Source organism: Engystomops pustulosus, chromosome 9 (assembly GCF_040894005.1).
Source record: "Engystomops pustulosus chromosome 9, aEngPut4.maternal, whole genome shotgun sequence".
Taxonomy (NCBI): Eukaryota; Metazoa; Chordata; class Amphibia; order Anura; family Leptodactylidae; genus Engystomops; species Engystomops pustulosus.
The window spans coordinates 52,013,275-52,083,362 of record NC_092419.1 but is presented as its reverse complement, the minus strand read 5'-3'; the positions used below and the strand labels follow the sequence as shown (position 1 = coordinate 52,083,362).

At 41.8% G+C, this 70,088-nt stretch overlaps 1 protein-coding gene across 3 annotated transcripts; it reads left to right on the top strand.

Annotated features, from left to right (window-relative positions):
• Window positions 1-13,089: 13,089 nt before the first annotated feature.
• CUL4B (cullin 4B) lies at window positions 13,090-60,037 on the top strand. Of its 3 annotated transcripts, none has more exons than XM_072124716.1 (21): window positions 13,090-13,106; window positions 14,695-15,075; window positions 26,483-26,598; window positions 27,280-27,384; window positions 28,057-28,125; window positions 29,202-29,275; window positions 30,019-30,181; window positions 30,561-30,650; window positions 32,343-32,425; window positions 32,873-32,940; window positions 37,181-37,299; window positions 37,382-37,574; window positions 39,062-39,166; window positions 45,735-45,845; window positions 47,599-47,684; window positions 47,842-47,949; window positions 49,053-49,166; window positions 52,667-52,772; window positions 52,877-53,049; window positions 55,959-56,111; window positions 56,303-60,037. In XM_072124716.1, the coding sequence occupies exons 2-21, from the start codon at window positions 14,892-14,894 to the stop codon at window positions 56,396-56,398; spliced, it is 2,316 nt and encodes a 771-aa protein (XP_071980817.1). In that variant the 5' UTR covers window positions 13,090-13,106; window positions 14,695-14,891; the 3' UTR covers window positions 56,399-60,037. The 3 variants fall into 3 exon arrangements, with proteins under 3 accessions (XP_071980817.1, XP_071980815.1, XP_071980816.1); XM_072124714.1 differs by lacking the exon at window positions 13,090-13,106 and adding an exon at window positions 14,242-14,466; XM_072124715.1 differs by lacking the exon at window positions 13,090-13,106 and adding an exon at window positions 14,243-14,470.
• The last annotated feature ends 10,051 nt before the right edge of the window (window positions 60,038-70,088 follow it).

Genomic DNA, 70,088 nt, shown 5'->3' with positions numbered 1-70,088 from the left:
CAGGGTGGGCTAGTGTTACTATAGTGTACTGCAGGGTGGGCTAGTATGACTATAGTGTACTGTAGGTTGGGCTAGTATTACTATAGTGTACAGCAGGGAGGGCTAGTATTACTATAGTGTACAGCAGGGTGGGCTAGTGTTAATATAGTGTACAGCAGGGTGTGCTAGTATTACTATAGTGTACTGCAGGTGGAGGGCTAGTATTACTATAGTGTACAGCAGGGTGGGCTAGTATTACTATAGTGTACAGCAGGGAGGGCTAGTATTACTATAGTGTACAGCAGGGTGGGCTAGTGTTACTATAGTGTACAGCAGGGTGTGCTAGTATTACTATAGTGTACTGCAGGTGGAGGGCTAGTATTACTATAGTGTACAGCAGGGTGGGCTAGTATTACTATAGTGTACAGCAGGGTGGCCTAGTATTACTATAGTGTACAGCAGGGTGTGCTAGTATTACTCTAGTGTAAAGCAGGGTGAGTTAGTATTACTATAGTGTACAGCAGGGTGTGCTAGTATTACTCTAGTGTAAAGCAGGGTGGGCTAGTATTACTATAGTGTACAGCAGGGTGTGCTAGTATTACTATACTGTACTGCAGGGTGAGCTAGTATTACTATAGTGTACAGCAGGGTGTGAAAGTATTACTATAGTGTACAGCAGGGTGTGCTAGTATTACTATAGTGTAAAGCAGGGTGGGCTAGTATTACTATAGTGTACAGCAGGGTGAGCGAGTATTACTATAGTGTACAGCAGGGTGGGCTAGTGTTACTATAGTGTACAGCAGGTGGAGGGCTAGTATTACTATATAGTACAGCAGGGTGAGCTAGTATTACTATAGTGTACAGCAGGGTGGGCTAGTATTACTATAGTGTACAGCAGGGTGTGCTAGTATGACTATACTGTACTACAGGGTGAGCTATTATTACTATAGTGTACAGCAGAGTGAGCTAGTATTACTTTAGGGCACTGCAGGGTGAGCTAGTATTACTATAGTGTACAGCAGGGTGAGCTAGTGTTAATATACTGTACAGCAGGGTGAGCTAGTATTACTATAGTGTACAGCAGGGTGAGCTAGCATTACTATAGTGTACTGCAGGGTGAGCTAGTATTACTATAGTGTACAGCAGGGTGTGCTAGTATTACTGTAGTGTACAGCAGGGTGAGCTAGTGTTAATATACTGTACAGCAGGGTGAGCTAGTGTTACTATACTGTACAGCAGGGTGAGCTAGTATTACTGTAGTGTACAGCAGGGTGAGCTAGTGTTAATATACTGTACAGCAGGGTGAGCTAGTATTACTATAGTGTACAGCAGGGTGAGCTAGTATTACTATAGTGTACTGCAGGGTGAGCTAGTGTTACTATAGTGTACAGCAGGTGAGATAGTAATATACCGTACTTCAGGTGGGCTAATGATATCATGTCCTGCAGGTGGAAGGTTTGTAATATTGGGGCACATTTACTTACCCCGTCCCTGGAGTTGACCGAAAGTGCATTGTCCGACTAAGATCGTGCGCCCGATATTCAGCATGTGTTGCTTACCGCTCAGGTCCGACGGAGTTCACCAACTGTCTGAGAATAACCTTGTTATAATCTAGAAGTGAGCAATAGACAAACATTTCTTGATGCTGGGAGCTGCTTAACTTACAAAGGTTTAGAAACAATGTTCTAAGATAAATAAAAATAAAATGCGCTACACAGAGCAGACAGCGGGAGCTCAGGGAGTTGAATGCATGGCTCAGATCCTGGTGTAGAGCAGAGGGATTTGGGTTCCTAGAGCACTGGGCTGACTTTTCTTTAGGATACAAGATAACTTGCAACTTAATGGAGAAGATTCTAGCTGGGGTGGCAGAGTATTTAAACTAGGATCGGGGGAGAAGAAAAAGGAAGACACAAAAGGGGTAGACAGGTCAGAGAGGGGACAGGTTATGTTGGTGGGTGGTGAATGGGTAAGGCAGTGGATAAGGAAATCCACAAGTTTCAAAACAATTGTGAGGATATGCCGTATATACTCGTGTATAAGCTGACCCAAGTATAAGCAGAGACCCCTTTTACCACCAAAAATTGAGAAAACCTATTGACTCGAGTATAAGCTGAGGGTGGGAAATGCATTGGTCACAGCCTCCAGTATATAGCCAATCAGCCCCCTGTAGTATATAGCCACCCCCCATGTAGTATACAGCCAGCCCCAGGTAGTATACAGCCAGCCGCCCGTAGCATACAGCCTGCCAGCCCCCAGTGGTATACAGCAAGCCCCCAGTAGTATACAGCCAGCTAGCCCCCAGTAGTATACAGCCAGCCTGCTCCCATGTAGTATACAACCAGCCTGCCCCTTGTAGTATACAGCCAGCCAGCCCCCATGTAGTATACAGCCAGCCAGCCCCCAGTAGTATACAGCCATACACCCAGTAGTAAACTTACATACTCACCCTCTGGCGCCCCGTTGCTCGGCGCAGCGCCTCTTCTTTCTTCTGTATTCTGTAACAGTCGCGGACTGGCAGATCTTTTTTTGTGCTGTACAGCTTGGCTTATACACGAGTATATACGGAATGTGCCAGTAAAATTACTATAAATCAAATAAATAACTGTGGAAAATTAAAATGTATGTTCACAAATGCTAGAAGTATCGCAGGCAAAATGGGTGAGCTTGAGGTGCTGGTATTAGAGGAACAATTAGATGTTGTTGGTGAAGCAGAGACATGGCTCGAGGCATCACATGACTGGGTGTTAATATTCAAGGTTTTACACTTTCGGAAAGACAGGGCAAATGGGAGGGGAGGTGGTGTATATGTACATGTAATAGGAGGGGGGTGTATATGTACATGTAATAGGAGGGGAAGTGATGTATGTATATATGTAATAGGATTGGAGGTGGTGTATATGTACATGTAATATGAGGGGAGGTGGTGTATATGTACATGTAATAGGAGGGGAGGTGGTGTATATGTACATGTAATAGGAGAAGGTTGTGTATATGTACATGTAATAGGAGGGGAGGTGGTGTATATGTACATGTAATAGGAGAGGAGGTGGTGTATATGTACATGTAATAGGAGGGGAGGTGGTGTATGTGTACATGTAATAGGAGGGGAGGGGGTGTATGTGTACATGTAATAGGAGGGGAGGTGGTGTATGTGTACATGTAATAGGAGGGGAGGTGGTGTATGTGTACATGTAATAGGAGGGGAGGTGGTGTATATGTACATGTAATAGGAGAGGAGGTGGTGTATATGTACATGTAATAGGAGGGGAGGTTGTGTATATGTACATGTAATAGGAGGGGAGGTGGTGTATATGTACATGTAATAGGAGAGGAGGTGGTGTATATGTACATGTAATAGGAGGGGAGGTGGTGTATGTATATATGTAATAGGAGGGGAGGTGGTGTATATGTACATGTAATAGGAGAGGAGGTTGTGTATATGTACATGTAATAGGAGGGGAGGTGGTGTATATGTACATGTAATAGGAGGGGAGGTGGTGTATATGTACATGTAATAGGAGCGGAGGTTGTGTATATGTACATGTAATAGGAGGGGAGGTGGTGTATATGTACATGTAATAGGAGAGGAGGTGGTGTATATGTACATGTAATAGGAGGGGAGGTTGTGTATATGTACATGTAATAGGAGGGGAGGTGGTGTATATGTACATGTAATAGGAGAGGAGGTGGTGTATATGTACATGTAATAGGAGGGGAGGTGGTGTATGTATATATGTAATAGGAGGGGAGGCGGTGTATATGTACATGTAATAGGAGAGGAGGTGGTGTATATGTACATGTAATAGGAGCGGAGGTTGTGTATATGTACATGTAATAGGAGGGGAGGTGGTGTATATGTACATGTAATAGGAGCGGAGGTTGTGTATATGTACATGTAATAGGAGGGGTGGTGGTGTATATGTACATGTAATAGGAGAGGAGGTGGTGTATATGTACATGTAATAGGAGGGGAGGTTGTGTATATGTACATGTAATAGGAGGGGAGGTTGTGTATATGTACATGTAATAGGAGGGGAGGTGGTGTATATGTACATGTAATAGGATGGTAGGTGGTGTATGTGGAAATAGAGGGTCACCTATATAAACAGATGGGGCGGGCTGCACAGGAGGGGGCCGTAGTGATAATGTGAGACTTTAACTATCCAAATATAAATTGGGGTCAGGGCTCTTCTTCATCTGTGAGGGGGAGACATTGGGGCAGATTTACTTACCCGGTCCGTTCGCGATCCAGCGGCGCGTTCTCTGCACTGGATTTGCGTCCGGCTGGGATTCATCAAGGCAGTTCCTCCGACATCCACCAGGTGGCGCTGCTGCGCTGAAGTTCCCTGAAATGCACTGAAGTTCACGATCCTATCCTGGATGAAGGTGAGTGCAAGCTCCGCGACACAATTTCCTTTTTTAAATGCGGCGGGTTTTCCGAATCCGTCGGGTTTTCGTTCGGCCACGCCCCCGATTTCCGTCGCGTGCATGCCGGTGCCGATGCGCCACAATCCGATCGCGTGGTCCAAAATCCCGGGGCAATTCAGGTACAATCGGCGCAAATTGGAAATTTTCCGGTAACACGTCGGAAAAATGCAAATCGGGCCCTTAGTAAATGACCCCCATTTTATCAACTTTCTGCAGGATAATTTTATGCTGCAGCTTGTAGAAGATCCCACAAGAGGTGACGCATTGTTGGACCTTGTGATTTCTAACAATGCGGAGATTGTCCTGGAAACCCTTAGGAACAACGATCATTACATAATTAATTTCCTTCTAAACTGTAAAAAGCAAAAACGTGGGAAAATTGAAATGAAAACATAGAACTTTCAGAAAGCAAATTTTGCGCAATTCAGGGCTGCGCTACAGGATAAAGACTGGGATCAGATACTGTCACATGGTGATACTAATGTTAAATGGAAGAAATTCAAATCTATCCTGGGTTTTTATACTTTATACTAAATTTATTCCAATGGGTAACAAGTCTAGACAGGCGAGATTACACCCCGTGTGGCTTACAGCGACAGTTAAAAGGGCAATAAATGATTAACCCCATTAAGGACGAAGCCATTTTATAGCATTTTTTGGATTCTGACTTGCGTTGCTTTGTATGGTTATAACTTTTGAACTTATCAAAACGATTCTGAGTTTTTTCCCCACATGTTGTACTTCATTTTAGTGGTAAATTTTGACTAATAAGTTTTGCGTTTATTTACAAAAAAAAGAAAAAATGTAGAATTTTGCCATTTTCGAAATTCAAAATCATCGCGTTTTCATGCCAATAGATTTACCACCTAAATAAGTTCCCCCACTTTGCCCTTAAATTCGCCAACTATTTGTTCCTGGTAGAATTTCGGCTAACCGCTTCGTTCGGAGAGCCAGGTATTAGTGAGTACACTTGTGTGCATAGTATGTCGGCATCCTTGCACCGGCAGGACGCTGACATCGCGAAAGAGGAGGAGGTCGCCGTACATTGGGGGAACGGGAGAAGGTGGGTACAGATTTATTTTTTTATACTGGGGGCTTGTTATTCATTACAGTGGGGCTGTATATTTTACATTGTGGGCTAGTTACTAGTGGTTGTATATTGTACACTGGAGGCTGTATACGGTATATAACTCCCAGTGTACAATACGCAGCCCCCTAGTAACTTGTATACATTATATTAGTTGCTGGTATATTGTACATTGGGGACTGCATATTTATTAATGACTGGGTGGCTGTGTATATGACCGGGGGCTGTGTATATGACCGGGGCAAGGGGGTTGTGGATAGGACCGGGGGGTTGTATATATTAATTAATGGGGGGAGCTGTGTATATGACTGGGGGGGCTGTGTATATGACTGGGGACTGCATTTTTATTAATGACTGAGGGGCTGCATATTAATTACTGGGGGCTATATACTCATTACTGTGGCGTTGTAAATATCTATGGGGTGCACAATTTATGGACAGATCACGGTCCCCCTTACATCCCTTTCATGGATGTCAATGAGTACCCTGTGAGGGCTTCATTCTGTGGGGGACTCCACCAGATTTTGCGCCCGGTGGCCGACCCCGAGTCTACCCATAATTGATAATGGTTAAGCAACGGTTTCTGGGTGGTTATTTATATTTGGACTATGCGGTATTAAAGGGGCCAATCCGGCTCTGGGTTAGTAAGTGTTTATTATTTGACCAGTCTGCCCTTTAGGTGCATAATTTTGTGGCACGACAGACACAGTGCAGCCATGACACTGTACTGGTGCAAGCTCTTTATAAATACATGCGCCAGCAGTTTGCACATTCTTTTGTGCGCAAAGTCAGTCAGAAAACTGGCACAAATGATTTAATAAATGCGGGCCAATGTCTTAATGTGTTGGCAGCACACACCTATTCATACCAGTTTGGTAAGTAGGTGACCCCACCTTGTGTCCATTTATAAAACGCAAATGTTTTGTGTGTCGGTGCCGTGCAGGCATACCGCCGTGTGCTGGAGGTGAGGAGGAGGTGACCCCTCCTCCCTCCATAGGAAATAGCGGCACATGGCCGCACATCCGCCGAAAGATAGAGCTTGCTCTATCTTTTTGCGGCGTGCGGCCCGGATCGGATCCCCGCTGTGCCGCTATTGCCATCTATGGGGACGTACAATTTGTGGCCGCATGTACGGCCCCGCAGACGGCAGTGTGAATGAGCCCTTAGGGTGAGAATATTGTCACTGATATGCTGAAAGGCACTTCATGTCTTCTCAATAACATTAAAACCTGGAAATAAAAGGTAACTCTAATGTAAGCCTGTAGATAGGGGATAATTATTTTATAAAGAGAAAATTCCTGTTTGACTGCTGTATCCTCCTAATTAAGTTAGTTAGCTGCTTCCTATTTGTATTTGCACTATTTGGCTTCTCAGCTTGTCTATGCCCACTGGTGGATCGATGTAGATAGAAGCAATGCTGCCACAGTCTCCGTCTTCTGTTCCGCTACCTTTGCGAAATCTGATTGGTCTTCTGAGACTTTTTGTTTTGTGTATTAGTTGTTTTGTAAAGTGTATCCTTTCTCCATCTTTTCTGTATACTGTTCATTGTTCTTGACACATAGGGCCTCTTTTACTAAGGGTCACATGCACACTTTCGTTGGACTGCGCTGGCTTCCATTGGGGGGCGAGCCGCCGGACGATCCGACCCATTCAGACTGTACGCTGGATTTAACTTTTAAATTTGTGTCGCAAGCCCTTGCACTTACATGCACCACAAAAAAGATGGTGAACTCTGAGCAGGGAGGCGACACATTCATGATTTCTGGCGCACGGTCTTAGTGAATCGTCGCACACAGCATAGACGAACAGTGCACTTTCAGCGAACTCCAGTATTTCTTTATCAATTGTGTGAAAGAAGTACAGGTGGTCCCCTACTTAAGGACACCCGACTTACAGACAACCCATAGTTACAGACAGACCCCTCTGACCTCTGGTGAAGCTTTCTGAATGCTTTGCTATAGTACCAGATTGCAATGATCAGCTGTAAGGTGTCTGTAATGAAGCTTTATTGATAATCCTTGGTCCCATTACAGCAAAAAATGTTTAAACTCCAATTGTCACTGGGGCCAATTTTTTTTTTGTCTGGATCTACAATGCGATTTGGGCCCTTAGTATTTGACCCCCAATGCTGGAAGAGCAGATTCTTTTTGCTCTCACAAATTCGCCAATGGGGAGATTCTGTGCCACATGTGGAGGATGGTGGAATGTAGAATGAAATAAGGTGTTGCCTGCTGTGGGCTTTCTGTAGAGGTTTGTTGGCATATATGGCTTTGTGTGAATTACCTATTAGCAGTATATCTAGGAAAGGAATTACTGTGGTTGAAAAGCTGTAAGTGAAATTTAGACTGAAAATGTTATTATTTAGGTACAAATTTAGGATGTAGATAGGTATCTGAATTACCTAAAGGATTTGGCTGAGTGCTGGAAAACACAAACAACATATACACTTATACAGCACATACATAAACACCATATACACTCACACACAACATACGTATGCATATATCTGTGAGGCTGGGTGGGCGGATGGCCGTCGCTCCGGGCCAGCAGGACAGATATCTGTGGTGGTGGGCAGGCAGCTGGCTGTGGAGACGGATGGACAGGGAGGACAGGTGTCTGTGGCAATGGGTAGGCGGTTTGCCTTGGAGTTGGGCAGGCAGGCCAGGTGTCTGCAGCGGTGAGCGGGCAGCTGCCCATGGCATGGGGGACACTTGTCTGATTTGGGTGGCCAATTGTCCATGGTATCGGGGACAGATGTCTGTGGCAGCAGGCAACTGGCAGGACAGGGGGGACATGCAGTGGGTGACTGCTCATGGCTTCGGACAGGCAGTCGGGAAGGACAGGCGGCTTGCCTTGGAGTTGGGCAGGCAGACAGGTTACTTAGTCAGTGGAATTCTCTTTCATATTCTTCTTCTATCTGGAGAATAGGTCACATTATTCCCGCCAGAACTCGGCTCCAAAGACTCCGAAACAGAAAAAAGTTAATCTATGCACCAAGGTTGCCTCCCACGAGAGCCCCACGACCCGACGTACCAGAAAAATTCAATCAGTATGAAGAGGGAATCCCCAGGATTTGAATTGTAAAAAGCATAGCACAGAGGATAGCGCCTTGGGTGATATCGTCTGGCAGAACATTATAGTTGTAGGCTATTGGTACTCACCTGTTAAATTCTTGTACAACGGATATAGCTCCCTTAACGAGTAATCTGCGGTAGGATCCAGTAGTGGTGATTGGCATAGCAGCTCCCAGGCTCCAAAATGGAAACCAGTCACCTGTATATGGGCTGGTGTACAGAATAGTATAGAGAAGAAAAGGCTGGAAAAAAAGGGGGGGAGGGGTGCTATACCAAATAACCACTAGTAGGAGTGTCAGTATTAATTATAATGACTTGTTCTATACATAAATAAATAAAAAGAGGGAAGATTGCGGTGGACCTGAGGGAGTCGGGGTTGCCTCTGCAGTCAAAGCTCGGTGTCTTTGTCAGTGGACTGGAACGCGATAACCGGAGGGTCTAATGATGAGCCTAACCAGAATGCCCAGGGAGCCACAGAATTCCCATAGATCTTCGAATGTTTTGCGAGTGCCAGTGACACCGTCTTTGTGTGCATTAAGGCTAAAAAGAATGGGCCCTACGTAAAGACCACAAATTGCCAAAAACGAACAGCATTAAATTGTAAAAAGAACAGAAGCAAGTGAAAAAGGGTAAAAAAAAATCAAATACTTTATTGGCAAAATTTCATCACAACAAAAGACACCCAATAAAAACATAAAAAAATGTGAACCCAAGTCACCAATACACAAGTCCTCAGGGCAGTGCAAAGCACATGATCATACCCACTGTCCTAATACTCCAGCTCCCCCTACTGGCCAAACTCCAATATTGCAGGATAAGCAGTAATATAGACGGCAGGCTAAGAGATATAATAATAATATTAATAATCTTTATATAGTGCCATCAAATTCTGTAGCACTTTACAAATCATAGGGGAAAAATACAAATATAATATTACATTTCAAAGAACAAACAGTCATATGGAACAATAGGAGTGAGGGCTCTGCTCACAAGAGCTTAGAGACTATGAGGATGAGGGTGTTGACACAAGAGGTTTTAGAGTGGCCCAGCAATTCTTTATAAGGGAAAAATATAAAATAATTTAATAAATAAAAATTCTGCTGCTTGAACCAGACATCAGCCACCATCTTATGTACAGGGTCCAAGATAGTGGGGTGAGAGGATTAAGCAATTATTTCCTGGTGAATATAATCAATTTTATCCTTAAAGGGAACCTACCACCACGAATCTACCTATAAAGGTAGATCGGGTGGTAGGTGGATGTAAGGGACGTGAGGATAGCTGTTTTTAGAGCTAATCCTCACGTCCCCGCTAACTTTTGGGAAACTTTATTAACCTAATATGTAAATTTAGTTATGCGGCTACTGGGGCGTGGAGTAGCTGGCACGAGGCTACACAGCGCGGCCACTCCATGCCCCAGTAGCCACATTACTCCTCCTACCCTGTTGTGTGCGGCGCGCAGCTCCTCGTAGCTGCGCGCCCTCGTCTGACAAGACGGCTACTGCGCATGCGCAGTAGCTCCAGCCTCGGATCTGGGACTGCTCAGCCGGCGTTCTGCGCAAGCGCAGAACGCCATCATATCGGACGAGGGCGCGCAGCTACGAGGAGCTGCGCGCCGGACACAACAGGGTAGGAGGAGTAATGTGGCTACTGGGGCGTGGAGTAGCCGCGCTGTGTAGCCTCGTGCCGGCTACTCCACGCCCCAGTAGCCGCATAACTAAATTTACATATTAGGTTAATAAAGTTTCCCAAAAGTTAGCGGGGACGTGAGGATTAGCTCTAAAAAGAGCTATCCTCACGTCCCTTACATCCACCTACCACCCGATCTACCTTTATAGGTAGATTCGTGGTGGTAGGTTCTCTTTAAAGTAGGTGGCCAGGTCTTCAGCCCCAAGGTCTGTGAAAGGTGGCTCCACCTTTGGTGTTAGTAAGGAGTGAAGAGTATCAAAGAGCCTTTTGGAGTTGTCAGAGAGAGAGAGGATATGAGATTAGTAAAATAGACCTGTTTAGCAAGGTGAAGGGCAGAGTTATAGGTTTTTAGCATAAATTTGAAGAGTAAAAAGTCTGCAGATGTGCGCGATTTTCTCCACAGACATTCGGCAATCCTGGAGCACTGACTAAGCGAGTTTATTCGGTGTGCCAAGGTTGCCTGCAAGTGTGTTAAACATTTCGGATAATGAGAGGTGCCATCTCATCTAGCGCGCTTCTGACAGTGTGATTATAGTGGTTAGTGGCCAGGTCTGGACTGGTGAAAGTGGAGATGGGGCACAGTGCAGACTGGCACGTTTTTGTGAGTTGGTGAGTATCTATTGCACGTGGGTTCTGGTATGAATGATGGGTGGAAGGATTGTGAGAAGGTGAAGGGTTATTAAAAGTAAAAGAAAGGAGGTTATGGTCTGAAAGTGGAAAGGAAGAATTGATAAAATTAGATATTGAAAATGGTCGGGAGAAGACCAAATCGAGGATGTTTCTTTCAGAAGAGGCAGGAGGGGAAATGGGAGTGTTAATAGGGATGTTGAAGTCTCCCATAATAATGGTTGGAATGCCACAGGATAGAAAGTGAGAGAGCCAAGAGGCAAAGTGGTCGAGGAACTGATAGGGTGAGCCAGGAGGACGGTATACTACAGCCACATGAAGAGAGAATGGGTGGAAAAGTCTGAGGGTGTGAACCTCAACAGATGGGAAAGTAAAAGATGGTACAGGAGGAATGACCTGGAAAGTGCATTGTGGAGAGAGGAGTATGCCTACCCTCCCTGCCTATTCTCCGGTCCGGAACAGTGAGAAAAGTGTAAACCGCCATAAGACAATGCCACAACTATTTTGCCGCTATATGGATTCTAGTTGCCAATGCTATAAACTGAGTCAATTGATGCACTTTATTTTTGACCCTTGCTGGTTTATCCCCTAAGATAGTACAGGAATACAGCAGGAGTTACCAGGGTTGCATTACCCAATACAGAGCGTATAAGGGTCTTAACATTGTCCCAGATAGAGGCCACCAGGGGGCAGTGCCACCAGATGTGGACCATATCATCCAGAGCATTCCAGCCTCTAAGGCAGGTATTGGGTAGCTGGGGATACATAGTGGCCAGACGGGCGGGAACGTAATTAACTCTATGTAGTAACCTAAGGGAGGTCTCCGTCAATGATACCTGAAGGCTGCCCTTTGCCAGAGTGGAGCAACAATGTCCCCATCTCGTCAAGGACAGTTCACAGCCTAAATCTGATTCCCACTGATCCATAAATCACGACTTGAAGTCTGGGGGAGGGGCATTAAAGATTGAGTATAAGAGGGGAATTGTCCCTCGGCCAAATGGGTTATTCAGGCAAATGCTCTCGAATACTGTTCGGGAGTCTGTGGACGTGCCTCGGGGTATGGATTGTACAAAGTGTAGTAATTGATTGAGCCGAAAATGTTAGGAAGGGGGGACTTCAAATCCAACCCGCTTTGCGGTGGGCTCTGGTGATAATGGGGTGCCACTTAGACTCCGCTCCCAGGTGTCGGCTTACATGATCGTCCGTGGTGGTACAATGGCTCCACTACCCCTGAATCCTGACAGTTATACATTGTTGATTCAGTGGAAGGCAAAAAAACCCCCAGAAAGGCTGATGCCAATTGGCCCAAAGTAGGGGAAATAGGGGGCACAAATATTGTCTGTGTCCTCGATTTTAAAGAAATTCAAGAAATGTAGCCATATAGAAAACAGGATATTTCGTTTCACAAAAAAAGTTAAAAGGATTGTCTCAAGTTTAATTATTATCCCTTATCCACAGGATAGTGGATAAAAATCTGATAACTAGGTATTCGATTGCTGAGCCCGCCAACAATCAAGAGAATGGCCACCGCCAATCACTAGTCCATTAGTCTCAACCTTCCACTCAATTAAATATTGCTGAGCACATCTCTGCCAATCTCTTAGATAGTGAATTGGAGTGCCTGTGATAGTCAGGACATTCCCCTACCTACAGCTGTTGGAGCAGTGCAGTGATATAACTTGTGACAGGGCATCCCCACAGCAGACACACTTGGCTCCCACCTGTCCTGGATTTGACAGGACATGTTGATTTGGAGATTGTTCCGAATTGCCCCACTTTTTCCCGCTTCCTCCTGGTCCTGTACACTCAGTGCCAGCACCAGCTCTGGGCAAAACAGTGGGTGAGGGGGGCTATATATATATATATATATATATATATAAAACAACCATAAGGTTGCTGTACATAAAATGACCATGAGGGGGCTGTTTGGTATGATAAACTAGGGAATATTTTAGGGAACTGTTTTAATTTCTGAATTTTTAATGCTGCCACATGAGTTCACTGCAAAGGGGCCTAATGAGTCTAGGACCCTACTGAAACCTGGAACCGACCCTACGTACACTACTTCTACAGAGTAGCCGAGGGATCGGGACCAGGAGGAGGTATGAGCTTCCTGCAGCCTCCATGTCTGCTTTTCTTTTGCAGATGTGTGGAGGTAGCTCCAAGTCATCTCAGAGCCAGAAGAAGAGGAAGCAGGACTGCTGCAGGGGAACGAGGGAAAGGTAAGTAACAAAGTTTTTAGTTGTTTAATTAGAGGGCAGCATGGTGGCTTAGTGGTAAGCATTACATCCTTGCAGCACTGGGGACCTGGGTTCAACTCCAAGGGTCAGGGGCCACAATGTAAAAGGGATGGAGAACAGGGGCCACAATATGAGAGAGATAGAGAAAAGGAGGCCACAATATAAAAGGGATGGAGGACAAGGGGCCAAAACACGAGGAGGATGGAGGACACAAGGCCACAATATGAGGGAAATGGAGGCCAGGAGGTCACAATATGAAGGGGATGGAGGAAAGGAGGCCACAATATCAGGGGATGGAAGACAAGAGGCAACAATATGAGGGGGATGGAGGACAAGAGGCCACAATATGAGGGGGGTGGAGCACCAGAGGCCACAATATGAGTGGGATGGAGCACCAGAGGCCACAATATGAGGGGGATGGAGCACCAGAGGCCACAATATGAGGGGGATGGAGCACCAGAGGCCACAATATGAGGGGGATGGAGCACCAGAGGCCACAATATGAGGGGGGTGGAGGATAGGAGGCCACAATATGAGGGGAATGGAGGATAGGAGGCCACAATATGAAGGGAGGGAGGTAAGAGTACAGAAAGCAATGTCAGTGTGTGGGGCAATTGGTGTAGTTTATGACCCAAATGTTTTTTTTTTGTGCCATGCTGTGCGAGCCGCTTCATTTCTCCCTTTTTCTCTCCTTCAAAAGTTGGTTGGTGCAGGTCACTTCCCACAGATCATTTTGCCTTTATTTATTGTGTGTCCTAGATCTGTAACCTGGAATCTTCTGTATGACTTTGACATCTAAAAACACAATCATCACGGATAATTAGTAATACACTTTAATAAACGTCACACAGACATAATTGTAACAGTACACAACATTTATGGGGTGATATGATTTACATTTAGCACGCCTTTTATATACGTCATGACCCGCTTAGAGTGTTTATATAGTAAACACTGTAGATGTCGTCATGTAAGACTATATCTCCAACTTATGTGTAAGACCGCTGGAAATTGGATCTCGTTGTAGATTTTTATAGCGCATAATGATGACATATAAACACGGGACGAGCGGGGAGAGCCGGATGACGGCATAATCTCATACAGCACGCTGCTGCCATCACGTCACACACCTCCACCAATCGGCGGTGCAGCTGACGCCGTGACGTCACCGGTCTAGAGCTAACCCCGCCCCTCTTCCCCTGATCCAGTGTCCCCGCTCTCTCCCTCCCAGTTCTGTAACTCCCCGCCGGGACCAATCAGATCGGCAGCTCGGCGAGGGAAAGGCGACGGATGAGGCCCGCACGGTCGGGCATTATGAAAGACCTCGTCGCCAGCCCTTCCGGTAGGTGAGAAGCGCGGGTAACGGCGGGGGAGGCTCCGGGCAGCGCGGCCGCCGGTAGTGTGTATAGGCCGCTCTACCCGAGATGCCTTGAGAGAGGAAGTGAGGCCATCTTTGGTGCCTTGTCTTCTGACAATAAACAAGCAGAAAGTAGAGTCTCCGGAGCCGGTGCAGGAGCGGGGCCTGACGTCTTCTGCTCTTCTATGTCTTCTGTGTTCATGTTCCCCTCAGGTTTATCGTCCCCCAACCCTCCCAGCCAGGAGGTCAAGGCAGAGGGAACCAGCAAGAAGAGGAAGATCACCAACCACAGCAGTAGCGCAGCAGACAAGGACGACTTCGACCCCATCTCCCCCTCCAAGAACTCCAACCACATCCAGAAGAAGCTCAGGTTTGAGGACACTCTGGACTTTCTGGGACTCGATGTGAAGATGGCAGAGGAGTCCCCCTCCTCGTCCTCCTCTACCCCCCAGTCCCTGCGGAATAAAAGTGCCCTCATATCACCAGTGGCCGCGGGGCACCATGCCAACGGGCTCACCAAAGCCTCTCCGGTTTCCAGCTTTGCCAACAGCAAGCCCGGCTCAGCCAAGAAGTTAGTCATCAAGAACTTTAAAGGTAAAGCTCTGGACGCCTGCTTGCTGATGGTTTCTGGGTGACACGTGTTGCTTCCCTCACCTGATTGATGGTTTCGTGGTGAGAACTTTTACACCAGGGAAGGGGATCAGTGTCTGAATACTGGGCCCCGTACAACTATCCCCCAGTAACCATGAGACCGGGGGGTCCTGTGTGTCTTCCATAAAAGAGCAGCGGGCAGGAAGTTTCACCATTTAACTCTATGGAACTGACAAAAATAACCAGGTGCCAACCACAGCTTCTCTGTCAGTTCAGGGATAGATAAGTGGAGCAGCAGATCACATAATAGACAAGGGGATCTCTGTTCACCTAGGCAGGGGTGATCCTGTGGTTTAATTTTCACCCCCCACCCCCACCCCACCCCACCCCACATCAGATTCTTGTCACCTATCCATGATAATATACAATCTGAGTAGTACTGTGATGAGTTTTATCCAGAGCTGCATTCCTGTCCACAGGACTTTTTTTTCACTGAGATCGTTTCGTACAACTCCTTTCAGTCCCTTATTGAACTCATTTTCTTAAATCCATGAGGGCCCAGGGATAATGCTTTTGTTAACCATCTTTATAATTGTTGTTGAAGACCCCATTATTGCATTAGGTGCGCCTGTTCCGCCCCATGTTTATCTAGTGGTAAAGTGTTGTCTCATGTGTTTCACCAGACACGAGTCAGAAAAGCTAATTTGCATATCAGAAAAGCTGCTGTAGTTAAGGTTGAGAGCCTCACCGGCAGCTAATTTTAGGGGATATGGGGAGGATTTGTAACCCTTTATCAGCGGGCATTATTAGTGCAGGGGGCTGAAATCTGGTGATGGGTCTTCTTTAACCCCTTCCCGACATTTGACGTAATAGTACTGCATCGCGGGAGGTGCGTTCCCGCAAAATGCAGTACTATTACGTCAAGCTTCTGGCGCCGGCTACTGAACGGAGCCGTTGCCAGAAGCTGCGGGTGTCGGCTATATATTATAGCTGACACCCGCCTCTAACACCCGTGATGGGAGATTTCTCCAATCGCGGGTGTTAACCCCTAACACGCCGCGGTCGCGCTGACCGCGGCGTGTTAGAGGCATTTAAAGTAAATTAAAGCTGAATCGGACCCCCCGCGGCGCTTACCGATCCGGGACTGCCGGTGCCAGGGGCTGTGAGATCTTCCTCCGGAAGCCGGGTCCCTGCCTTCTGACAGGACCCGGCTGTAAGACACTGGGCATGCACAGCATGCTCAGTGTCTTACATTACACAGTGCAATACATCTGTATTGCACTGTGTAACCTGTAAAAAAGCTTGAACAAGTGATCAGAAGATCACTTGTTCAAGCTAAGATGTCAGTAAATGTAAAAATAAAGGGTTTTTACAATAAAAATAAATAATAAAAGAAAGTGAAAGTCCCCCCCAAACACCACATTTCCCTGTACACAAGTAATAAAAAAACACTAAATAAAAAACACTAAATCACAAAAAAACCTCACTTATTTGGTATCGCCGCGTCCGTAACAATCTGTACAATATATCCCAATCATAATTGGACCCTCTAGGTCAGTGGTTCTCAACCTTTGTAATGCTGTGACCCCGCAATACAGTTACTCATGTTGCGGTGACCCCAAACCATGCGATTTGCAGTAAAAACACAATTAAAATAGTGGCTCCAAAGGCTTTAGCCGACCCCTGTGTTTTGGTCGTTCGACCCCCGCTGGGGTCACGACCCACAGGTTGAGAACCACTGCTCTAGGTGAACGTGGTTTAAAAAAAAAAAAAAAAAAAACTTGCCAAAAATTAAAACTTTTTATCAAATTGCTTTACAAAAAATGTTCTAAAAAGTGATCCAAAAAAGTTACAAGCACCAAAATGATACCAATAAAATGAGCAACTTGTCACGCAAAAAATAAGCTCACAACCAGCTCCATAAACCAAAAAATACTATAATTATGCCGCTATAAAAATGGCAATACTAAAACAAATGCAATTTTTTCTATTCTAGTTTTCCTTCAATAAAATTGGACAAATAAAAATAAAACTATATAAATGAGGTATAACCGTAATCATAGTGATCCGTAGAATAAAGATAATATATTATTGTTATGCTACAGTGAACACCCCCCCCCCCCCCAAAAATGCTAAAAATCCAAAACAAGAATTGATGATTTTCATTTCCTCCACACGTAAAAAGTTAAAATTGCTTCAATAAGCTAAAAACCCACTAAAATTAAGTTTTTTTTACAATGCATCTCGTCTCGCAAAAAATAAGCCCTTATTTGTCTAAATTGCTTAAAAAATAAATAAAGATTGTATTCCCAACGAGCGTTGTTATAGAACGGTGCGGCTGGTAGTGACTTTCCAACACCGGTCAGGGTAAGACGGCGGCTGTTCACTGATCGTGGTAAGACGGTGGTTGTTCCTGACAGCCATCCATCCTGCCCCATGGACCAGAAGGGTTACGTCCCCCCCACACACCCCCAGTTTATGATCGCTGCTATTGGCTCATCAATTCAGACGAGCCAATAGCAGCGAATTTACTTATGACGTCAGTAATACCGATCACCATGTCTGTAGACATGGTGATTGGGGCAGGGTGGCGGCTGTTCCTGACAGCCACCAATTTTGCCTTGCGGTCCAGAGGGGTTTTGTTGCCCCCCTCTGTCCATGTTTGCCGCTATTGGCTGGTCGATTTGGTCCAGCCAAAGGCAGCAATATTCGTCACAATGGGCATCGCTAGGGTGAATAAGAGCAACACTTGGCGATAATTTCCCTACTAAAACGAAGATATGGTACAAAAGCGCTGGTCGTGCACATTGTACAGATTACGCTGTACAACTCTTACGTGCTGTTCCAATGTGCAGGTCCTGCCGTATCATTTCTCTGTTTTCAAGAGGAAGATATTAGGAAACTAATATTGGGACAAGAAGGACGGGGCCCCAGTACCTCTGGTTTAGATGTTCCTGTGTTTTGCCAGGACAGCATTTTCCCGGTGAATTCTGCTGCTTCTAATGGTAGGACTCAATAAAGAGTCTGTTCCAAAAGAGAAGTTAGGATGGACACTACATACTACTAAGAGACCTGCGACACCTCCAGAGTGACAAAAGTTTAGTTGGTCCCTTGATATATACTACCTCCTTATACACTAGACATTCACAATTCACGCCCAACCTGTTGTGAATTAATTTCGGTAAAATGAATAATAACAACTGTTATGTCCCGTTGCTCCCTATACCCCTCCATTATTTCATAAGGGGCGTCACATAACGGGCACTGAACTTTCCAGAAATAATTGCAATTTCCATCTTGGACTCCATCGCACATCATATTTAGAAACCACCTATATGTTCAAAATGCTCATTTCACCACGTGTATTACACTACACCACATATTACACCTTGCTATATTCCCCAAGGGGTGTACATTCAACAATTAGGGTCACTTTTCGGGTTTTCAGCTCTCCAAATGTATCCTGACACATGTGAAGGATTTCTTACAAATTTGGCCTCTAAGAGACAAACATCCCTCTTTTCCTCTACTGTGCGCCCATAAAGCATTTTATATGCACATGTGGGGTACTTCTACACTCGGGAGAAATAGTTTTACACCTTTTTTGGGGTTATTTAATATATTATCCCTTGTGGCTTACATAAATTAGGGGTAAAGTGACATTTATAGGAAGATTTTCACCTTTTTAATGTTTAGGGCCTAATTGGATCATTCACCTGTAGGGGCAAATACATATATTACACATTGCAAAATTCTCTAAGGGGTGTGCATTCAAAGATTAGGGACACTTTTCAGATTCTTCTCTGTTTTATACCACTAGGGTTCTCCAAATGCATGTCAAACATTTCTGTCAAATTTGGCTTCTAAAAGGCAAACATCCCCCTTTCCTTTTACTGTGCGCCCATACAACATTTTATATACACATGTGGGGTACTTCTACACTCGAGAGAAATAGGTTTACACATTTTGAGGGGTTATTACATTTTTTTTTTTTATCCCTTGTGGATATATAAAATTAGGAGTAAAATGACCTTTATAAGAAAATGTTCACCTTTGTCCTATTTAAGTCCTAATTAAATCAAACACCTTTACGGACAAATGCACATATTACACCTTGCTAAATTCTCTAAGGCAGTGATGGCGAACCTTTTAGAGGCCGAGTGCCCAAACTGTAACCCAACACCCTGCTTATTTATCGCGAGGTGCCAACCAAAAATTAAAGCAGTAACTCATTGCTCCCTTTTCAACAACTTTCAATCATATTGGCCTTTTGAGGGCAGCAACAAAAGGGCTTTGAGTGCCGCCTCTGGCACCCGTGCCATAGGTTCGCCACCACTGCTCTAAGGGGTGTGCTTTCCAAAATGGTGATACTTGTTGGGGTTCCTCTCTGTTTTGGTACCACTACGGCTCTCTAAATGCATCCTGACATATGTAAAGGATGATTGTCAAATCTGGCTTCTAAAAGGCCAAAGCCCCTCATTCCCTTCTGAGCCCTACTGTGCACCCATACAACACTTTATATGCAAAAGTGGTGCAGTTCTGTGCTTAGGAGAAATAGTTTTACACATTTATGGGGTTGTTTCATATTTTATCCCTTGTGGCTTACAAAAATTTGGGGGAAAAGTGACTTTTTTCCCTTTTGGGGCCTAATTGAATCAAACACCTGTAGGGGAAAATACACAAATTACATGTTGCTAAACTCTCCAAGGGGTGTACTTTCCAGAATGGTGTCTCTTGTTGGGGCTTTCCTCTGTTTTGGTACCATTATGGCTTTCCAAATGCATCCTGACACATGAAAACTTTTTCAGCCATATTTGCCCTGCAAAAACGAAACAACGCTCTTTCCATTCCAAGTGCCCCCCTGTGCCCGGACAGCAGGGTACAGGGACAAAATGGGTATTGGCATACTCAGGAGGAATTGCCCTCAACATTGTAAAATGCATTTTCCTTTTTAACCCATTGTGAAGGTGAAAATTTTAGTGTTTAATGAATCTATAGTAAGATAAAATTACATTTCTCTAATTTCACTTTCATTTATCTTTCACCCTCATGAAACACTCATAGGGTTAACAAAATTCCCAAAGGGTGTTTTGAATATTTTGAGGGGTGTAGTTTCTAAAATGGTGTCATTTGTGGGGGTTTTCTGTCATGTGGGCCTTATAAAGTCACTTCTAACTAAACTGACCCTCCAAAAGTAGGTTTTGATGATTTTCGTGAAATATTTTAAGCCTCCTAACATCCTAAAGAAAGGAAAAGATGTTTGAAAAATGATGCCAAGTTAAAGCAGACATATGGAAAATGTTAGTTATTTTAGTGATATGACCAACTTTCCAAAAAGTAGAAAATTTTGAATTTGGAAAACATTTATTTCATAAATAAATACTAAATAGATTGATTAAATTTCTCAACCAACATGAAGTACAATGTGTCACGAAAAAACAATCTCAAAATCAACTGGATATGTTAAAGCGTTCCAAAGTCATAACCACTTAAATAGACATATGTCAGATTTTTAAAAATGGGCCGTGTCAGGAAGGTGAAAAGTGGCTTCAGCGTTAAGGGGTTAAAGTCAGGAACAGGTGAGGAGATAAGGGGGTTAAACAGGAATATTTTCCATTTTGTCATCTACTAAATAAAAAGCTGCAAAATCTGCATAAAATTCCACAAAAACTCCATGTTTGTTTCCAGGAACAGAGGTGTTTACTTTGCAGGTAGTGTGTTATAGAAAGTAGCTGAGCAGATTTTGGAAATACTCTTAGAGAACCCGTCATGCAAAATAACCCCCCTAAACTAAATATATTTTCATAAACTGCCATTAGAGAGCATTGCCTCTATCCCTTCATTGTCCCTCTACATGCCTGTAAACCTAAGCAATGAGGTCCTAAAGCTGTATGCAAATGACCTGTGAAATGTCCAATGAAGCATTAGCATATTCAAGCTGTCCACTCTATTCATGAGTGAAAGGCACAGCCACACCCCCAGTGCATGACTGACAGCCTGTATAATGATGTGAGGCTGTATAATGATGTGCTTCCTGGTGCTGGTGGCCACGCCCCCTGCAGCCTGTGTGTGCATGTGTGTGTGTGTTTAGGAGAGATACAGCAGCTCCAGGCAGCCATGTTACAGCAGAACATGTCAGATTCATGTGTAGCTGATGTCTGTGTCTCTCACCTGTATATTAGGAGGATGCAGCATGTCAGCAGATGCAGCACACACTAGCCATGCTTTACTATACATTACACACAGACATGAGCAGGGGGAGGAGAGGGGAGGGGTAACAGGGGTGACATCACTGCCTCTGACCATGTGACCAGCCTCATTTACATGATAAAAAATAGATGATTTTACAATGAATAATGTATGAAATAACTAGATAAAGGCTGGGATGGGATCCTTGTGATCTGCTCCAACAGGTAGTAGTGACAGGACAAGTGACACAGACCTGATGACAGGTGTCCTTTAATAGCCTGTCATAACTTTGACAATCGCTTCAAGTGACTGCATTCCCTGTATGTACAGCAATACAGGATGTCTTCACAGATGACAGAGAGTAATAAAAAATTGCAAGGTGGTCGGCGGTGGGGCCACAGTTAAAAATTAATGAGTACCAATCTCGTCCATTGCTCCTGGTGTCCTGCACCGCAGTCCCTCTGCAGGGACACGGAAGCTCCAGTCCGAGAATTTCCGGTTGGCTGGGTACGCCCACCCGTCACCATGTCAGTGCCTGATAAAGAGCTGGGACAGGGGACAGGTGGGCATGTCTAGAAGCTGTCCGAGCAAAGTATCCATGCCCCTGTAAACAAACGGGCATGGATCAGACCTGCGGTGCGAGACACCGGGAGTGCAGGGGCAAAGTGAGTACACGTTTATTTCTGTAGCCCTTTACACTCGGCCACCTTGCAATTTTGTTGTATTCTCTGACAACCCCTTTTAAAGGACCGGCACCTTGACTTCTCCACATGGAAGAGCAGTGACATTTATATAATATTGACAAACTGTTTCTTCTGCTTTATATCATGATGCTTGTATTTCAGACTGCATTTTCTATGTGACAGGTTCCTTTAAAGAGATGTAACAATTATTTTCTTAATGTTGAGGGTCGTCTTCTGAGACCATTGCAGTTCATGAGAATGAGGATGCTGAATTGCTGAGCACAGTTCTCGTGTATCTATAAAAAGGTGAATAGGAATTCTTCAGATATCCCAGTGCTGTGCTCAGCACTTTTCAATGCTACTATAGTATTAAATGAACTGCAGGACACAAGATCAACCGGCCACTTCATTCAGTTAATGAGATTAGGACCCCTATTGTCCAGATCCGTGGGGGTCCTAGATGTTGAACCCTCACTGATCGTATTGTTATCCCCTATCCTTTGAATAGGGCATAGCATGCATTGTTGGTACCACCAAGAATCATACTACTTGTATGTATTGTTATTAAGAGCAGGACTGGAAAAAATGCATTTATATTCCAGGATTATAGTTGGACTTGGAGCACTTAGTTGGTGTGTGAGATTTCTCCTCCTTGTTCTGTGTTAGTGCAGTAGCAAGTTTGGGTTCGATATTACAGCAGTGTGAGGACAATCCACCAGTATAGTAATTCCTGCTACTGTCCTGGCCTTTGATGCATTTTTTCACAGTCCTGCTGCTAACACAAAGGTATGTAAAGCAATGAAGAATCTGATTTCTCTATATAAATAAATATTATTATTATGATGATGATAACGCAGCTCTTCAGGACTGCTACCCAACACTGTTTTGTGCTTTGTATGGTCAAACTACTGCTGGACTCTATAGTAATGAGCTTGTCCCAATAATACTGTTTGCAGCTCAGGATCAGTAAGTACAGTTAAACCTTGGATTATAAGTATATTTCACCCCAGGAACATACTTGTATTCCAAATCACTTGTGTGTCAAAACAAGTTTTCAAGTAAGAAAGCATTGAAACCCAGACAATTACTTTGACAATCACTGAATACTTTGAATTGCAGGCAGAATTTGTGCTCGTAATCTAAATTGCTTGGGTATTAAAGCAAGTTTTCCAATACGAAATCAGTGAAACGTAGACAATTCAGCATAGGAACTTCTTTGTAGGACTTGTCTACCATCAGTAAACAGGTAGATGTCCTTTAAGTTGTTGAAAAGGCCCTTTGACTTTATGGATTTTCTTCTAAAGTCATGGAGCCTGCAGCTGTTTCAGTGCTCTGACCATGATGATAAAATCCTGCAGACCCTGCTAATTTTAGGACACTGATCTGTTTGTGTTCTCTTTTTGTCTAGTTCTTCTCTGGTTTTTGTACTTGGTCTGCCTGTGCTAGGGCAGGAGAGGAAATTAAGGGACTCCTTTCATTATTTTGGAATATTGCAGGTTTTATTTAGTTTTAATTAAAACTACGGCATAACCTTTAGGCTAACCCTAAGGGTAAGTGCACACAGAGTGGTTTCCCACTGAATGCAGTCGGATACTTCTTGCTACACTTTTCCACAAGGATATTCAGTGCAAAAATGTAATTTTCATTCCATAACCGCACAAGAGTATAGAGCAGTGATGGCGAACCTATGACACGCGTAGCCTTTCTCAGTGACATGCGGCCGCCGTACGCTTGGCAATTATTTCCTGTAGCATGCAGGCTGAGCGGTCTGGTGCGCGCTGCCACGGGATTGTCAGTAGCAGGATCGCAAGATGCGCCAGACCGCTCAGCAGGACACGAGATACAGCGATCTGGAGAGACCCGAAGTTGGGGCTCCGTGGCCAATCTGGCGTGAAAAGCTTCCTGTGCTGACTAATCATTGAACGCTAGAGGACAGCAAGATAGTGTGGCAGAAGTTCATGGGAATACTCTTTTGGATTTTTTTTACCCACTGACTTGAGAGGCGTTGAGGCTGAAGTTTCCTACCGGGGAAGAAGGTGCATTTCATTGCTGACCTGCCGGCTAGTAGTGACACGCTGCCGTGCTGTCCTCTGGAGCGGGCTCTGGCAGCCATGAAGATGAGGTGTCTGAAGTGCTGTCTCTATGCTGTGTCGCTTCTTCTCGGCCTGTACTGATCTGTCCTATTTTGGGAACTCTCATTTCTCTTGGCAGAGAGTATTCGGGAGCCCCAGTATAACCTATTCTTCTGGGATCTGGCTTACTCGCAATATTTTGGCCCAAATTTGATACTATAGGTAGCTGGCCGGTAGCCTGCTGGCCTGTCCAGCTACTGGGAAAGTGAAACCTCCTGAAAGGACTATTAAACACTTTTATCTGTGTAGGAGACATCTCTATCCACAGTAGTGAAGCGTCGTTCACGCACGAGCCGACTCTTCTATGTGAATGATGGGAGTTGGCTCACTTAACCCTGCTCCAAAATGGCTCATAATTCCGATTATTAATCCACAGTCTCGAACAAATCCAGCTTTGCTGCATTCACAGAGAGCACAGTCACATAACCTGCGCCCCCTCATGTAAGGGTACATACACACGTGGTATGCCCGCCGTGCGATGGAGAGGAGGCGGCCCCTCCTCCCTCCATAGAAAACAGCGGTGTGTGGCCCGCATCGGCGCCACACATGTATGCCGCATGTACGTCCCCGTAGACGAAGACTATAGAATTATCAGACTTACTCCAGGGCTTGTCAGCACAGGTAGAGGAAGCAGCTACTGCAGCTCTCAGGTAATCTGAGGGGGATAGCAAAGAAACTGCTGCATAGAGTTAACAAAGATACTATGTAGAGTTGTTCTACATCCCAAGAGCTATTGATTTGTGTGTGGGGGGGGGGGGGGAGAATCTTACCATACGTTGTTTAAGGCAGTGATTTTCAACCTGTGTGCCGCGGGGAAAGTTCCCCGAACTACGCTGCCCCTGTGTAGAGCTGCCCCGTATTTCTGTGCCCATACTTACCTCCAAGCCCCACGTCGGCGATCCGCCCATCTTCTGTAGCTCCTGCACCATCAGGTCGCGTAAGTCACGTGACCAGAGCCGCGCGGTGCAGGAGCTACAGAAGGTGGGCGGATCGCCATTAGGAGTGAAGGTACGTGGAAGAAGACATCAAGGGTAAGTATATAAGGTTATTATTTGTATAGGGAAGGCAGCTAGGGTTTTTTTTTTATTAGTAAAGGTAGGCTGGGGCTTTTTATTTAACGGAGGCCTTTAGGGCCTTTTAATTAGAAAAGGGAGGCCTCTGGGGCCTTTTAATTAGTAAGGGAGGCCTCTGGGGCCTTTTAATTAGTAAGGGAGGCCTCTGGGGCCTTTTAATTAGTAAGGGAGGCCTCTGGGGCCTTTTAATTAGTAAGGGAGGCCTCTGGGGCCTTTTAATTAGTAAGGGAGGCCTCTGGGGCCTTTTAATTAGTAAGGGAGGCCTCTGGGGCCTTTTAATTAGTAAGGGAGGCCTCTGGGGCCTTTTAATTAGTAAAGGGGGGGGCTCTAGGGGCTCTTAATTAGTAAAGGGAGGCCGCTAGGGGCTCTTAATTAGTAAAGGGAGGCCGCTCGGGGCTTTTGAATTAGTAAAGGGAGGCCGCTCGGGGCTTTTGAATTAGTAAAGGGAGGCCGCTCGGGGCTTTTGAATTAGTAAAGGGAGGCCGCTCGGGGCTTTTGAATTAGTAAAGGGAGGCCGCTCGGGGCTTTTGAATTAGTAAAGGGAGGCCGCTCGGGGCTTTTGAATTAGTAAAGGGAGGCCGCTCGGGGCTTTTGAATTAGTAAAGGGAGGCCGCTCGGGGCTTTTGAATTAGTAAAGGGAGGCCGCTCGGGGGTTTTTGAATTAGTAAAGGGAGGCGTTTTATGACTGTTTTAGTGTCATTTTGTGCTATTTTGGTTGGTGGTGTGCTCAGGATTTTCTAAGTATAAAAAGTGTGCCGCGGCTCAAAAAAGGTTGAAAATCACTGGTTTAAGGTATGTATATCAATCTTGATTGTTGTTTGTAATACAGGCAGTCCCCGGGTTACGTACAAGATAGGGACTGGAGGTTTGTTCTTAAGTTGAATTTGTATGTAAGTCGAAACTATATTTTATAATTGTAGTTCCAGACAAATTTTTTTCTTGCCCCAGTGACAATTGGAGTTTCAAAATTTTTTGCTGTAATTGGACCAAGGATTATCAAGAAAGCTTCATTACAGACACCTTACAGCTGATTATTGCAGTCTGGAACTATAATAAAGCATCCAGAGAGTTTCACCAGAGGTCACAGTGGGCAGAGGGGTCCGTCTGTAACTATGGGTCGTCTGTAAGTCGGGTGTCCTTAAGTAGGGGACCGCCTGTATTTCTATTTTTAATTTCAGGACAATACTTTTTTGTGTGTATTTGTAGGTTTTTAATATATGTGCATTCCCTGCAGACTTTGATCCAGATTTTCTGTCTTTCCATTATTGGGGATGCTGTTGTTATATAAAAATCATGTTATTCTGTGACAATTTTCAATACTTTGTCTTTGCAGAAAAACCCAAACTGCCTGAAAACTACACTGATGAAACGTGGCAGAAGCTGAAGGAAGCAGTGGACGCCATTGAAAATAGCACTTCAATAAAATACAACTTAGAAGAATTATACCAAGTGAGTGATGACTGTATCCATACATAACCATTTCCTATACAAGATCATTAGCTAACAGGACTTCTGTTACTGTACACGCCTCACCTCCTGTATGGACATGTGAAGGCTGGTTACTGAAGGGTTATTCCCACTTTATGTAAACTGGTCATTATTTCTACACCAGCAAATTGGATTTATGATACAGTTTTTGGAATATAAAAACATGGAATATAACAACGCATTTATCAATATGAGGTTTTGTGTAGAATCTGTGGAAAATAAGACATCTAGTTTTATTTATTCAAAACGTTTAGTATTTTTCCCCAATGTGTCTTTTTGGCTCAATTCTGAATGTGATAGTTAAGTAAAAGCAGTCCCCTACTTAAGAACACCCGACTTAGACGACAACCAGATGCAAACGTACCGCTGGATGTTGGTAATTTACTGTACTTTAGCCTTGGGCTACAATAATCAACTATAACAGATATCACAGGTGTCTGGAATGAAGCTTTGTTAATCCTGGTTCTTATAACAATCCAACTTAAGAACAAACCTACAGAACCTATCTCGTACATAACCCAGGGACTGCCTGTATTTGTAAGCACGTTTATAGAACATGTCATGTACTAATCTTGCTATGTTTTGTGGAAATATTAATCTATTGTGTGTGTGTGTGTGTATTTTTTTGTTGTTGTTGTTTAGGCTGTTGAAAACCTTTGCTCTTACAAGATCTCTGCAAACCTCTACAAACAATTGAGACAGATATGTGAGGACCACATCAAAGCACAAATCCACCAGTTCAGAGAATATCCTTTATTCTATTTCTGTTGTCTTGATAATGCTAACAAAAACTCAAATATTATATAGCTTGAGATATGCAGGTAATACGTCATCTGAATTGCATTGGTCTAGGATATGGGACCATACCTTATTCTTGTTTTGTTTTTAATAAAATTGTTGGCAAAACACTAAATTGTATATTCATTTTTTGCATATCCAACAGTTTCCCAATATGTTTTATTATGGTTATAGATACAAATATGTGGCACACATGCAGCTTAGAATGTAGGTACAATGTGCCAGAATAACTGGTAGTCTGCATTCCCTTCATGTTTATGGGTTTCTTATAGGGCATCTACCACCCGGAAGAAGGCTTGTAGACCAAGCACACTAACATACTGGTGTGTGCCCCTTTGGCAAGATCCACTCTTCTTTTGCCTGGATTTTTCCAGAAAAAAAAAGATGATAGAAGAATGGATCCTGCAAGAGGGGGCACACACCAGCATGTTGGTGTGCTTAGTTTGCAGTTTTTCATCCTGGTGGTAGATTTCCTTTAACAGGGACTTGCTTATATTAATAGTATATGCAAATCTCTGAAGGTTAATTCACATCTATAATTTGCCAATTTTGTCAAATGGTGGGTTTTTTTTAAGATCACAATTTCTTATTTGGGTGTTGTTCCTTAATAGTATATTCACAGATTATTTGGATAGTGTTCTGTTCCTAAAGAAAATAGACAAATGCTGGCAGGATCATTGCAGACAAATGGTAAGTGTTTAGGATAGTTCTGTATCACCGCAGAAGGTGGAATGCCCATTGATAAAACTGCACTGACAATGGTAAATGTGGTCACACTAACATCCATCAAGCTTGGGTGTCTGCTGTCCTGCAGTTCCTTTCATTTCACATTGTGACTATATTAACCACGACAGTGTAACTGCCACCTGCTCATTGCTTGAGAGGGAGAATGTCCCAGCAATATCTCTCATGCACACAAACTTTGTTTGCGACCTATGTATCATTGGGGTTTGAGGTTTGCTCACGTGCCAATGACGGGCGAAGAGACTGCCTGAGCTGCGAGGATGAGGATCTGCTCTAAATTTGCAGATCTAGTAGTCGGTTATTGCAAAAAAAAAATTAAAAAGTTAATGGGGATGTGTGCTAGCCGTTGTTCATGTGCAGGAGGCCTTACATCATTGCTGAAAAATTGTTCCTAAAAGAAACCTACCACTTTAAAATGGCAGTTATAACCCTCAAATACCTTGCACCAGCTCAGGGTTAGCCGATGTCGGAGAATATCTTCATTATTTGCAGAAACCGCTGTATTCCTTTTTAAACAATTTTATTCTTTATTTCCCAACTACGCTTCGGCGCACCCCGATTGTACAGCTTCTTCCTCCCCCATTTATATCAGCTCACCAGGAAGGAAGGAGCAGGAGGAAGAGCTGTATAGGAGCACAAAGGTGGGAGCTGAGGCTTGAGCAGGTTTCTGTCAGGGTGCAAGGTAATTCAAAACACACAATTATATTGTAATGCAAATGCTTAGAGAAGGCAGAAAGCCATATTTACAATGCAGCTGTAATGTGCTCCTGTAACTGGTCTAGTGAAAATGTGGTTCCTGGTGATAGGTTCCCTTTTAGAACAATTTTGCAGTACTGGTGTGAGCCGTCCTGCACTTAAACAATGGGTAGCACACATCCCCTTCTATTTCTATGGGTTCATACAGTGTTTCTATGGCCCGGTTGACATGTTCCCTTTAAGGAATTGGGTATTTAGCATTTGACTGAACAATGCATTGGTTAGTATTATTTATCATTTTTAAACTTTTTTTTTTTAACTTTAAGATCATGATTAGAAGTATCTTCCTATTTCTGGATCGTACGTACGTTCTTCAGAACTCCATGCTTCCATCTATATGGTAAGATTCTTACATACTTTGTGTTCTATATTGAGCTCTAGAAATAAAATTTTACTACTGTAGATAATAAGAGCTGGATAAATGGGTAGTGCGCAGTGATCCGTAACATTTACATTTTCCAAATGTTTTGGGGATTTTCAACCGATCTATGGAAATCTACAGTAAAATATTGCATATTGTCTAATTCAATTTAAGTTCTTTTGGTAAAGTGGCTAAAATTTACCAGAGCTCCTGTGTATAGCGGTCTAAAGAATGCTTTGGACTCCCAATCCCTAGCCTTTTACTGTATATCTTATCATGGTGTAATACATAAGACTTGTGATGTGTGTATGTGGCCATATAATTAGTGACCTACGTGGGTGATCATGAGCTGGTTATGTCCTGTTTCTGAAACTATTCCCTATATTACATATGTGACTGCTGACATTGGAAATTGATGGTGTTTTCTCAAGTGACCTGTCAAAGAGCAGAACGTAGATGACATTTCTTTGCTACTTGCCCAGAAGCAATAATGAATTGTATGTTTGGTCATGTAGCACATAATTGCTAGCACACTATAAGGTTCCCTACCACAGAACAGTTTCTTTATGCTTTTTATGTGTATAACTATGTAGTGGTTTGTCTTTCAGAGATGATTAGAGTAGGAATTGGCTGTCTCCTTTTCTTTTTACCTCATGTACTGCCAGTTTTTATATTTGGTTGTCTTATTTATTAATTTTTCTTTCTTTATAATGTGTTTAAAGGGACATGGGACTAGAACTATTTAGAACCCACATAATCAGTGATCAAAAAGTCCAGAACAAGACCATTGATGGCATCCTTCTGTTAATTGAAAGAGAAAGGAATGGAGAAGCCATTGACCGAAGTCTATTACGAAGCCTTCTTAGTATGCTTTCTGACCTACAAGTAAGTCCTACTTCTTCTTTACTAGACTTGATGTGACAGATGTGACAGCCTTATATCTAGGGAATACTTTAATGCAATTATAAAAGTGGAATACAGATCAAATGTAATCATGGTATTTAATGGAATTGTCCAGTATGTGGTAAACAGATATCAGCTCAATACATCAGGTTCGGTGCATCAAGACCCATCCACAAAGGCTGCCTGCTCCCCTCTTTCTGATGCCAGTCATTTCTGCAGCCGCTCAGAGATTTCTAGCCAGGCTAACTGCTCTGTGCACCTGTGTTGCAAAATTGTTTTACACGCAGCAGGACATGATGTGCCAGGTGTTGTAAAATGTCAAAATATATATCTTTTTTGTGATCATTTGTTTTTAATCTAGATTTACCAAGATTCATTTGAACACCGATTCTTGGAAGAAACAAATCGGCTGTATGCTGCAGAAGGCCAAAGGCTCATGCAGGAAAGAGAGGTAAGTTACATAGCAGACTGAGTAAAATACAGAACATTTTTCAGTTTTTTACATATAATGGTGATGAGTGTCTCGAAGGGTTCCAGGAGTCCCTCATTTATGATGTTGGCGACAGTGCATGTGCTAGGTCACTGCTTCTTTTACTTGGCGAAAGCCATGCACTGTGATTCCTATGAGTCCCAATGAACTGGTGGCAATGCTTGTGCTCCATTTGCCAAGCAGACCAAGTAGATCCTTGTTCTCGTGATTGGTATCAAGCCCAATGCCTGAAAGATTAGATCTTAAAGATGACTCTTTATTATGGCATTATAATATATATGTGCCCTGTATCTCAATACTATGTGATCTTCAGATAGGCAGCCTTATCCCTCTAAAGACTTGGCCCTTTTTTTTTTACTTGAGGCAATCATGGCAACGTTCCCCAATGACGTCACGGGGAGCGACAATCGTCACTAATATCTTTTTCAAGCCACTGGCAGCTTTGCCGGCACGATGTACGGTATAACACAATATGCAGCAAAGACTTATCGGCAATGGAAAGGGCTCACCCCGCAAAAAGTCCTTGGTTTCATCAACTTTGTGTTGTGGGGATGGGCAGAATAAGTAACTGGCAAAGAAGAGCATTATGCCCTGTTTTGTTGGCCCCCTCTAGATGTTTGTTAGGGGGCACCCGTGTTAGAACTCTGTGACCTATACCATGCACAGCAGATCGTGTTAGTCCAGATTTACCCATGGAATCTATTGAGCAAAAGAGTGGACATAACATTGAAACATATAGACAAAATGACTGAATAAAATTTAAAAAAAAAATGAAAAGGTAAAAGCTGCTGGAACTTCTGATTTCCTGGTGGTTTTTGGCTTCAAGTGTCCTTACTAACTAAGCAGTTTAATAATAATTGGAACAATGACTTATTTTACACCATGAGATTTTCAATGAAAGAATGGATGTGTTCTAAGGAATCGACCAGATCCCAGGCAGCTTCTTTCTTAAATGGGGTAAGGATCTATATCTCTCAGGATTGGAGGTCAATGATCTGCACCCATAAGCGGTTTTCATGCACCCCAGCTGCATTTTGTCATCCAAACTATGCAATCCCTCCTCAAAGCACATACATTGTAGGTTTTGGATGGTAGACACGTAGATCACTTACGTTTTTCCTTTCATAAAATGTTGTAAATTCCTGCAGACTTCATAGAGCACAAGGTAAATTTATTTTCCTGATTCCTCCAATGTGGGGAATGAAGGTACAGGTGGTCACCTACTTAAGAACACCCGACTTAAAGACAACCCATAGTTACAGACGGACCCCTCTCCCCACTTTGACCTCTGGTGAAGCTCTCTGGATGCTTTACTATAGTCTGACTGCAATGATCAGCTGTAAAGATGTAATGAATCTTTATGTATAATCCTTGGTCCAATTACAGCAAAAAAATTGGAAACTCCAATTGTCACTGGGACAAAAGAAAAAAATTTGTCTAGAACTTCAATGATAAAATATACAGTTTCGACTTGCCTACAAATTCAACTTAAGAACAAACCTCCGGACCCTATCTTGTATGTAACCCGGGGACTGCCTGTATATCTTGAATGTTGTTAATACTATGAGCATGAGATGGATGCATAGTGTGACCCCTTCAAGCTATTCCCTTGGTGACTTATATTTTTATTTGCTTTTATTTCCAATGGTTCAGGTCCCAGAGTATCTTCATCATGTAAACAAGCGCTTAGAAGAAGAAGCAGATCGAGTTATTACATACTTGGATCAAAGCACACAGTAAGTGTCAGTCCAAATATAAAACGAATGTACCTCCTTGTTAGCTGGAAATCCTGCACCCATTTTTCTTACTCATTCTGTGATCATTTCTGTCCTCTTTTTAGTCTTGCTTTAACTAATGCATAGATAGGCACTAACTTTAGATGTGTCTCCACTATTTGATACTGTCCCTAACTGGTAATACCCCATTGTCTATTTATTTTTATTTCTAATAGGAATAACAGAGGGACAGCACAACATTGTTCTAGAATTGATTTGTGGGCGAACACATTTATTATGGCAGGAAAGCTGAGGGGTCCACTTTAATCCCAAAACGAATAACTCACTACTTTTCAGGCCTTTCTTTTTCAGTAACAATTTCAGTAACAAGTGTGAATTCTTCTTAAACTATTCAGGTACAAAAAAGGCTTCTTATAGTTTTCAGAAACCTTTTTTTTTCCCATACAGGAAACCTTTAATTGCCACAGTTGAAAAGCAACTTCTTGGTGAACATTTAACAACAACTCTACAGAAAGGTAGGATTATTTTTATTGCCCATTATCTTCTATCCTGCTTAGCATGTGACATGTAGAATTGATTCTTGTGCTGTTCACATAAGCACTCAATATTTTTTTGTTTTTGCCCATATTATGGTGACCGCTTTCTAGCTGTTTTAACCATACATTTTTTGAGCGAGTCACTAGTTGGAACTTGCTTTATATTCTGAATACATAATTTTCCTCATCACCAGTCATATGCCTCCTGTTGGCTCTCTGACTCTTTATTGCTCATAGAACTGTGACGGGGTGTTAGGACAAGACAGTAATTGTAAAATAGTATTCTTTATTAATGAAATAACATTAAAATAACAGATGTTACATATCAGGCCATAGGGAATGGTACAGAGAAAGGTGATTATCACCTTTAGTACATTGGAGCATAAGAGGTAGAAATTATCATGTGCCTATACAGGTTCCACAAGGTAAAGTATATAAAGTGGATGACATGCATTCATGGATACACATGGGTGATACTGTGTCATATTAACATTCCTGGGGTGAAGCAAAGACTAAATCAAACAAATTAGCGTAAGGAGAGTCTTGCCCATGAGTCAAAACCACACTGCTTAGGTACCAGGGATAACACCGTCCCCAACGCGCATTTTGTCTGGAATCGCCTTGTCTGGGGGGTTCCAGCCGAAATGCCCGTCTACCTCTTATGGTCCAATTAACTAAAGGTGATAATTCTCTTTCTGTGTACCATTACCTATTGCCTGATATGCAACATATTTATTTTAATGTTATTTCATTAATGAAGAATACTGTTTTACAATTTATTACGGTCATGTCCTGACACCCCGTCGCCCATAGTTCGGTGGGGGACACTATTGGTATCATATTGGTTTTGGTGTCTGTCTTTGGAAAACATTGTTTTGCTTCTTAACTCCTATAACCTTTAATTGCTCAGCAATGCCCCATTTGTGTTCTTGTGCATCGTTGAAGAAAATTGCGGCCTTATCTAGAGCAGTGATATAGTAGGAGATTCAGTATAATGGTGGCTTGCTGCTTGTCTATATTCTGTCTACTTTTTGCTGAAATGTCCATGTACTCAACTCTGTTCTTCTATGAATCCTGCTGTTATTTACTACCTGATTGTAAGAGCTGACAGTAAAACATGTAAAGAGGCAGGGGGATGGGCATTTATAGAACTGCTGTTCTTAGAGGGGCATCTCTTTGGACTCTGCCCACTCTTTTCTTGGCCTGCCACAGGCAGGAAATTGAAGGCTTACATGATCACTTTCTGTGGTACTTTTATAGTACAATGTGTTGAGGTCCATGCACAGGAATGTATGGGGGACGTATATACAGTCGCATGTTAGACCCTCATAGTTGTCTGTTACGCCCAGGCTTGGTACGGTGAGCACATGTGCTCTCTGTACAGTGCTGTGGGCGCAAAAAAGACAGAGCCTGCTCTGTCTTTTGGCTGTAAGCACGGAGAGGGCGACTTTTGTATATGGAGAGGAAAGGGGCGAGCAGTGCTCTCCTCCTCTTCCTCCTGCTCCTCCTCCTCCTCCAGAGTGCCTGACATGTGCCCGCACCCTAAAGCTGTGCAATTATTGGGTCCTTATCTTACATGTAATGACATTGGTTACTGTACAGAGAACAGTACTTATGCTTGATCATAGGAACCACATAGATGCCACAGTCTCAGGCTGAAACCCCAGGATCTAAATTTTTCAGGTCATGGCATTAAAACCCCTTAATGACCTATTGACCTATTAAGAACGCAGCCTTTTTACGTTCCCTCCTTCAAAAACCTATAACTTTTCCATTTTTTTTTTGTAGACAAATCTTACTTCTCAGTGACGTTATCTATTATTCCATGCTGTGTACAGCGAAGCTGGGAAAAAAATTCCAAATGTGAAATTGGTGAATTGCATTTGGCCAGTGGCTCATTGTAATGTATCCTATGTAAAAATGACATATCTGCAATACAGTAGTGTTGCAGTATATGGTAGGAACGATCAGACCATCTAGGGTTAAAGTGCTTTGTTATTAAAAAAGAAACAAAAAAGTTACAAACATTGCTGCTTCCCAAAATGCTCGATCTAAATATAAAAACTGTTATTGCCAGTGGCGAACCCCATATTGTCCGAAATGCAACTTTTACATTTTACATAACATACATTTTTTTTAAAAACGGATCAAAAGTTCCCATAATCCTTAAAATGGTAGCAATAAAAACGTCAGGTAATTTAGCAAAAAAAAAGGCACCTCACACAGCTCCGTACACCAAAGTAGGAAAAAGTTATTGGGGTTGGCAGATGGCAAAAACATTTTTGAAAATGTATTAAAACACAATAAAACCTATATAAATTTTTAACGGGAACCTGTCATCAGCAGTTGGCCAAATAAACCACAACCAGAATATTGTGAAGCAACACACCTAATTTTTGGATGCAGGGCCATCAATAACAGTGAAGGGGGGGTTTCTGAGGAAGAGAGAACTTGACTTCAGTATTAAAATTTCCACTCCCTTGACTTTATACAATCAATCTCACTTCAAAGTTGATTCTCTGGATGATGCCACCATGCTCGGTCATGAAAGAAACCTAATCTGGAAGATGTTCAGCTGCATGACAACATACTGGTAGTGGTGTATTAGGTCACTTTCTGCTGACAAGTTCCCTTTAACCCCCTTACAATTTTATTCTATTCCCCTCCCATGAATAACGACCTTATCTTGTCTGTAGCTAGAAGAGTAAGTTTCTGCGCACTGCTGCTTGCTGGCAGGAAGTGCCTGTGTCTGACCTGGTCTTGTAATGCAGGGAGGGTGGGACAGGAGGCAGAGAGCTCTGCAGTGTGCAGACAAGAGAAGCTATTAATGAGAAGATTTACGGTCGAATCCCGGGGCAACCAAACTGTAAAGGACTGAAGGAGACAGATTGACATTAAATCTGTGAAATGTTGTATTTTATTAATGGTGAATTAAAGAATGTTATGTTTTTATCTTAAGTATATTTAATAATCTTTTGTGGGAATACCCTTCAACCCTTTTAGACAACACCCCTTTTTTTCAGACCAATATTGCAATATACAGACTACATGCGGTCCCCTACTTAAGAACACCCAACTTACATACGACCCCTAGTTACAAACGGACCTTTGGATTTGGGTAATTTCCTGTACTTTAGTCCTAGGCTACAATAAACAGCTGTAACAGTTATCACAGGTCTCTGCAATAAAGCTTTATTGTTAATTCTGGTTCTTATGACAACCCAACATTTTTAAAATCCAATTGTCACAGAGACCAAAAAAATTTTGACTGGAGTTACAATTATAAAGTATACGATTCCGACTTACATACAAACTGAACTTAAAGAGAACCCGTCATGCAAAATAACCCCCCTAAACTAAATATATTTTCATAAACTGCCATTAGAGAGCATTGCCTCTATCCCTTCATTGTCCCTCTACATGCCTATAAACCTAAGCAATGAGGTACTAAAGCTGTATGTAAATGACCAATGAAGCATTAGCATATTCAAGCAGTCCATCTTATTCATGAGTGGGAGGCACAGCCACACCCCCAGTGCATGACTGACAGCCTGTATAATGATGTGAGGCTGTATAATGATGTGCTTCCTGGTGCTGGCGCCCCCTGCAGCCTGTGTGTGTTTAGGAGGGATACAGCAGCTCCAGGCAGCCATGTTACAGCAGAACATGTCAGATTCATGTGTAGCTGATGTCTGTGTCTCTCATCAGTATATTAGGAGGATGCAGCATGTCAGCAGATGCAGCACAGATACCAGCAATACTTTACTATACATTACACACAGACATGAGCAGGGGGAGGAGAGGGGAGGGGTAACAGGGGTGACATCACTGCCTCTGACCATGTGATCAGCCTCATTTACATAATAAAGAATAGATGATTTTACAATGATTAATGTATGAAATAACTAGATAAAGGCTGGGATGGGATCCTTGTGAGCTGCTCCAACAGGTAGTAGTGACAGGACAAGTGACACAGACCTGATGACAGGTGTCCTTTAAAAACAAACCTACAGACCCTATCTTGTATGTGACCCGGGGACTGCCTGTATTCTTTTTATTGGTATATTTTAATTTATTTCTTTGCAGGCTTCTTTGTTTTTTCTGTTTCTGCGGCCCATTTTAGTTCACGTCTGGTCATACAGATGTGGTTTGGTCTGTGTTAAATAAATTTGAGCTTTTTTAATTATTATTATTATTTTATTTTGTGTTTCCTATAAAGGTTTAAATCACCTTCTGGATGAAAACCGGATCCAAGACCTCTCCTTACTTTACCAGTTGTTTAGTAGAGTACGAGGAGGGGTGCAGGTTCTTCTTCAGCACTGGATTGAGTACATTAAGGTACAAGATTGTGTCTAAAATTATCTTTTGGGGATTTGTGTACAGATATTGAGCCAGCGGTTAAATTATGAATATTTTTCAGGCTTTTGGCAGCACCATTGTGATAAATCCAGAAAAAGATAAAACAATGGTACAAGAACTGCTGGATTTCAAAGACAAAGTTGATCATGTGATCGATGTGTGCTTCATGAAGAACGAGAAGTTTGTCAATGCCATGAAAGAAGCTTTTGAAACCTTCATCAACAAGAGACCAAATAAACCTGCTGAACTTATCGGTACAAACAATGACCTAGTTTGTTGCTCTACTGATATTTCTTTATGATCCTATTCCTTCCTCTCCCCCCCCCCCCCTCTGTTTTGGGTATATTATGTTGGAATTCTAACCAATACTGTGCTGCAGTAAAGAGTTTTCTGTTTGGTAGGCTAGGTAAGTAGCCTAGACTTACTGAAGCTTAAAGGAAATTTACTATCAAAATCCATTGTGATAAACCAGGGACACTTAGTTGTAGATCAGGCATTCTCACTGTGGTAATCTTCTTATTCATCCATCGTCTCCTTCTAACATAGGAGACATCTTTTAAATTTATGCTCGTGGGGCTGAATGGCTCTGATTGGTGTTTTCAGGGCCCTTCTCTGCTGTAGCTTCACAAGCTGTTAGAATGCTACTATAACGAAAACAGAGGCAAAACAAGAGGACGGCGCCTCGTGTATTATCGTAGGATAAATTGGAAAAATTAAATTGAAATAAAAATATCAGAGGGATATGTATAGAGAGGGAGGGTATGGACAGTACCCCCCTTGAGAATCGCGCTCTCCTTAAATAGCTTAAATCGAGTGTAGCGATACTCCAAAAGCTGCCCAACAGCTAGCCGGTATTCGCTTTATGCAAAGGCTGAACTGGTGTCACAAGCATAAAATGGGGTTAGAAAAACCAAGAAACAGGCTGGCACGGCGCTGTTATGGAGAGTGTCTTCTGGTAAGTTTAAATAGTTTATTCCAAAAACTGTAAACACTTTTCGGGCGGAACACCCTTCTTCAAGTACAAATGGAAATGGTTCTAAACGATATTAAAACAAATGCATAATACATAGTAAATGTATGGGTAAAAAATTAATAAATAAATGTATAAAATGGGGAGACATTATTGGCTGTAATGCCTCCCCTATTGGCTGTAATGCCTCCCATTTTATACATTTATTTATTAATTTTTTACCCATACATTTACTATGTATTATGCATTTGTTTTAATATCGTTTAGAGCTATTTCCATTTGTACTTGAAGGGTGTTCCGCCCGAAACGCGTTTAGTTTTTGGAATAAACAATTTAAACTTACCAGAAGACTCTCTCCATAATAGCGCCGTGCCAGCCTTTTTTGGTCTTGGTTTTTCTTACTCCATTTTATGCAGCTGTTAGAATGAGCAGAGCAGGTCTCCCCTCCCCCTTCACTTCCTGCTGCTACTAGATTACCCAGGCAGAGGGATTGGGTAACGCATGTTCCGCTTATTGTAGAAGCCTGTGAGACTTCAGCACTGAGGGGTTCTGGTAATACCCCTCAGGCTCTTTAACAACATTTTAAAAGTTGCAGTCATGGTGCATGGATCTATAAGGTAGATTCTATGATGGTAGTATTTCATCAGCTTTCCTCAAATATTCTTTCCTTTTACCGCTCTTCTAAGCTTTTTTTAATGCGATAAATTTCTGCATCCCGATTAGTGTATATAACCAAAAAAAAAAAAGATTTTTTTTTTTTTACCATCTCAGCAAAATACGTGGATTCAAAGCTGCGAACTGGAAACAAAGAAGCAACAGATGAGGAGCTGGAGAAAATGCTGGATAAGATTATGATCATCTTTAGGTTTATTTATGGTATGTAATATTTTCATTGCAGAATTGAAAAGGTACAATTTAGTGGTTAAGAGACAAATGACGGAGTCCTGTAACCTCACATCAATGGATTCAACTAATACGCTGAGTTCAGTCCAGTGATGCGAGGTTCAGGGCAGAAAATGCCTCCAATGCACAAAGTGTTATTCTCTAAGTGCACTCGATCATGCGCAGCTGGTGTTAGACAACATTTTCTATAAATGTACATTGCCCCTTATAACAAGTGCTGAGCAGGTGTAATAGCCACTTGTTTTACATTGCATACACCTGATGGCTAAAGCAAATACAGGTGCCCCCTGTTTTAAGAACAACCGACTTACAGACAACCCCTAATTACAAACTGACCTCTGGATGTTAGTAGGCTACAATAAACCGCTATAACAGTTATCAAATGTGTCAGCAATGAAGCTTTATTGTTAATCCTGGTACTTATGACAACCCAACATTTTTTTTAAAATCCAAAAAGTTAAAAATATGTGTGAATTTCTTATCTGACCAGAGCTCCAGGCGTTCTCAGAAGTTTCACTTCTTTTTTCAAATGTTCACAATAATTATTTTCATTCGTCCTCCATTATGCTCACGGCACAAATCCACAGATTCTCCAGATAAGAGTAGCCCACTGTTCAGACCAACGTGGATGCAGTTTTCATTCCTCCTATTGTTACCACCGTTCGCCACAGCGGACCACTAGAAGAAACATGCACTCCAATCGTGTAGAATGTCTTCATAAGAAATAATTTAATAAAATTTAAAATTACTAAAATATTTTAACATTGGGACTCCTGGATCAGTCCTGGACCGTTGTCTTGGCTCGAAGGGGGTTAAAGTGAAGAGTGCAGCATGACACCCAAAAATTTTTAAAATCCAATTGTCACGGAGACCAAAATAATTTTGGCTGGGGTTACAATTATAAAATATACCGTTCCAACTTGTGTACAAATTCAACTTAAGAACAAACCTACAGAACATATTTTGTATGTTACCTGGGGACTGCCTGTATAGCAAATGGCATCCATGCAAAGTTGCATATCAATTCCGCTTCCTTTCTAAAAATTCTTCCATAAAAGAACAATAAAGCTATAGTCAAAAATCATAGTAAAATTTGTCTTTATTTAGGCTACATTCACACACACGTATAGGGGATGTATATACCCATACGTACCCCATACGGCCGTGTGATTTCAGCCTTAATTTGCTGAAAGCGCTTAAATGTCAAGAAAACCATACAGCAATTATACCATCCTAAGTTTATGTATGAATTACCTGTGCTCACACAGTGTGCCACTCAAATGACGTTTCAGCTGTTCCAGCCTTTTTCCAAGGGATCCTGTGCTTGTTTCTAGTATCATGTACATTTATTAACACTGATACTAGTAAACCATGGTGTGCCTCAAGTATCATACTGTTTTCATACAGCGTAAATTTTTGTTTTCATAAATTGACATACATTTTAAATAGACCTGAAGGTGACTACTCCATTCAGACAGTTAACTCTGTGGCTTAAAGGGGTTTTCCCATCTGGACATTTACGTTTAATTAAATTGCCATATTTAAACATTTCTTCAATTGGATGTTATTAAAAAAAATGTTTTGGTGTGAAGATAATTTCTCATAAATGTTGACCCTTAGAAACGGGATGGCTTCCTTGGATACGACCATCTCACATTTTACCTTTTGTGGCCAGACATGAACTATTGAGCTCTGCCTGACCAAATGGATTCAGCATTCATTACCACAGGTCGGCTGTGGGACATGCAGTAACTACTCGGACATCTAATATTTAAAAAACTTTGTTTCCTTGTGCAATCACTCAAGCAGAGGTGGCCGTATCCAAGGAGTCAGTCTTATTTCTAAGGGACCATTTCACTACATTTATGAGAAATTATCTTTACACAGGAACATTTTTTTTAATAACATCTAATTGAAGAAATGTGTATATATATATATATCTATCAGATTAATGAAACTGAATGTGAATGCCCAGTTGAGAATACCCCTTTAACCCCTTAACGCTCTGCGCCGTAGCTCTACGGCGCAGAGGTATAAGGGATGTATGAAGAGGGCTCACGGGCTGAGTCCTCTTCATACAAAGGTGGGGGTTTTTGCATATTGCACAAAACCCCCACCGCTAATAACCGCGGTCGGTGCTTGCACCGATCGCGGCTATTAACCCCTTCAACGCCGGCGGCAAAGTCGCCGGCGGCGTTTAAAAGACGGCGGCGCGCGGGCGCCGCCATCTTTTTTCCGATCGCCAAGCCCCCGAACGTCATCGGGGGGCGGCGATCGGTTGCCATGGTAGCCTCGTGTCTTCTTTTGACACGAGGCTATCTGGCAGCTTCAGATTCGTTACAATGAGCCAGTGGCTCATTGTAATGAATGTGCTGCAAAAATGCCATATATTGCAATACAGAAGTATTGCAGTATATGGTAGGAGCGATCTGACCATCTAGGGTTAATGTACCCTAGATGGTCTAAAAGATAGTAAAAAAAAAAAAAAAGTTTAAAAAATAAAAAAAATTAATAAAATATTAAAAGTTCAAATCACCCCCCTTTCCCTAGAACAGATATAAAACATAATAAACAGTAAAAATCACAAACATATTAGGTATCGCCGCGTCCCAAAATGCCCGATCTATCAAAATATTAAAACGGTTACGGCCGGCGGTGACCTCCGAGGCGGGAAATGGCGCCCAAATGTCCGAAATGCAACTTTTACACCTTTTTACATAACATAAAAAATGAAATAAAAAATGATCAAAATGTCGCACAGACCTCAAAATGGTAGCAATGAAAACGTCGCCTCATTTCGCAAAAAATGACCCCTCACACATCTCCGTGCGCCAAAGTATGAAAAAGTTATTAGCGTCAGAAGATGGCAAAAAATTTTTTTTCTTTTTTGTACACATTCGTTTAATTTTTGAAAATGTATTAAAACACAATAAAACCTGTACAAATTTGGTATCACCGCGATCGCACCGAACCAAAGAATAAAGTAGGCGTATTATTTGGAGCGAAGAGTGAAAGTCGTAAAAACAGCCCACAAGAACGTGACGCACGTGCGTTTTTTTTTTTCCAATTTTTCCACATTTGGAATTTTTTTTCAGCTTCGCAGTACACGGCATGTTAAAATAAATAACATTACGGGAAAGTAAAATTTGTTACGCACAAAATAAGCCCTCACACAGGTCTGTACACGGAAAAATGAAAAAGTTATGGATTTTTGAATTTGGAGAGCGAGAAAAGAGCCGGAAAACCCTCCGTCCTTAAGGGGTTAAGGAAGGTGGGTGTTGACAAAATTGCATCAATTAGAATTGGCCTTTCAATTTATTAATTAGTTGTTCTAGGAACCTCTATGTTTGAGAGGTGCTTTCCCTGCTGCCGTTTATATAGAGAGGAAAAGAATACATTGACAAGTCTAGAAGCAAATACATTGACATGTTTATATCTATAAAGTTAATTCTGAAATCACCATAATTTGAGCTGTATCATGAATTGCACTTTTATTCCATACTCGGGTTTCTAATAGTAGAGCAGCTAAAGTCACTTGTGTCCATAGTCGGACTGTAAATTTAGTTATGGGTTGGCAAGTCTAAGGGTGCTTTCACATTGGCATATTTTTCACAGAGCCCATTTCGGCCTTATGGACACAGATACAGATTGGGTTCTCTCTTCCTTCTTTTTTACTGATCCCATGCCATCGGTGAAAACAAAGGCAGGACCTACATTACATTTTTTTTTTCCACTGATCAGTGCAGAAAAACTGAAATCTGAAAAATCCCAGAAGCCAGGAAGAGAAAACATCTCTGAGGAAATAGAGGGTCACCTATATAAATAGATGGAGCGGGCTGCACAGGAGGGGACCGTAGTGATAATGGGAGACTTTAACTTTCCAAATATAAATTGGGGTCGGGGCTCGTCTTCATCTATGAAGGGGAGACATCTTATCAACTTTCTGCAGGATAATTTTATGTTGCAGCTTGTAGAAGATCCCACAAGAGGTGACGCATTGTTGGACCTTGTGATTTCTAACAATGAGGAGATTGTCCAAAATGTCAGTATCAGGGAACCCCTTGGGAACAGCGATCATAATATAATTATTTTCCTCTTAAACTTTAAAAAGCAGAAACAGGTGGGAAAATCAAAAACTTTGAATTTTAAGAGGGCTAATTTCCAGAAATTCAGGGCTGCAATACAGGATATAGACTGGGATCAGATTCTGTCACATGATAATACTAATGTTAAATGGGAGAAATTCAAATCTATCCTGGGTTTTTATACTTCTAAATTTATTCCAATAGGTAACAAGTATAGACGGGCTAGATTACACCCCGCGTGGCTTACAGCTACAGTTAAAAGGGCAATTAATGAGAAAAAGAGGGCATTTAAAAAATATAAATCTGACGGGTCACCTAAGGCTTTCAATACTTACAAAAAACTTACCAAAATCTGTAAAAAAGAAATAAAATCAGCCAAAATACAAAATGAAAGACAGGTAGCGAAAGATAGCAAAACAAATCCCAATAAATTTTTTAGGTATATCAATGCAAAAAAAAATGGGTCACAACAGGTTGGACCCCTTTATAGGTACTTAATAGGTTTTTTTAGCTCCGTTTATACAATAGAAGAGAGAACTTCTGACTTGGGTGGTGCCAGTGCGGGTCATGGATCCTGTGATATACTAGGCTGGCTAAATGTAGACATTATCCAATCTAAGCTCAATAAAATCAATGTGTACAAAGCTCCTGGACCAGATGGGTTACACCCCAGAGTTCTTAAAGAACTCAGTTCTGTTATTGCTGTACCGCTGGCTAAAATCTTCAGGGATTCTGTAATGTCTGGTGTGGTGCCAAGTGACTGGCGCAAGGCAAATGTGGTGCCAATATATAAAAAGGGCTCTAGAACTTCGCCTGGCAATTACAGGCCTGTAAGCTTAACTTCCATTGTGGGGAAAGTATTGGAAGGGTTAGTAAAAGACTACATACTGGAGTATGTGACATCAAATAGTATAATAAGTGACAGCCAGCATGGGTTTACTAAGAATAGAAGTTGTCAAACTAACCTTATCTGCTTCTATGAAGAGGTGAGCAGATGCCTGGATGGAGGAGCAGCTGTGGATATTGTGTTCTTGGACTTTGCAAAGGCATTTGACACTGTCCCTCATAGACGCCTGATGGGTAAAATTAGGGCTATTGGTTTGGCAGAAATCATTTGCAATGGGATTGAAAACTGGCTGAAGGATCGTATCCAGAGAGTTGTGGTCAATGATTCCTACTCGGAATGGTCACCAGTTATGAGTGGTGTACCCCAGGGTTCTGTGCTTGGCCCACTACTATTTAATATATTTATTAATGATATAGAGGTAGGAATTAATAGCACTGTGTCTATTTTTGCAGATGACACCAAACTGTGTAGTGTAATACAGTCTATGGAGGATGTTCATAGGCTGCAGGGTGACTTGGACAAACTGAATGTTTGGTCATCCACTTGGCAAATGAGGTTTAATGTGGATAAATGTAAGGTTATGCACCTGGGGGCCAATAATCCAAAGGCAAAATATGTCCTTGGGGGAGTAAATCTGGGAGAGTCCCTTGTTGAGAACGACCTGGGGGTACTAGTAGATCATAAATTGAATAACAGCATGCAATGTCAATCAGCTGCCTCTAAAGCCAGTAGGATCTTGTCATGTATCAAAAGTGGTATGGACTCTCGTGATAGGGATGTAATATTACCACTATACAAGGCACTGGTTCGGCCACACCTGGAATATGCTGTCCAGTTCTGGGCACCGGTCCATAAAAAGGATGCCCTGGAGCTGGAGAGGGTTCAACGTAGAGCCACAAAAATGATAAGGGGTATGGAGGGTCTCAGTTATGAGGAAAGATTAAAACAACTAGATTTATTTAGTCTGGAAAAGAGACGACTACGAGGGGACATGATTAATTTATATAAATATATGAATGGTCCATTCAAAAAATATGGTGGTAAGTTGTTTCAGATTAGATCAAATCAAAAGACGAGGGGGCACTGTCTCCGTTTGGAGAAATCAAGGTTTAATCACCGAGGCGACAGGGCTTTCTTACTATGAGAACGGTCAATCTGTGGAATAGCCTAACTCTGGCGCTGGTCACAGCAGGGACAGCGGAGAGCTTCAAAAAGGGTCTAGATGCCTTTTTACACCTAAATAACATTGATGGTTATGTTATATAGAATTGTTTCCCCTAAATCCCTTCCTCATCCAATCCCTTCCCTTCCTTGGTTGAACTTGATGGACAAGTGTCTTTTTTCAACCGTAGAAACTATGAAAACTATGAAAAACCAATGTATATGTGTCCATAAGTCAAAATGGGTTCAGTGAAAAATTGCTCATGTGTGAAAACATTTGCCATTGTGAATCTATCCTAAGAATAGGCACACAAATAATAAGCCTGAAATGTAGATAAATATGGCAGATTAGTGTTAGTGTCACAGGCTTATTGTTGTAAATTTTAATAATGTATACATTATTAGAAAAATAAGAAATTGGTGAATGATTTTCTGGTTCTTCTTGCAGGGAAGGATGTCTTTGAGGCCTTCTACAAAAAAGACCTAGCCAAGAGGCTCTTGGTGGGGAAAAGTGCTTCCGTGGATGCTGAAAAGTCAATGCTTTCCAAACTTAAGCACGGTATGGGTGTAGTTTACACTGTCAAAGATACTTTTTAAGGGGATTTCCATAGAAACGGGCATTAAAAAACCTCTACCACCGGATTACCTGATAGCAGATACCACTCAATTTTTTGGAACTCTTGGACAACCCCTTTAATAAGAGTTCTCCTCACCTATCTGCTCCTGTGCTGTAATTTATACATACAGCATAGAGGGAAAAAAAAATCTAATAGTCATGATTGAGTCATGATAGGAGGCTGTGATTTTGGAAGAACAGGGACTAGCTCCACATATACACTCACCGGCCACTTTATTAGGTACACCTGTCCAACTGCTTGTTAACACTTAATTTCTAATCAGCCAATCACATGGCGGCAACTCAGTGCATTTAGGCATGTAGACATGGTCAAGACAATCTCCTGCAGTTCAAACCGAGCATCAGTATGGGGAAGAAAGGTGATTTGAGTGCCTTTGAACGTGGCATGGTTGTTGGTGCCAGAAGGGCTGGTCTGAGTATTTCAGAAACTGCTGATCTACTGGGATTTTCACGCACAACCATCTCTAGGGTTTACAGAGAATGGTCCGAAAAAGAAAAAACATCCAGTGAGCGGCAGTTCTGTGGGCGGAAATGCCTTGTTGATGCCAGAGGTCAGAGGAGAATGGGCAGACTGGTGTGAGCTGATAGAAAGGCAACAGTGACTCAAATCGCCCCCCGTTACAACCAAGGTAGGCAGAAGAGCATCTCTGAACGCACAGTACGTCGAACTTTGAGGCAGATGGGCTACAGCAGCAGAAGACCACACCGGGTGCCACTCCTTTCAGCTAAGAACAGGAAACTGAGGCTACAATTTGCACAAGCTCATCGAAATTGGACAGTAGAAGATTGGAAAAACGTTGCCTGGTCTGACGAGTCTCGATTTCTGTTGCGACATTCGGATGGTAGGGTCAGAATTTGGCGTCAACAACATGAAAGCATGGATCCATCCTGCCTTGTATCAACGGTTCAGGCTGGTGGTGGTGGTGTCATGGTGTGGGGAATATTTTCTTGGCACTCTTTGGGCCCCTTGGTACCAATTGAGCATCGTTGCAACGCCACAGCCTACCTGAGTATTGTTGCTGACCATGTCCATCCCTTTATGACCACAATGTACCCAACATCTGATGGCTACTTTCAGCAGGATAATGCGCCATGTCATAAAGCTGGAATTATCTCAGACTGGTTTCTTGAACATGACAATGAGTTCACTGTACTCAAATGGCCTCCACAGTCACCAGATCTCAATCCAATAGAGCATCTTTGGGATGTGGTGGAACGGGAGATTCGCATCATGGATGTGCAGCTGACAAATCTGCGGCAACTGTGTGATGCCATCATGTCAATATGGACCAAAATCTCTGAGGAATGCTTCCATGACCTTGTTGAATCTATGCCACGAAGAATTGAGGCAGTTCTGAAGGCAAAAGGGGGTCCAACCCGTTACTAGCATGGTGTACCTAATAAAGTGGCCGTTGAGTGTATATGTGTGTTTTTTAGTATATATGTTTACATATACACAAGCACATTTTTTCTTAAACACCGGCATTCTAAAAATGCATTGATAATTCCAGCGGTTCCACATCCAGTATAGCTGTACTTGTCTAATTCTCTGTGAATCTACCGGTTTCAACCATTCAGTTGTATATAGAATTGGTAACCTGGCTGTTATATTTATTGCTTTTCTAATATTATACGTTTTTGTTTTGTTTTTTTTGTTTTTTTTGTACCTTCCCAGAATGTGGTGCTGCGTTTACTAGCAAACTTGAGGGAATGTTTAAAGACATGGAGTTGTCTAAAGACATAATGGTTCACTTTAAACAGGTACAGATTGTTGCCTCAAATAAAATATTTTCTGGTAGTGTTTATCAGTGTTTATGGCCTAGTTGTATTCATGTACCTCTCCTGAATATTACCATTGACCTGCAGTATTTCTGTGTATTTTGCACATTTTCAAACTTATTACGTTTTTCAATTTCAGTATATGCAGAATCAGAATGTGCCCGGTAACATGGAGTTAACTGTGAATATCCTAACAATGGGTTACTGGCCAACCTACGTGCCTATGGAAGTTCACCTACCTCCTGAGGTAAATGCCTACCACTTCCATGGGACAATGTTTTCAGAACACTGATTTTTTTTTTTTTTTTTTTTTTCTCCTGTGTTCTGTTTCTCCAAGGATCAAATAATGGGAAAAATGTATCTCCTTACATCTGATACTAATGGAAGACTATAGTCTTTGAAGACAAATGGGTTCTATAGCTCAATTTTCAAATAGTACCGTATTTATTTATACCCAAACAACAATATGTCCTATAATATTATTCAGGGGAATTCACCTTCATGTTTATGTCTAGTGAAGAATGGGAAGAAAACTTCAAGGGGATCTCCTCATGTTATGAAAATAAATGACCTATAGCTTCCTCTCCAGTGCTCTTCTCCAGCACTGCACCATCTGTCACCACTGACCTCTGTCACTATACAGAAGCACAGTGTGTACCCACCAACACATTTACTTTGTTTAGTAACTTTTTTTTTCTCCTAATCTGCTTTGTTGGGCACGCCGTTTAGTTATGATCGGGCTGAAGTCCCGCAAGCCTGTGGATTTTCTTACACCCAAGGGGTATAAATGGGATTTGCTCTACAGTTCATTACCATTAATAAGAAAATATAAAGCTTCTTCAGCTTTAATCTACATAAAGTTGGATAGCTGAGATTACATTAACACCTTGACAAGGTTCTCTTCCCTGTCCCTCTGGCTGTTCTGTTATGAACACAACGCTAACGGAAAGTGTGACCGTGGCCTAACTGGCTAAGCACCTACATTTTTCTGGCATAAATGTCCGTCTAGTAACACTATATATGCCCAGGAGTTATTTATCTGTATTACTGAAAATGTCATACTCCTGTTAAAAAATTTTTTTGTTTGAGCATTATTACCTTTCCGTAAAAAAATAGCCCTACGTCTGCTGGACATTGTTGCTTTCTTCAGAAGATAAAATCAAAACAAAGTATTTCAGATGATGTAAAGTTTGTGTTGTCATTCACCAATTTATGTAGGATTCCTCATCACTTATTTATACGGTTTAGCTGATTTGTTTTGTTTTTTTTCTGATAACAGGGCATACAAACAGTAAATTACCTTTACAATGTAAATTGCTAAATAATCCTTTTTTATTTTCTAACTTTTAGATGGTGAAACTGCAGGAAATATTCAAGACTTTTTACCTTGGAAAGCACAGTGGTAGAAAGTTACAGTGGCAGTCTACATTAGGACAGTGTGTCTTAAAAGCAGAATTCAATGAGGTGAACTTACATCCTCTGGGTCTTTGTGGGGTTGTAAAGCACTTATGTTTCTGATGGCTTCTAACGATGGTTTGAATTGGGACCTTCTACAGATATTCTATTGTACAGATCTGACAATTACAGCAGTGCAATACAACTGCAAATTATGCGTGGGGCCTTTTGATTCTCCCTGAAGACAGATATTGGGCAGATGACGATGGTCAAAATTTGATTTCAACTACTTGATTCCTTTGTTTAGAGGAGCGAGGGCACTGCCGGGAGACTGTAGAAGCTGCTTCCTACATTTATTACACATGTGCTGTCTGCATCTATATGAGGGAGTTAAGAGACATGGCAGTCGGATGAGGATTGATGTCCTCCAGTCTCTGCTCATTAGAGCATGCATGGCTTTAACCCCCTACGGGACTCGGCCTATTTCGGGACTTTAGGACGCGGTCCCATTTTTCAAATCTGCCCTGTGTCACTAGTAGTGCTTATAGCTTTGGAACGCTATAAGATATCCAGGGGATTTTGAAATTGTTTCATATTAGTTTAAACATTTGGATGAAATCTTTTGTGTTTAGTTATTTTCTAAATTCTCCACTTTTGTTGCAGATAGTCATAACACCCAAATAAATTCATTCTTACACTTACATACACTTACATTCCCAAAATTTCAGCTTTATGTTGGCATGATTTTTAAGATTCCACGTATTTTACTAAAATGCTATAAGGCTCAGAATTTAGGTGCCATTTTTCAAATTTTTTGGAAAATCGGCAAAACCCGTAATTTGATGGACCTGCTCAACTTTTAATTGACTATGAGAGGCCTACATAATATGGAAACTACATCCCTCAAACTTCTTAAAAGTGCTTTTTCATACGTTGTTTAACCCTTTAGGTTTTTTTTAGGGTTAAAACAAAACGGAGGTGCGGTCTACTAACTAATAATATTAATTAATATAATAATATAATAAATAATGAAAAGGCAGCACAAAAAATTGTGGTGAAAAAACGGTGGTTTTAATCCATAGAAGACGACGTTTCGGCTCGTATACACGTGAGCCTTCTCAAGTCTTGAGAAAGGCTCACGTGTATACGAGCCGAAACGTCGTCTTCTATGGATTAAAACCACCGTTTTTTCACCACAATTTTTTGTGCTGCCTTTTCATTATTTATTACTTTGAGGGTCCTTCAATTTTTGTGCCTTTTTCTGAAGATATTGCCGTGCTGCTTGGACTTTTCTACATATAATAATATAATATATATTCATAATGGTAATATTTTTTGACAATACATTCATTTTGCATAGAAAATGAAACCTTTGAAATGGATTAAATCAAAAAAAGGCTCCAAAAGTTTTTTTTTTACCCAATTTCTCCCAAGTACACCGATACCCTATATGTGGTGGTATCCTGCTGTATGGGCGCACGGATGGGCACAGAATGGAAGGATGCTCCATCAGGAGCAGATTCGCATTGTCACATTGTACAGACAATGATTTTTTTTTTTTTATGTGGACTTATAGGGGCTTATTTTTTTGCCTCATGAGATGAACTTGTCTGTTTTTAGGCATCTATAGCTAATTGGTGAGATTTTATTAACTCTTTGTTGGTGGAGGAAATGAAAATCATAATTTTTTTTTTTTTTTTTTTGCCATACCATAAAAATAGTATATTATTTGTATTCTCTGGGTCGCCACAATTAAGAAAATACCTAATTTATATAGATTATTTTTATTTTTTTTCACTGAAATTGAAATTTTAGCTTCACCGTATTCTCATATGCTTACCTTTTTTCAGCTGACAAATCTAGTTAAGGTCTTGTTGTTTTTTTTTTTTTTTTTTAAAAAGCGTTCTTTAAGGTCTTATTTTAGAGTGCATAACTTTTTTATCACTTTTTAGAGCATTTTTTAAAGAGTAGTAATAAAAAATTATCTTTTTTCAGAGTTGTTTTTTTTTTTTTTTTTAAGGTAGTTTTTTTTACAAGGTTCACTTGGCAATACTAATTCTTTGTAGAGCAGACAGTTTACAGTCAGACCCGGAAGAGATCTGACTGCTCAGGACACCGGGGCACTCAGCAGACCCCGGTTCTGCCCATAAGGATTGTATCCCCCGTGCCGCTTACCATAGGGGAAGACCCTTACACGTCACGGTCATGCTTGACAGTGACGTGTAAGGAGTTAATACTTGCAATCCGAGACGGCTGCGATTGTAATAGACAGCCGCTGCTTGTGGTGCCAGCTCTGTTCGTGAGCTGGTGCCAGAAGCGGGACGTTATAGAACGTTCCGGTGCAGAAAGTATCTACCCGCAGGGACGTACTATAACGTCCTGGTGCACGTAGGGGTTAACCTGTTTCGGACTGTCCGCTGACTTTAGACGTCAGCGGATGCAGGTCCAGAGTCTAAAGACGTTGCTGCAGTTTTCTACTGCTCCCACGCTAGGCACCTGGAGACCCTAGGGAGATGCGGTTTATTACCACTTCTCGGCTCCTCACAGCATCGCGCTGAAGTAGTGCATTGCACAGAGAAGCGGAGCCAGTGCTGCCGTCAGCTCTATAGACTCGGCAATCACGTGACCGCCGGGTCTAAAGAGTTAACCAGAGCTGCTTGGTCTAATTAGACCCAGTACAGCTCTGATCAGCATCTCCAGTGACAGGTGGTGATTTTCCTCTGCAAGGGTGATGCCACACGTGACATTTTTGGTCCGTTTTTAAGCATGTGTTTTCGGTCCATTTAAAAACCGCATGCGTTTTTTTTTACTGTTTACCATGCGTTTGGTTTCTTTGAACCTGTTTATTAAGATAAACCAGGTCTATGTAGCCAAACGCATGGTAAACGGTCCAAAAACGGATCGGTTTTGAAAATGCATGATTAAAAACGGAACAAAAACGCCACAGGTGGCATCCCCCCTCACTGAGAAAAATTGGGTGGGGCGGGGGAGAAAACAAAAGAGCTCATGGGGGACATGTAAAGTATACACAAAAATTATATGGAAAGCACGCTAAAAAAAGTTATAGCCCTTAAACCGCTACTTAGTGATGCGGCCTGAAAAGGCTCTAGTGACGGGGCATTTTAAGCAGATTTTTCTAATGGCAAATTCTCCATAAGGAGTTTAGTTTCTTCCCTGACCATTGGGGATAAAAGGAATATCCATAAATATAATTGTACTAAAGTGACCAATAATGTTGTTCAGGCTTTGAAAACCAAAACGGCTGAGCTGCAATACCAGCAGCAGCCACGGAGTCTTTGGAAAGGTTTCTCAAATCCTGGACGATCCCTGTAAATGTGGAAAGTGGTTGCCAAAGATGTACCATATATACTCGAGTAAAAGCCTAGTTTTTCAGCACAAAAAAATGTGCTGAAAAACCCAAACTTGGCTTATACTCGAGTAAAAAAAATATAGGTTTTACCAGCTTTTTGTGGTAAAATTAAAGGCCTCAGCTTGTACTTGGGTTGGCTTATACTCGAGTATATATGGTAATTTTTTTTTTTTTTTTCCTCCCCTCTGTTTTCCTTTAGGGTAGGAAAGAGTTACAAGTGTCACTTTTCCAAACACTTGTTCTTCTCATGTTCAACGAGGGTGAGGAATTTAGTTTTGAAGACATAAGGCAAGCCACTGGTATAGGTGAGTGTTGTTTGGAAATTTCTGTAATGCTGTTAATATTTTTGTAATTTATAGAAATGTGGGTGTTTAACCATCAAGCATATTTATTTTTTTTGTCTTGTCAGAGGATAGTGAGTTAAGGAGAACCCTTCAGTCACTGGCCTGCGGCCGAGCCAGAGTTCTCACCAAGAATCCCAAAAGTAAAGATGTAGATGATGGAGACAAGTTCACATTCAACGATGACTTCAAACATCAGTTGTTCAGGATAAGAATTAATCAGATTCAGATGAAAGAAACGGTATGTGGCCCTGTTCTATCTTCCCTTTTAGTTGTTCTTCCAGAATTTGTTTCACCCCTTAACGACATGTTACGTAATACTACATATTACATGCCGGATGCGGGTGAATGGAGAGGGCTCACAGGCTGAGCCCTCTCCAATGCCGGTAAGTCTTTGCTGCATATTGCAGCAAAGGCTTACCGGTAGCACCCGCGATCGGTGCCAGCAGCATCGGGGAGCGGCGATCATCGCCATGGCAGCCTCAAGCCTTCCGAAAACTCAAGGCTGCTTAGGGTTAACCCATTCATTACAATGTGCTGGCAGCACATGAATGAGAAGTAAAATCCCCATATACTGCCATACTGTAGCACTGTCGTACAGACAACCTAGGTATAAAGTGCCCTAGGGAGTCTGAAAAATAATAAAAATTTTAAAAAAAGTTTAAAAACCATTTTTTTAATAAAAAATTCTAAAAACTCAAATCGCCCCTCTTTCCCTAGAACTGATATAAATAAACAGTAAATATTATAAACGCATAAGGTATCGACGCGTTCGAAAATGCCCGATCTATCAAAATATAATAAGTTTTTCACTGTGTTTAATCCCGTAACAGGAAATCGTGCCTGAAGTGGAAAATGCCCCTTTTTTGCCATTTTAAACAACATAAAAAATTCAATAAGTGATCAAAAGGTTGTACAGTCCTAAAAATGATAAAATTGTAAATGTCATCAAAAGCCGCAAAAAACACCTCCCAAAGCTCTGTATACCATAGTATGAAAAAATTATCAGCGCCAGAAGATGGCAAAATCCCCCCAAAAAAAATTTGTACAGGAGGTTTTAATTTCTTTTTTTGTAAATGTATGAAAACATAAAACCTATACAAATTTGGTATCTCTGTAATCGTACCGACCCAAAGAATAAAGTAGACATTTGGGGCATACAGTGAAATCTGTAAAATCCAAGCCCACAAGAATATGGCACGAATGAAGGTTTTTTTTAACCAATTTCACTGCATTTGGAATTTTTTTCCCACGTCCCAGTACACGGCATGGAATATTAAATACCACCATTTGTTACGCCGAAAATAAGCCATAACAATGGAAAAAGTGCTGCGGCGTGAAGGGATTCATATTGTATAAAGGTTTCAACAGGATCTCAACGGTAGATGCATTACTTTATCCTTCCTATAGTACATACTGTACCAAAATCTTCCTGTATATACTCATACATTAAAGGGGTTGTCCAGGATCAGGGCTTTTTAAATATGTCACAATATTTTTTGGAGCTCTGGTGCAGTGTGGCTGCAGCCTTCATTGCTGGCTTCTGTTTATATGCTCAGCAGTGATGTCACGTCAGCAGTGGTTACAGGCTGTAGCAGGGGGGCATCTATGGGCACCGTGTCACCACTGAACCTCTGTATACACACTGGCAGGCTTTATGGGCAGTGCCACACTAGAGTATAGTGTTTGTTACTTTTTATACCACCCTTGGATCTATATATAGAAACTACTGATCCCAGATAACCCCTTAACGTTCTCAACAGGATTGAAATAAGTTATACTGGACCTTTTTTTTTTTTTTATTATTATTATTTTTTTATTTTTTTTTTTTATTTCTGTGGATCCCAGAAGTTGGGTCCTCCAATTTTGTACAAAGCCTACATTTCTCATCTGTTTTTAACCCCTTAACGACTTGGCCTTTTTTTAGTTTTTTCACTTCCATTTTTCACTCACCAACTTCAAAAATCTATAACTTTTTTATTTTTCCACATAAAGAGCTGTGTTATGGCTTATTTTCTGCGTAACAAATTGCACTTCATAGTGACGGTATTTAATATTCTATGGCGTGTACTGGGAAGCGGGAAAAAAATTCCAAATGCAGTGAAAATGGTGAAAAACCACATTTGTGACGTTTTCTTGTGGGCTTGGATTTTACAGCTTTCACTCTGCGTCCCAAATGACATGTCTACTTTATTCTTTGGGTCGGTATGATCACGTGGATACCAAATTTGTATAGGTTTTATAATGTTTTCATACATTTAAAAAAATTAAAACCTCCTGTACAAAATATTAATAATAACTTTTTCATACTTTGGTGTACGGAGCTGTGGATAGTGTAATTTTTTGCGAATTTTGATGCCGTTTTCATTACTATAATTTTTGGGACTGTGCGACCTTTTGATCACTTTTTATTAATTTTTTTTTGGACGCTATTTTCCGTTACGGGGTTAAACATAGTGAAAAAACATTATCATATTTTGATCGGGCATTTTCGGACGCGGCGATACCTAATGTGTTTATGATTTTTACTGTTTATTTATTTTTATGTCAGTTCTAGGGAAAGGGGGGTGATTTGAATTTTTAGGTTTTTTTATTATAATTTTTTTTTCAGACTCCCTAGGGTACTCTGACCCTAGGTAGTCTGATCGATCCTATCATATACTGCCATACTACAGTATGGCAGTATATGTGGATTTTACTTCCCATGCATTACAATGTGCAATTAGCACATTGTAATGCATGGGTTAAAACGAAGTAGCCTCGGGTGTTCGGAACACCCGAGGTTACCATGGCGACGGATCGCCGCTCCCCGTGACGTCATCGGGGAGCAGCGATCCACAACAAGATGGCGGCGCCCAAGCATTGCCGGCGGCGATCGCGGAGAAACAAAAGAAGCAAAAGACTTACCGGCTATGGAGAGGGCTCGGCCCGCGAGCCCTCTGCATGCACCGGGACCCGGCGTGCGCCGTACTAGTACGGCGCGCGTCGGGAAGGGGTTAAATTGCTGTTGTGTCCACTTATACTGGGTTCATAAGAATTTCCTTGGTAACATTACAAATTCCCCTTTTATAAAGTTACTAACTTGGTGAACTATTCTATTATTCACTTTTCAGTATGTTCCTGGCTAACTCCATATATTTTATCTTAAAGGTGGAGGAACAAGCCAGCACTACAGAACGAGTCTTTCAGGACCGGCAGTACCAAATCGATGCAGCGATTGTTCGGATAATGAAGATGAGAAAAACACTTAGCCACAATCTTTTGGTGTCAGAGGTGTACAACCAGCTTAAATTCCCAGTAAAGGTAACTAGTCACTCGCCATGTTACAGATTTTTCTGGGTAATCTCTGGGATAAATCTGCCATGATGTCATTGGTTTATGGTTATGACTTATGCTAAATATATAGGTAAATCACATCGGATTGTACTGACATTTCATGATCTCTCTGTAACTTAAAACAATGTGTTTTTTTTTTTGTTTTTTTTTCTCTCCAGCCTGCAGATCTCAAGAAGAGAATAGAATCCTTAATAGACAGGGACTACATGGAAAGAGACAAAGAAAATCCCAACCAGTACAATTATGTTGCATAACACAATATACAGCAGCCTTTGTCTTGATGGCCACCTAGCGGATAATAAAATAGCTTGATCCCATACAATAACTTGTTCCACCATTCATAACTGAATCCTGCAGAAAGAAGAAACGTGAGCAGTTTTTTTTCCCTCCGGCATTTTGAAAAACCTTCTTTTAAATATTATATTTAATACGAATGCTGTTGGACTCTTGCATGTTGTTTGGAATGATGTGTCCTGGGTAATCCTAGGCTTGTAATCTGGACACGCTGGAGATTACATGGCCATAAGACATCATACAAACCAACATGGTATCATCTGATCTGTGAGTCTGCATGCAAACCAAGAACGGCAAAGATACGCGCGCAAAAAAAGAAAGCCTTGCGGAAGTCATCAATGTCATTCAGTACAGCCTGACCTGGATTTCTGACACTTTTACCACGTCAAAAACAAGACCCTACACGTGTTCCTATAATGTCCTCGTATCATGGGAGCTGGAGTGCATTGTAAACTCCTCTTACTTGTGTCCACCAAATGTATAGGAAGAATCATAACCCTTTTGTTTCCACCCGGCTGAACACTTTGTGATAGAGTTGGTTGTACGGTGTAAGCTCGCTTCTGGTTTTTTTCTGAGTAATGAGTACAGCTTTATCCCACAAATCTGGCTGGACCTTACCAAATCACACCCTGACCTCTTACCTGTGCAGGGAGACGGGAGGCTATGACAGTGTGGTTAGTGATCCGTCATCTCTTTTCCATAGGCTTTATACAGTATAGGCCCATTGAGTTGGCTTTTTAAATAGGCCTATGACTGGTTTGCTTTTGAGCGAGTGGATTGTATTCACTGAAGGGTTTTGTCAATTTTCGTGCCTTTTTATTTTTTTACCAGAGACTGAGTCAATTTACTGCTAAAAGTGTTTCCGTAGAGAAAGGTAACAATAGAATTTTTTAATACAGGGTAGAGTTTTTTTCCATTCAGCAAAACCAGGATAGAAGATGTTTAGTCATTGTGCTTCTGAAGCACCTTTTATGTTTTAACTACTTTTCATAAGGTGAAATGCAGCCGTTTACATTCATTTCTAAAAACTATCAATGTGATCTCTGTGGCCAGGTCAGATTAGTTTGTAAGTTTTTAACCTCTTTTTGTTCTGAAGATGAGGAGACCTGGCTGTCTGAGTACCTTGTGCTATATTAGAAGGACCCATGCAGCTACAGCCTATATCTGATGATGTCCTTTGAATATTGGCATTTTTTCTGATTTATGTTAAAGGGACACTAATCCTGAAGTCTGTATTCTACAGTATATGTTTGCTGTGCAGTTAAATGAAATGCACTGTGTGGAGTATAATAGACTGATGTGCATAAGGGTCTTCAGCAGGAAGTGTGGGGAAATCGCTGTCAATTGTGTCCAGCCAATCATCCAGAAACCTTTATATACCTACAGCTGAATGAAATTGGTGGCTTTTTACACTGTACTACTTTTGGTTTTTATATTTTTCCAGTGCTTCTAAAATTAATCAGCTTTGCTAATACCAATCATTTCCTTTCTGCAACCTTTATGCAGAGATGTGTTTCTATAGTAACAGACTACAAACACACTCTCCAATGTGATCCTGCAATCCTTCTACTAACCTACCAAATGTACATTAGTTCTATGGGACTTTTGGGATTGTGACTTGGGTCGCACTTCTGTAATGAAGAGTATTTACAATGTTGCTGTATTTGTCATTTAAAATGCATTGTGAATAGTAAGGAAAATCTGGATGGAAATAGTTGTGAAAGGCAGAGGTGTGACATGGACACCACTAATTTATTTTAACCATTAAGCTGCAGTTCATGAGAATGTGTTGGGTTGTAGTCAGTACTATGGACTGCATCGATCAGTCAGTAGCTTATATCCAACGGTAGCAAAACTAAAAGATGCAGTTCAACCCTGACTTTAGAGGGATTGTGCCAAGGTGTAAACTTCCCACCATAATCACTGCACTGGCTATGACCAGAGGTCCCATGTCCCCATAGAGCAGCGCATTGATGCTCCATCCATCTCTGTGGGACTGCAGAGTATAGGGAACAGCCATAACGCACAAGGAAGAAGCATTTCATTTATTTCAGACATTTATGGCCTTTATTGTGACGTGGTGATAAGATTAGACCTTGGTACAACACATTTAAGTTCTTCACCATTTGAAAAACAAAGTATACATTTACCTTTCCTGCTAGTCTCCTCCACTGCAGGGACAAGTCTTGTGTTCCAGTATTGAAAATGCGTTACATTTCTCCACCCCATGTTGGTTCATACTGGAATGTATCATGTACTGAATAATTGCGGCGCTTGCTCTGACACGCTGTTAATTTTTTACTTTGCCATTTGTTTCTTTTTAACTTCTTCCTGATAACGTTCTGCATTTCTTCCGTAGAAGAACCATTCATCATGTTTTATGTTGATTGCGCAGATGTGCCAAACAAGTCACCAATGTTTTAGTTTTACCTGGCAGGTTGTTCTGCCACGAAATTTTTTTTTTTTTTTTCTCTCCAGGATATTTTGAATATTTTGGTTTTAAGTTCTTTTAATTGTATCCTTTTATATACAGGGCATGACGTTTGTTATTGATGCATCGGAGGGAATCACAGCTTTGTGCCCCTTTCAACCTGCTCTCCGACCCCATCTGACATCGGATGTGGAGACCTGTGACTGACTGGCACAGATGACAGCGGAGTATTGTGTACAAGCCTTACACATTGCACTTATGCACAATACCCAATGGCTGCCATGCCACCCAGCTTGAGGTTTAGGGTACAGTCATACGTGGCCTTTAACTCATGCGTTTCATAATGCAATGTAACAGCTGAAGAGAGATTTGCCTAATTAAATTGCTCTTAACATTTGCGTTTACAAAACACATCAGTTTACATATTCTCTAACATTGTGTTAACACATGTCAGCATCCTCTTAACAGTTGCATTTTTGTAAATGCCAACATCAATTTTATTAGGCAAGTCTCTCAAACTGTTGCATTGCTTTTTGAAACGCATGCGTTAAACGGCAGGTGTGAATACCCCCTTAGTCTCCAACCCCAATGACTGATCATGAGAGAGAGTGAGTATTTTCTATAAGAACACAATAAGCATATCATAGCTGCAAAATGAAGAGATGGGCAACCAGCGATCCTCAGATTTTTCCAACGTGTTGCGGGTGTCCATAAAGCGGTCACATTTTGGGCCTTTTCTCTCCCATACTTGCAGAGAGAGCGTCAAGTAAAATGTGAAAAACCTCACCTGCTGAAGAGTACAGCAGCATTCAGAAATGTAATATTACCTTTCATTTGGCAGTTTTCCGTGTGAGGAGTGAAGATGCCTCCTTTTTTATTATTATTATTATTTAGGAAGCAAATTCACCCAATTGTAGATTTTCGGAAATTGCGTCTGTTCACTGTATTAAAACTCAATGTGATATACAAGGCGTGTGACCTGATCACATCCTTTTAAGGCCGCGGTCGAAAACCTTTTTAATGTTTCATAAAAACCAGTATGACAAAGGGTACAAGGTCTTTCTAAGTTGCTAAATATGTAAATATGTGTCCCTTCAAAGAAGAGTGAGTCTGTATCTAGGTATTTTGTGTCATTTAATAAATATTAAGCAGTTTTGTGTTGCTAAAATTCTGGTTCTTCTGACTCTTCATTGTGAACATTTTGTTCTTCCTGCTCTTCATCACATGATTTACAGACTAATTATATCTCACATATACTAACAGATTGTGGTGGTTGACTTGTAATATATATAGATAGCTCATCTTCTGTATAAATGAGCAGAATGATTACATCATTCCCACCCGGCCCTTCTATACAGTCCCCTATTTTATGCTCTGTCCAGACCTACAGAGTACAGGACAGATACTTTCCGCCATTGTTACTAAGGATTGCCTCCCACAGATATCCCCTTCACACCTATAAACGGGGGGACCCTCTCGAAATGTTTAACAGTGACCGCCAAAGACGACTGATGGAGACATTGTACCTTCCACTGCAAAAAGGAGGGAACAAAGTAAGTTATTCCTGCTGCAGGGTTTAAATCATCAGGGTGTAAATTGCTGAAGATTTGGGATGTGAACATCAAAATTTTAAAGGGAACCTGTCACAACCCCCAACCCCCATAGAGCATTGTACATACACTGCTAAACATTTTCTTTGTATGAGAAATCGGTTTTATAGAACAAACGATACATTTATAAATTTACATATTACCTTAGAATGGCATGTGCTCTGTCTAGTCAACTCGTCCACCCTTCTCCCGTCATTTTAACGCCCCATGGCTCGTGCCTAGCATATAACGGGCAGGCGGCTGGCATAAAACAGGAGCATGTAGCTCGCATATAATACTAGGCAGGCGGCTGGCATATAACGGGGGCTGGTGACTATCATTATAAAGTGCAATCAAAGAAAAATGAACCTTGCACAGCAAAGTGTAACGCCAAGTAAAAGTAATGGTCGACACACTCAAAACAAGTAATCAAAAAGCCAGAAAAAGCAGTGTGTCACTGACATAATGGGTTCAGAAAAACATAACAAATTTTATTTGTATCAAACACTGAACACAAACACATATCTAAAATCAATTAAAATTGTACCGAAGTACATACAATTCTCTACCATGTTGTGCACTGTAGTTGGTGCAGAAACAAGACACCTCCTGAATGGGCAGAATATACCCAAGCCACCCCTAAGTATTGAAATATATCAAGCTGCCATAGAGGTAAATGCTAGGTAAATGGATGCCTACAATGCAATCATAGTATACATTCAATACAGGTAATGGAGGCAAACCCTAGTGCAAAATACAGATAACCTGGCAATAAGCCAGTAAAATAGCAGCATACAAACGGGGTGGTAAAGTGGTCAGGAGGTGGAGGGCTCCCCACGCGTTACGTCTCCAACTGGAGACTTCCTCAGGGGTAAAAGATACTTAGGGGTGGCTTGGGTATATTTTGCCCATTCAGGAGGTGTCTTGTTTCTGCACCAACTACAGTGCATAACATGGTAGAGAATTGTATGTACTTCGGTACAATTTTAATTGATTCTAGATATGTGTTTGTGTTCAGTGTTTGATACAAATAAAATTTATGTTTTTCTGAACCCATTATGTCAGTGACACACTGCTTTTTCTGACTTTTTGTATCAATATAAAGTGGGCATCTTATACAAGGGTAGGTATTTTTCGGACATCTTATAATACATTTAGTCAAACTAATTAAATTGACACTATTTTGTCATTTTAATTTATTATTGATTAAAGATTTAATTGTTGACACTATCAAACAACAAAAAGGTCAAAAGAAACATGGACCCCGACTGGGGGATAGAATCTCCTGATGCAGACAACGTTCAAATGGCTGATAATCAGAATGTGAGAATTTTAAAAATGACCTTGTAATGGAACCTGTCATCAGGAGCCCTTTTTCTGGCTCCCACATAGAGATAATCTTATATATTGTCAATGATTTCTCTATTAAGACTGGCTTTTTTTTTTTTTTTGCTAAAGTAATTTTCATCAAAGTTTACCTTTCCGAATGTTACACGGGAGTGGCCAATGAGGAGTGGGGCTGACATGTATGTCGTCTTTAGGGGAAAACAATGGGTGGAGATGAGATGTAGATGACATGGGGTTTTAAATTTTTATTTGAAATTAAAGCACGATGGAGCGGTTTATGGAGGTTCATGTGGAAAACGCTCGGTCACTGGTCACACCCATGGGACACAGCTGTCTGCACAGTAAGGTAAACTTTATCCAATTTATTTTTTCTTTAAAAAATCCAGTCTGATAATAGAAATTATTGGCAATACGAAAACTATTCAATATGTGAACATGGGGGGGGGGGGGGAGGGGGGCAGAAAAGGAGCTACTTATGACCTGTTCACTTAAGAAGTGACCCAATATATTTTATCCATCATCCACATGAATCTATAGCCTATGCTCGCCATATATATTCTTCACACGGAGGGAGCCAGATGAAAAGACGTCCACTTACTACATCTTTTCAGTCCTTCTTTGTAACCATGCAACACCTAGCATGCGTAGAAGTAGTCACATGTGCCTCCATACTCCAATTAGATCTTCCAAAGAGCTTCAGATGTATGCGCTCAACATAACATATATATCAAAGATGATCCAAGATAGGTAGAGTTTGGAAGTCTGGAACTTCTGCTGTATTAAAATGTCTTGAATAACTGTAATGTATCACTAAAGAATTTAGTAATGTATAATTTGTCTGAGTTGACATGTCACAGACATTATGTGATGTTGCGTCCTCAAGGTTAGGTTCATTCAATGACGAAAGATTTGGAGTATCGACGCATCTTTTCCGCTTAGTTGCTGTATTCAGGTTTTCTTCGATGAGTACATCTCCCTCTTCGCATGTTGGAAAACACTGCCTCTGGTCTTAGATTCCTACATTTGTTATGTAGGTTCAAGAACCCTAAGGTGAAATGCTCAGAGCACAATCTATTTTTTATTTTTATTCTGGTCCAAAATCCTTTGTGCTAGTTTATCAACATCAGTAAATTGTTGCCCATTCTGATCCACTGACGAATTCTGTCCAGATAACTTGGAAATGGATGCAATATTACTTCTTTCAATTTTACCTTTGTGGCAGTTGTAGTTCGGCATTGGTTGATTATACAATACAGCATATTGTATATTCTATAATAAAGCCATAAATCCATTATTTTTAATTTCTAATATTTTTTGAGCTCCATGGATGGAGCTAAATGGATGGACTTGCCTAATACATTTTCCCAGCTTCTACCATTTAGGCAGCAATTATAGCCTTACTTGTTTGTCGATCACATACCGTATATACTCGAGTATAAGCCGAGTTTTTCTAGCACAAAAAATGTGCTGAAAAACTTCACCTCGGCTTATACTCGAGTCATTTAAAAAAAATGTACTCTCCTTCCTTCTATATTGCAATGCTCCGGCATCGGCCTGTGTCATTGCACTGCCCGTCACAGGGATTGTAACATCAGCCGCTCGGCACATACAATGATTTTAGCGTGTGACTGACGTCATGATCCCTGCGACAAACCTGCGGGGGTGAAGAAGGTGAAGTACAGTGTTTTGGGGTTTTTTTTTTTTTCCCTAAAGGAATTGTACTGTGGGCAGGGGCTGGCTATATACTGGGAGGCTGTGACCAATGCATTTCCCACCCTTGGCTTATACTAGAGTCAATAGGTTTTTCCAGGGTTTTGTGTTAAAATTAGGGGTCTTATGCTCTGGTCGGCTTGAGTATATACGGTAATTCTTTTTTATACTTGGGATGTGACAATTGTTCTGTAGAAGTGTGACTAGTGCAGAATTATGATGTAGTTGTATCCTCAATCTAATCAACCAAGTAAGACTTCCATGAATTCATTCAAATTCCAAGAGTAATGATGGCAAACCTGGATGAGACCAAGTATTCAAAATGTTGACGATAAAATAAATTCTCTAGAAAATTTTTAAGAAATAAAGGGAAAAAATAATACTAATACTTAGTTCTATCTGATATATGCAGTAGAGTACTTAAGATTACTCACCAAGTAGCTTATAAACTTTGAGATATTTCTGACAAGTCAACGTAGAATGGCACAACTGTAGGTTGAACTCGTATATACTCGAGTATAAAACAAGGCCCTAAATTTTTTCACCAAAAACTGGGAAAGCCTATTGACTTGAGTATAAGCTGAGGGTGGGAAATGCATTGGTCACAGCCTTCCCGTATATAGCCATCCCCTGTAGTATATAGTTTATAAATTAACTTCCTTCCAGCGGTGCTCCTGATGCTCCAACCCCTGCGGCTCCTGTTCTGTCTTCTCTCTGCTGTAACAGCCGTGCTCTCCTCCGGCCTGCGTGTACTATGATATTATCAGCGGCCGCATCTGCCGGCTGTTACATCGGAGAGAAGACAGAAGAGAATACAGAAGAGAATACAGAAGAGGAGCTGCGTCAAGCATCAGGACGCTGGAAGGTGAGTATGTAAGCACATTTTTGTGCTGAAAAACTGCCCTTGCATATACGGTTATCTCCAGAAATATAAAAATGTTTTAATAACCTACAATAAAATTCTAGTATTTACTACTGTGGTTCCATGTAATATTACAAATCAGTCATAAATTTTGAGAGATTTTACAAAGGTTGTTTCAATATAAAAAGAGTTTGGCTAGCATAATGTGCCATATGATGCCATTCATCATACACATGCCCCTATGACATGCCTCCTGCCCCTGTTAAATGCCAGCCATTTACCCAGTATTAAATGCAAACCACCTGCCCCTCTTGTATGCCAGCCGCCTGCCCGTTATATGTCAACCACATGCCACTGTTATATTCCAGCCCCCCTCCCCAGTATAATGTGCACCAGCCAGAAGTTCACTATAATATTAGAGCCATGTCATATGCTATCCTTTTGCCCACCATGTAAAATGGAATGTTTGTATTTGAAGCCTCACCCTGTCAAGCCCAGTCACTGACTGAGCGGGAATTGGGAGACTAGACAGTGAGGAGCTGGGAGCTACGCAAACTACGTAGCTACTCCGAGTTGACAGCGTAGTGAATGCGCCACGTTACGAAAGATGCTGACTGCGCAGGCACGCAGCCAGAGTTCCGGACAGCGTGCGGGATGTGGAGGGATACATCTGTTGCGGGGGCGAGCCAGGGGGCATTAAAATGACGGCAGAAGGGTGGGTGAGGGGCGGGATTAGTCTTTTGAAAATCACGACGGGGGAGCGGTTTCCCGAGGGTGGGGGTGGGGGGGACTGCTCCTCTTCAGCAACGCCCAGGGGGCGACTTGACTAGTCACAGAGCACATGTCATTCTCAGGTAATATATAATGTATATTTTGTTCTGTAAAACCGATTTTTTTATACAAAAAATGTTTAGCTGTTTATGTACAATGCTCGATGGGGATGGGTGTGCTAAAAAGGGGTCTCCTTTGTGCACCGGCATAAGATAATCACCCCCCTTCAAACTCTGCACAGCCAAGCAGTGCCACCTCTGGTCGCTTAAATAGGTGGTCAGCAGGTCATTACAAACTATTGTCGTTGTTATGGCTAACAGCTAGTCATCTATGGGTGTGAGAGTGAGACAGGCTGACAAACAGACATGCAGAGAGAACAGAGTCACCCCCCCATGGGAGATGCTGGGGGTAGAGACAGGTGACACATCTTGCTTAGTGATCTATCCACCTTCCCCCTCAGAGCATTAAAATATACTTTATTATTTATAGTGAAATCCTGGGACTGCCCCTCACAATCTACATAGACATGTGACAGATGACATAAGAGAACACATGATGCCATATATGTCATTTACATAAAGCTGATGATAAAGCTAGAATGTGCAACTAATTATAAAAATAGTCTTTAGAGGGGGAAGTCTTGCAGCGTCCAGCTACAGCTGTCATTCACAAAGTTGTACAATGTCTATTCTTGTCAGAGGCCAATGACCTAAGACCACCTTAAAATGGCAATATTTGTGCTCATATAATCATTACATTTATTATTTTATTTGCATTCACACTATTGTGTACAACCTACTTTACAAAATCTGTAATAGATTGAAGCTGGTTTAGAACTCGCACCCTGCTGTTGAGTGCTTTGAAGGGGCAGTGCTGAACCCTACATACTCTTCACAATGACCCCTATATAGATAACTCTGACCCATCATTACATCACGACTGACAATAGAGGATGTCACAGCTTATCTCCTTCCCCTCCCTGCACTATAACCTCTATACACATAACACCACTGACCCATCACCACTACTGACAATTGGAGAAGAGCAAATCTTAAAAAGCGGAATGTGATCTGGATTTCATTAAAAATTAATTGGCAGAAATTCAATTTTCCTGACGTCCTGAAACCTGCAGGTACTGATCCACCCTCCTTGGATCCTTTCCTCTGGTTCAGATCCTCCGAGGGCTTCAGGAGCACAGCTATTTTTGAGAGAATTGAAAGTTTGCAGAAAAGCAACCAAGATGAAACTCCAGGAGGTCGAATAAAGCCTTGCAAAACCTTGCAGTCCTTCCATTGATCCTTGGAATCGGCCAGTTTTTGTTTATGGTCCTTGAGTATGGTTTTGGGGCAGATTGGCAAGACCAGGAGGTTGTGGAAACCCTATCTGACCTCTGGTGCCCTTTAGGGAATAATCTGATGCCTTTCCCAAGTCTCGGTAAAAATTCTGCCAAGCTTTGGGAGCTCTCAAAAAATATCCTGGCCATGGCTCCAGGAAGGTGCTCTTCCCAAATATCTGGGAGTGGTCTCTGTAGAGGAGTCAGGACTCCAGAGGGGCAGATACGTGGTGAGAATGGGAGGTTGTGGATGCCTTATCGGACTGTCTGGAGTCTTTTCTGCGATGAAAAGTCAAATTGTCTCGAGGACAATAGCAGCCCCCCGTGGAGCCCTGACTTGGTAGATTTACTGGCCACAGGAGGGCATAAAAGTACATTGCTGTAGATGTAGCTTTCACCAGCCGACCATCTTTATGAGAGTGTGAGTTACTGATGCTGCTACTTTAGGAAGGACGACATTCTACTTGTCATAACGAGAATAAAGGCAAAAATATTTAATGTGTGAAAAGATTAGAACCACTTCCTGAAAGATCTTTATCACTGTGTCCTCTAGTGGCTTCTCTTCACAAAGATCGAGAAAACCATTATGCTTGAATAAAGCTAAAACAAGCAGTCCCCACAATATAATGACATATAATAAGTGTGTGTATTTTCTGGGACATTATCCTCATGCACAGGTATGGCGGCAGTATTTCACTCTTGTGATGCTGTGTTCATAGCAGCATTTGAATTACATATTGAAAAACACTACAGATGCAGTGGTGAGGAGCTTGGTCCCTGAAATGTATAGCATCAGGAATGAGCACCACATGTTCTCCATGTACACAATGCAAAACACCCGGGGGACATTTATTTCGGCTTGTGAGATATTCACATTACCAGCACAGCTGCCACCTCCACTCCAAGTGGGCACCAGGGCGGGATTCAGAGGGGGGTGGATTCAGTGGAACAGGGTACTGTAAATCAAAGGCTCTTGACCTGCAGTGGGCTGTGGTTTGAGGACTGTAGGTCCAGGGTAACAACTTGAAGTTGCAGACTACTGCCTGGAGAATATTTTATTGTGTACCCAACCTATTGTGGTCCTCCCAAAACCTGGAGCCCTTCCTACACAAGATTCTGTGCCTTTTTCCACTGAACTTTATTCCCTCCAGATAATGTACCCACTGAGCTTTATGCCCTCCAGATAATGTAACCACTGAGCTTTATGCCCTCCAGATACTTTAACCGCCAAGTTACATGCCCTCCAGATACAGTAACCACAAAGTTACATGTCCTCCAGATACTGTAACCACTGAGCTATATGCCCTGCAGATACTGTAACCACTGAGCTTTATGCCCTTCAGATACTGTAACCACTGAGCTTTATGCCCTTCAGATACTGTAACCACTGAGTTATATGCCCTCCAGGTACTGTAACCACTACATTATATGTCCTCCAGATACTGTAACCACTGAGCTTTATGCCCTTCAGATACTATAACCACTAAGTTATATGCCCTCCAGGTACTGTAACCACTTAGCTTTATGCCCTTCAGATACTATAACCACTAAGTTATATGCCCTCCAGGTACTGTAACCAATGAGCTTTATGCCCTCCAGATACTGTAACCACTGAGTTATATACCCTCCAGATACGGTAACCACTAAGTTACATGTCCTCCAGATACTGTAACCACTGAGCGTTATGCCCTTCAGATACTGTAACCACTGAGTTATATGCCCTCCAGATACTGTAACCACTGAGCTTCATGCCCTTCAGATACTGTAACCACTAAGTTATATGCCCTCCAGATACTGTAACCACTGAGCTTCATGCCCTCCAGATACTGTAACCACTGAGCTTCATGCCCTTCAGATACTGTAACAACTAAGTTATATGGCCTCCAGATATGGTAACCACTGAGCTTCATGCCCTTCAGATACTGTAACAACTAAGTTATATGCCCTTCAGATACTGTAACCACTGAGCTTTATGCCCTTCAGATACTGTAACCACTGTGTTATATGCCCTCCAGGTACTGTAACCACTACATTATATGTCCTCCAGATACTGTAACCACTGAGCTTTATGCCCTTCAGATACTGTAACCACTGAGTTATATGCCCTCCAGGTACTGTAACCACTACATTATATGTCCTCCAGATACTGTAACCACTGAGCTTTATGCCCTTCAGATACTATAACCACTAAGTTATATGCCCTCCAGGTACTGTAACCACTGAGCTTTATGCCCTTCAGATACTATAACCACTAAGTTATATGCCCTCCAGGTACTGTAACCAATGAGCTTTATGCCCTCCAGATACTATAACCACTAAGTTATATGCCCTCCAGGTACTGTAACCAATAAGCTTTATGCCCTCCAGATACTGTAACCACTGAGCTTCATGCCCTTCAGATACTGTAACCACTAAGTTACATGTCCTCCAGATACTGTAACCACTGAGCTTTATGTCCTCTAGGTACTGTAACCACAAAGTTACATGTCCTCCAGATACTGTAACCACTAAGCTTTATGCCCTGCAGATACTGTAACCACTGAGCTTTATGCCCTCCAGATACTGTAACCACTAAGTTATATGCCCTCCAGATACTGTAACCACTGAGCTTCATGCCCTCCAGATACTGTAACCACTGAGCTTCATGCCCTTCAGATACTGTAACCACTAAGTTATATGCCCTCCAGATACTGTAACCACTGAGCTTCATGCCCTCCAGATACTGTAACCACTGAGCTTCATGCCCTTCAGATACTGTAATCACTAAGTTATATGCCCTCCAGATACTGTAACCACTGAGCTTCATGCCCTCCAGATACTGTAACCACTGAGCTTCATGCCCTTCAGATACTGTAACAACTAAGTTATATGGCCTCCAGATATGGTAACCACTGAGCTTCATGCCCTTCAGATACTGTAACAACTAAGTTATATGCCCTCCAGGTACTGTAACCACTGAGCTTCATGCCCTCCAGATACCGTAACCACTGAGCTTCATGCCCTTCAGATACTGTAACAACTAAGTTATATGGCCTCCAGATATGGTAACCACTGAGCTTCATGCCCTTCAGATACTGTAACCACTAAGTTATATGCTCTCCAGATACTGTAACCACTGAGCTTCATGCCCTTCAGATACTGTAACCACTAAGTTACATGCCCTGCAGATACTGTAACCACTGAGCTTTATGCCCTGCAGATACTGTAACCACTGAGTTATATGCCCTGCAGATACTGTAACCACTGAGCTTAATGCCCTTCAGATACTGTAACCACTGAGTTATATGCCCTCCAGATACTGTAACCACTAAGTTACATGTCATCCAAATACTGTTACCAACAAGTTATATGCCCTCCAGATACTGTAACCACTGAGCTTCATGCCCTCCAGATACTGTAACCACTAAGTTATATGCCCTCCAGACACTGTAACTACTGAGCTATACGCCCTCCATATACGGTAACCACTAAGTTACATGTCCTCCAGATACTGTAACCACTGAGCTTTATGCCCTCCAGATACTGCAACCACTGAGTTTTATGTCCTCTAGGTACTGTAACCACTGAGTTATATGCCCTCCAGATACGGTAACCACAAAGTTACATG

Coding starts and splice junctions, on each gene's coding strand:
- CUL4B (XM_072124714.1), top strand. CDS start 14,415: ATGAGGCCCGCACGGTCGGGCATTATGAAAGACCTCGTCGCCAGCCCT. Junction 49,167..52,666: donor TAAAAGCAGAATTCAATGAG/GTGAACTTACAT, acceptor GTTTTCCTTTAG/GGTAGGAAAGAGTTACAAGT. Junction 53,050..55,958: donor AGATTCAGATGAAAGAAACG/GTATGTGGCCCT, acceptor TTTATCTTAAAG/GTGGAGGAACAAGCCAGCAC.